The sequence below is a fragment of the Lissotriton helveticus genome, chromosome 8 (genome assembly GCF_964261635.1).
Source record: "Lissotriton helveticus chromosome 8, aLisHel1.1, whole genome shotgun sequence".
NCBI lineage: Eukaryota > Metazoa > Chordata > Amphibia > Caudata > Salamandridae > Lissotriton > Lissotriton helveticus.
Window position 1 is genome coordinate 1,618,709,796 of NC_136069.1, and position 72,089 is coordinate 1,618,781,884.

Below are 72,089 nucleotides of genomic sequence, written 5' to 3' on the forward strand. Positions count from 1 at the left end.
ACTTTGCTTTCCCTTCTCATGCACCCCCTCCTTGGCACTTTGCATTTCCTGTACACCTTATGTTACACCTGGTGCCAAAACCTGCTAACCCCACCACCCTCCGCCGCCCTCTCTGACATCCCTGACCCACTCGCCTTGGCCTCTCATTTCTTACGTCATCGAGGGCTTACATTAAAGCTCATTAGTTTCCACATGGGCTTTCATGCAGGCCTAAGGCCACCCCTAATTCTGTCCTTGCACTAGGCCTCTCATCTCACTTTGTGCCTGCACCAGGGGCATTGTGAACACACCGCTGTAGCAACTGCAGCAGCTGTAGAGTTTTTGATGGGCCTCTTCAATCTGCAGGTCCGCAGACAAATGCCCATAATGGACTTGAAAGGGAGGGTGGGAGAGTGAGTGAAAGGGTGGATGAATAGATGCATGGATGAATAGTGAAAGAGTGGATAGATAGATGCATGTATGAATAAGTGAAAGGGTGGAAGTACAGATGCATGGAGGAATACGTGCAAGAGTGGATGGTAGATGCATGCATACATTAATGAGTGAAAGGGTGAATGGATAGATGCATGGATGAATGAGTGAAAGGCTGGATGTATAGTTAGATGAATGAGTGGAGTGAAAGGGTGGATGTTTAGATGCATAAATGAATGAGTGAAAGGGTGGATGGATAGGTGCATGTATGAATGAGTAGATGGATAGATGCATGTATGAATAAGTGAATGGGTGGATGTATAAATGCATGGATGAATACGTGCAAGAATGGATGATAGATGCATAAATTAATGAGTGAAAGGCTGGATGTATAGTTGGATGAATGAGAGGAGTGAAAGGGTTGATGTTTAGATGCATGCATGAATGAATAAGTGAAAGGGTGGTTCGATAGGTGCATGGATAAATGAGTGGATGGATAGATGCATGTATGAATAAGTGAAAGGGTGGATGTATAGAATGCATGGATGAATACGTGCAAGAGTGGATGATAGATGCATACATTAATGAGTGAAAGGGTGAATGGATAGATGCATGGATGAATGAGTGAAAGGCTGGATGGATAGATGGATGAATGAGTGGAGTGAAAGGGTAGATGCATGGATGAATGAGTGGATGGATGTAAGGATGGATGTGTGAAAGAATGGTAGGATAAGGGTGAATGAAGGGATGGGTGAGTGGATGGATAGGTTGAAAGTGGATTGATGAGTGAAAGGATGGATGGTGTATTGAACGGGTGGATTCATGGGCGAGAGAGTAGATGAATAGATGGCTGAGTGGGTGGGGATGTATGGATGGGTTGGTGGCTGGGTGGAAGGGTTGATGGATGGATGGGTGGACAGTTGAGTGTAAAGGTGGATGGAGGGATTATTGAAAGGGTGGATGGATATATGATGGAAACGGAAGCTGGACGGGTGAAAGGGTGGATGGACGAGCGAAAGCATAAATAGAGGAAGTGAAAGGGTAGGTGGATAGGTGAGTGAAAAGGAGGATGGATGGGGTGGGTAGATGGATGAGTGGAAGGATGAATGGAAGGATGAGTGAAAGGGTGGATGAATAGGAGTGAAAAGGAGGATGTGTGGAGTGAAAGGATGGATGAGTAAAAGGAAGGCGGGATGGATCAGTTAGATCGATAGGTTTGGAGATGGCAGGATAGGTTTGAACAGGGGCTTCCTGAACGCCCCCTTTAGTAGCTACAGTAGAGGTGGAGCTCTTGATGGGCCTCTTCTGTCTGCAGCTCGGCAGACAAAGATTTGTAATTAATGTGAAAAGATGAATGGATGTTTGGGTGAAAGGATGAGTGAGTGGAAGTGTGGCTGGCTAGACGGATGGATGGATGATTGAGTGACCGGGATGGTTGAGTGACGGGGTTGGTGGATGGACAAAGGATGTTATAATGAAGGAAAGGGTGAATGAGTGGATGGGTTACAGGGTGTAAGGATTAGAGAGCAAAAGGATGGATGAGTGTAAAGGATAAATGGATGGATGAGTGGAAGGATGGATTGATGGATGGGTCGAAGGGAGGGTGGAAGGATGAGTGAAAGGGAGGGTGGATAGATGAGTGAAAGGGAGGGTTTATGGATGAGCAAAAGGATGGCAGGATGGTTGAAATGGATAGGTTTGGAGATGGATGGGTAGGTTTGGATATGGATAAGCAGATGGACTGACAGATTAACAGATGGACGAACAGATTGGTGAAAGGATAATGGATACAAGAATGAATGGGTGCCAATGTAAAGGTGAAATGCTAGATATCAGTGGGTGAAAGGATGAATGGGATAGATGCTTAGATGGAAGAGACAAGAGAGCTATGTTGGCGAGGATTCCAATTACTTTTTTCGCTTGCTTGGTGTCATAAGAACTTTGGATCAACGTGGGGGGTATTTTAATTTTCTGGTTACTCACTTGGCCTACACTATTCTCCTTTCTCTACTGTGGGATTATCAGGTAGGCGTGGTGCTGTATGCCAGCGCGTTCATACTAGACTGCTAGTATTTGGTCTCATAAAGGCCACATTGCCATAGAAATTCCTGGCACTGAACAAAACTACTTTGTAAAAGAGCAGAATGCTGTTACACACAAGGAAGCCAGCTCACAGATAGGCAGAGATAGCATTTTAATAAAAACAAAAGGTCTTGGTTAACTCAGATTTAATTAGGGGCTCAATGTGAAAGTCACAAAAGTGCACCCATGATATATGTCCTTGTATTAATGCAGATTTACGTTTTTCATGTATTCACATGAATTTCCTCAAGTAGGCCAGGAACCCGTAGTCCTAGAAAATATTTGTGAATTGCATCTTAGCATGAGCAAATATGAATATGCCCCAGCGGAAATCTGTTGAGTGTTTATAAGTTCACTTTTTCTCCAACCACATTTTTCCCAGCCCTGGAAGAAACTTTACTTCTGCCATTGCAAGGGGTAAATTGCCAACCTTTCTCAGTATGGGAAAAGATTAGAGAAGAGCTGGTGAAAAACTCAAAAATTCAAATCCTTCTATAGTATTTGCCTGACATAACCAGAGAGGCTTTTATCAGAGCTCTTCTATAAATAGATTGCAGCCATTATTTGACGGCGCACTACATGGCACCAAAGGGACAAGTGGATTTTGTTACAGGACATGTAGATTTATGAAGCTACTTGTCCCATGGACAAGTACATATTTTATTAAATTCCACACCCCTGTTTCAAATCAGATTCATGTGTCGCCACCTCTGCCTCCAAGAAGTTGGCCTTTTCATCTGTAAGGGAATCAAAGCTTCTATCTGGTAAATGTATGGCAGCACAATGAGCATCTACATGATACATAGTCGCTGCACTTTGCATTAAAATTTGCCACAACTCCTTGTTGCACTTCACTAGGGAATCCTGTATCTCAGGCACCTCAAACACCACCCCTGGACTTTCTACTGGGATCTGCACCAACTGCTCATAGAAAACTACAGTTTCTGCCTGTATGTAGCACTTGATCCCATTTGTTTGTTGCACATTACCTGTTCTGTATAACTCAGGGAAGGTCATCAGCCATTGAATTATATACATTTAAAAACTCAAAATCACATTATGTCTTATTGTCATCTGCCTAGTGTCAGCCAGCATACGAAAACACAAAAGCACATGTATCTGCCCTGTGTCTGTCACAGCACGGATCACTGACGTAATATAGAATGACAAAATATAGACTTACCAAAATATAGTCACCAAAATATACAATGCCAAAATATCGAATTCCTATCTACAAACAGGTAAGTACAAAAATATTGAATCCAAAATATAGGGGCCGATTATGATGGAGGATTGTCCGCCTCCTCCGGGCCGGCGGAAGCCACCTCCGGCCCGGAGGAGGCGGAAAATCCTCTGCGGACTCACCAAAGACCCACCGCCGCATTACGATGGCTGGTGGGTCTTGGTTTCTGTCCGCTGCTTTTCCGCCGCGGTCGGATTACAACCGCGGCGGAAAAGCTCTCATTTGGCTGGCAGTGTCTATCAGACACCGCCAGCCAAATTAGGATGCTTTAGTAAACATGCTTTTCCGCGGCGGTTTTTCCGCCGTGGAAAAGCATGTGTACTTTTGAATTTGGGGGCCCGTTGCGGGCCCCCAGGGTGTTGGCGGGTGGGGGGTGCACATGGGGGGTACCTATGGTACCCCCCAGTATTTACATGCACAAAGCGGCAGGTACCGCGAGGTGCCTGCCGCTTTGTGCATGTAAATGTGTAACATGCACTTTTAACATTGCGGCGGGTGCTGCTTGAAGCAGCACCCGCCGCAATGTTAAAGATCCAGGATGTGACCGCCAGGGTGGCGGTCACATCCTAATCGCACATGAGGGAACGCCGCAGCCCATGCGGACGTTCCCTCATCCTCTGGGGTCGCGGACGGACGCAAGTCCGTCCGCGATCCTAATCGGCCCCATAGTCTGTAAAAAATATAGTCAGTCAAAATATCGAATTTTTTTAAATGTCTTAAAAGTAATTTACAATTAATGAAATAATAAATATAACTAACTAAAACATACTTAAAAATACTCAAATAACCTTTAAATTAAGATATAATTAATTTAAGTTATTAATAAACAATGTACAATATTTTACCGTAGGATAGCAGGAGGGTAACATTTAATATTACCACTCCAGTGAGTGCAACAGTAGGGAAAGCGTTGGATAGCGTAGGGGTAAACAATACTATTCCCACTCCAGTGAGTGCAACAGTAGGGAAAGCGTTGGATAGCGTAGGGGTAAAAAATACTATTCCCACTCCAGAGAGTGCAACAGTAGGGAAAGCGTTGGATAGCAAAGGGGTAAAAATTACTATTCCCACTCCAGAGAGTGCAACAGTAGGGAAAGCGTTGGATAGTGTAGGGGTAAACAATACTATTCCCACTCCAGTGAGTGCAACAGTAGGGAAAGCGTTGGATAGCGTAAGGGTAAAAACTTACTATTCCCACTCCAGAGAGTGCAACAGTAGGGAAAGCTTTGGATAGCGGGAGGGTAAAAAATACTATTCCCACTCCAGTGAGTGCAACAGTAGGGAAAGCGTTGAATAGCGTAGGGGTAAAAAATACTATTCCCACTCCTGAGAGTGCAACAGTAGGGAAAGCGTTGGATAGCGTAGGGGTAAAAATTACTATTCCCACTCCAGAGAGTACAACAGTAGGGAAAACGTTGGATGGCGTAGGGGTAAAAAATACTATTCCCACTCCAGTGAGTGCAACAGTAGGGAAAGCATTGGATAGCATAAGGGTAAAAATTACTATTCCCACTCCAGAGAGTGCAACAGTAGGGAAAGCGTTGGATAGCGGGAGGGTAAAAATTACTATTCCAACTCCAGAGCGTGCAACAGTAGGGAAAGCGTTGGATAGCGTAGGGGTAAAAATTACTATTCCCACTCCAGAGAGTGCAACAGTAGGGAAAGCGTTGGATATTGGAAGGGTAAAAATTACTATTTCCACTCCAGAGAGTACAACAGTAGGGAAAGCATTGGATAGCGTAGGGGTAAAAATTACTATTCCCACTCCAAAGAGTGCAACAGTAGGGAAAGCGTTGGATAGCGGGAGTGTGAAAATTACTATTCCCACTCCAGATAGTGCAACAGTAGGGAAAGCTTTGGATAGCGTAGGGGTAAAAATTACTATTCCCACTCCAGAGAGTGCAACAGTAGGGAAAGCGTTGGATAGCGTAGGGGTAAAAAATACTATTCCCACTCCAGAGAGTGCAACAGTAGGGAAAGCGTTGGATATCGGGAGGGTGAAAATTACTATTCCCACTCCAGTGAGTTTAACAGTAGGGAAAGTAATGATTTAATATAATATTAAAAATAAATTAAATATCAATACCAATAAAACATTATTTGAAATGAATAACCAATTTAATATTATGTAATAATTATTTAGAAATACAACTACATATTAGTTATTAAAAATTAATAACCTATTCATAATTATTTAACAACTAATTAATTTTCAATAACAAAAACTAATTAATAATACAAATTAATACCAATTAAAAATTAACAGTAAATTAATTATCAATACACAAAAAGTATTTTTAATATGTAATTAATTACAATTACATTACTTCCCACCCTATTCCCCTATAAACGCACATCCCACTACAGAAAATACATTAATACAATTATCATAATTATCAAATATTTAATTAATACAAAATAATTACCAATTAATAAAAATTAATTGCCAATTACCAGAAATTGATTACCAATTAAAAATTAACAATAAATGTAAAATCAATATCAATAAATGAAAAAAATTATTTACTTAATTACAATTAAATTACTTCCCACCCTATTCCCCTATAAACCCACACCCCGCTACAGAAAATAAATTTAGAAAATTAACATAATTAACAATTAATCAATTAATACAAATTATTTGGCAATTAATAAAAATTAATTACCAATTAAAAAATAACAATAAATTCAAAATGAATACCAATAAATAAATAAAAATATTTAATTAATTACAATTAAATTACTTCCCACCCTATTCCCCTATAAACCCACAACCCGCTACACAACTGTTTTTCAAAAGGAGTAAAACATTCTCCCGCATCTGAAAATGTTTCATTCCAAAGGCCCAAAAGCACCCTCTTTTTTGCTTGTGTTTGAAACATACTCCAAGTGGCACACTTCCCATAACCTGACACATGTCTCCATTCTATGTTAGCCACACGTCTAAAATACATTGCATAACCTCTTGTGAAGATTCAAAGCACATTTCTGCTTTTCTTCCCAGTCAGAGTCAAGTTTAAAAATAAAAATGTTCATCATTTTCTTTTATAGAATAACGTCTCTCCATGTAAAGCAAGGTTTGTCATTCACTGACCAGTCTGATTTGTAACTACAACCAACACTCACCAGTTCTAACAGGCTGATTTGTTTATCTTCTTGCACCTTAAAATCAAAGCTGCGTACCTGAAACTGTGCTCTATTTTTTTGTGTCAACAATACTTCAGAAACTTCTGATTCAATCAAGATACCATCCATTTCTAGCTGAGGTAAGTTCTCCAAAGAATTACTTAGATTAACCTGCACATTCTTCATGAGCGACTCACTCTGGCTGTCTAAAAAGTCTGATAAAATAGGCTGCTTCTGTGCTTGGTACTGTTCCAACTCTCTTTTCACAGATTTATTTTCACATATTAAAATATCTGAATTTTCCTTGGCTTTAACTGACTCCCTTTCCACTTCATTACGTTCTCTTTCAAACTGTAAAAAAATTCAAACATCCTGCAAAATTAATTTAAAATGACACCACTTTTTCTCTCTGAAATACCAAATTGTTTTCCTTTTTCAAACCGAAATGTCTCTGAACATTTAAATATCTGTGCTTGCCCCTCATCTGTTTAAGATGCATTAGAGGCAGCATCCCACCCAAATAACTCAGTTGGCATCTGGGAATCTTGCGACTGAAAACATGGACATTTTAGAAAGCATCCTCCTCTTTCAAAATTGAATTTTCGTAAATCCTGCAAGTGACGCCAAAATGTCTTGCTTCTCCCTTCCTGATAATACAGAATACCACACTGTGGCTCAAACACAATGAAGCAATAGACACAACACCACACCGCCTGGAGAGGGATTTCACTTTATAAAATGAAGCCCATCAAATACTGTTTTCAGAATAACGCTTGGGGTTTTATTTATGCAATGCTCTATAACAGAAAGTCTTTCCCAGCTGTCAAATGAACAACATTCAAATGTCTATATACATATTAGTCTAAGGAAGCCAATGTTTTATCTGACTCCTGAGGATGTGCTGCATTCGATCCTGAGGCAGACGAGGGGCACTTAATGCTTCTTTTTGTGCACAGCCCATGCAACAGCAAAGGCAAAGAGAAAGGAGGGGATGAGGAAAACCAACATCTTAACATCGGTTGTTACTCTGGGGGCCTGCCTGTGTGCGCAAAAATGCTCAAGCAAGATAAAATCAGAATTCAAGATGACATGAGGGCATGTCAAAGCCAATAGTTAGAATTCATAATACTCCCCTATGTACAATAAAATGCACATTTGTGCACCACTGCCTATAGCATCACAAAGTCCATCTGCCAATGTACAACATAATGCACATTTGAGCCCCACTGCTCATAACACTGCACTTCGACACCAAGAAGTGCATTCCACATCTCTCTCTCTCTCTCTCTCTCTCTCTCTCTCTCTCTCTCTCTCTCTCTCTCATGCTTTCAAATTCACATCTCACAAGTTCTCCCACTTACAAAAGACTGGAACGATGAAGACGATGGCACTAGGACCAGATCACTGTACTGGGGTGAATGTATGACATTGTTCTGCATTATGTTCATCAACTGTTGTTTTTGCATTTTTCACCCTGACTGGGACGGGTATGCTCAGACGTGGGTCCCGTGCTCTCCATGCCACTGGAGTCAAGCTATCCTGGCTGATGAGGGCCGAAAGCCCAAAACCGGTCCTAGGATGCTTGTTTCCGATACAAGGATGACCTGGCTTGGCAGTTCGAGCTGGACCATTCCCATGAGGCACAGGGTCAAGGCGAATTTGCACATGGCCAGGTCTAAACTGGGGTGGCATGGTGAGCAAAAGAATGATGGATTTAACCCAGATCTCTTGACTGGGGGTGAATGTTTTGATTTGTTCTGCATTCCGTCCATCAATTGTGTGTCTTTTGCTGTCTCACCCTAAGTCACCAGATATGCCCAGACGTGGCTCCTGGGCTCACTGTGCCACTGGAATCATGCTATCCTGGCTGATGAGGGGTGAAACCCCCGAAACCGTTCCTAGGATGCTTGTTTACGGTCCAGGGAGGACCTGGCTTGGCAGTTCGGGCTGGACTATTCCCATGAGCCACAGGGTCAAGACTGATTTGCATATGGGCAGGTCTAAACTGGGATGGCATGGTGAGCAAAAGAATGATGGATTATTCCAGATTTCTTGACTGAGGGTGAGTGTTTTGATTTGTTCTGCATTCCGTTCCTCAATTGTGTGTCTTTTGCTTTCTCGCCCTAAGTATACCCTGGCGTGGGTCCTGGGCTCACTGTGCAGCTGGAATCAAGGTATCCTGGCTGATGAGGGGTGAAATCCCGAAACCACTACTAGGATGCTTGTTTCAGGTCCATGGAGTACCTGGCTTGGCAGTTCAGGCTGGACTTTTCCGATGAGGCACAGGGTCAATGCTGATTTGCAAATGGGCAGGTCTAAACTGGGGTGGCATGGTGAGCAAAAGAATGATGGATTTAACCCAGATCTCTTGACTGGGGGTGAATGTTTTGATTTGTACTACATTCCATCCATCAATTGTGTGTCTTTTGCTTTCTCACCCTAAGTGCGCTAGTTATGACCAGACGTGGGTCCTGGGCTCACTGTACCACTGGAGTCAAGCTATCCTGGCTGATGACGGGTGAAACCCCAAAACCAGTCCTAAGATGCTTGTTTCTGGTCCAGGGAGGACCTGGCTTGTAAGTTTGGGCTGAACTGTTCCCATGGGGCACAGGGTCAATGCTGATTTGCATATGGGCAGGTCTAAACTGGGGTGGCATGGTGAGCAAAAGAATGATGGATTTAACCCAGATCTCTTGACTGGGGTGAATGTTTTGATTTGTTCTGCATTCCGTCCAACAATTGTGTGTCTTTTGCGTTCTCGCCCTATGTCGCCAGATATGCCCAGATGTGGCTCCTGGGCTCACTGTACCACTGGAATCAAGCTATCCTGGCTGATGAGGGGTGAAACCCACGAAACCGTTCCTAGGATGCTTGTTTCCGGTCCAGGGAGGACCTGGCTTGGCAGTTCGGGCTGGACTGTTCCCATGAGGCACAGGGTCAAGACTGATTTGCATATGGGCAGGTCTAAACTGGGTTGGCACGGTGAGCAAAAGAATGATGGATTAATCCAGATTTCTTGACTGAGGGTAAGTGTTTTGATTTGTTCTGCATTCCGTCCATCAATTGTGTGTCTTTTGCTTTCTCGCCCTAAGTGTGCCAGGTTTGCCCAGACATGGGTCCTCGACTCAGTGTGCCACTGGAATAAAGCTATCCTGGCTGATAAGGGGTGAAACCCCAAAAAAGGTCCTAGGATGCTAGTTTCTGATCCAGGGAGGACCTGGCTTGGCAGTTCGGGCTGGACTGTTCCCATGAGGCACAGGGTCAAGACTGATTTGCATATGGCCAGGTCTAAACTGGGGTGGCATGGTGAGCAAAAGAATGATGGATTTACCCCAGATTTGTTGACTGGGGTGAATGTTTTGATTTGTTCTGCATTCCATCCATCAATTGTGTGTCTTTTGCTTTCTCACCCTAAGTGCGCTAGTTATGACCAGACATGGGTCCTGGGCTCACTGTGCCACTGGAGTCAAGCTATCCTGGCTAATGAGGGGTGAAACCCCAAAACCGTTCCTAAGATGCTTGTTTCTGGTCCAGGGAGGACCTGGCTTGTAAGTTCGGGCTGGACTGTTCCCATGAGGCACGGGGTCAAGACTGATTTGCATATGGGCATGTCTAAACTGGGATGGCATGGTGAGCAAAAGAATGATGGATTAATCCAGATTTCTTGACTGAGGGTGAGTGTTTTGATTTGTTCTGCATTTCGTCCATCAATTGTGTGTCTTTTGCTTTCTCGCCCTAAGTGTACCAGGTATGCCCAGACGTGGGTCCTGGGCTCACTGTGCCACTGGAATAAAGCTATCCTGGCTGATAAGGGGTAAAACCCCAAAACCGGTCCTAGGATGCTAGTTTCTGATCCAGAGAGGACCTGGCTTGGCAGTTCCGGCTGGACTGTTCCCATGAGGCACAGGGTCAAGACTGATTTGCATATGGCCAGGTCTAAACTGGGGTGGCATGGTGAGCAAAAGAATGATGGATTTACCCCAGATCTGTTGACTGGGGTGAATGTTTTGATTTGTTCTGCATTCCATCCATCAATTGTGTGTCTTTTGCTTTCTCACCCTAAGTGTGCTAGGTATGGCCAGATGTGGGTCAAGGGCTCACTGTGCCACTGGAATCAAGCTATCCTGGCTGATGAGGGGTGAAACTCCGAAACCGGTCCTAAGATGCTTGTTTCTGGTCCAGGGAGGACCAGGCTTGTAAGTTCGGGCTGGACTGTTCCCATGGGGCACAGGGTCAAGACTGATTTGCATATGGCCAAGTCTAAACTGGGGTGGCATGGTGAGCAAAAGAATGATGGATTTAACCCAGATCTCTTGACTGGGGGGTAAATGTTTTGATTTGTTCTGCATTCGTCCATCAATTGTGTGTCTTTTGCTTTCTCACCCTAAGTGTGCCAGGTATGCCCAGACATGGGTCCTTGGCTCACTGTGCCATTGTAATAAATCAAGCTATCCTGCCTGATGAGGGGCGAAACCCCGAATACGGTACTAGGATGCTTGTTTCTGGTCCAGGGACAACCTGGCTTGGCAGTTCAGGCTGGACTGTTCCCATGGGGCACAGGGTCAAAACTGATTTGCATATGGCTGGGTTCAAACTGGAATGGCATGGTGAACAAAAAAATGATGGATTTAGGCCCAGATCTATGTACTGCGATGAATGTTTGACATTGTTCTGTATTCTGTCCATCAACTGTTGTTTTTGCATTTGTCACCCCGAGTGGGACGGGTATGCTCAGATGTGAGTCCTGTGCTCTCCACCCCACTGGAATCAAGCTATCCTGGTGGAGGCAAGATGGCGGATGCTCAGGAGGCCGACAGCAGCATTAGCGAGTCACCCTGGGTCAGGCATGTAATGTGAGACCCCTACTGGATCACTGAATACAGCGAACCACCCGGGATACCTGAAGAAATGCCCTCCCTATGGTGGGATTACGGAGCCCCTACAACAAACTCTGGGCGATTTGGGTTAAAATTGGCTCACGGATTATTAGGCGTTCCATGAAGAAATACCTGGATCACCTTGCGTGTTAACAGCGGAGCAGCGGAAGAATGGCTCCGAAGATCGCGGCAAATCCCACTGGCTCCAAGGCAGTGGCTGCCTGAAAATTGCATGCGGAAGCTCGGGCGGGCTTGAATTTGCAGGAGCGGTTACCCGGACACCCACAGCAAACACCCACGCAGGAGCCACCGAGGAAGGGAAGAGGTGGACCATCAGGGGAAGAATCGCCTGGCCGGCCCCTCGGTAGCCGACATGCTGAATGCGGGGAAAGGAGCCTCAGACGGAGGCAGCAGCTGCGGCAGCAAACGGTGAGAAGAGCGTCATGAAGGGAAGGCGGATTAAAGAGGTGAGCCCAGGAGAGATCCGTGCAGCATCTCAAGGTACTACTTTAGCCCCAACGGGGGGCATAGTACAGCGGACGTGCCCAGAGTGATTTTGGCCCCCCCGGTTCCATATGGCATTGTAGCAGAACGCGAGGCAGAGATTATAAGCCAAAATGCTGATAGCGATGGCAAGAATTTAGATATTTCGGGCAAGATTCTTACACCTGGTGGAGATGTAGATGGAAAGGGATCACTGCATCCTGCCTCTGCACTGGAAATGACTGACGTGACCTTGGCAGCAGATTTGCTACCAGGGAACAAGAACTGAATCAATCTGGATAAGGAGCCCAGTGACTGTTTCTTTTCTGTCTCAGAGGGGGCAGAGTGGTCAGACGATGGTCTGAGTTCATCACCAGAGGCCAGTAATTTGGATTCAGACCCTGAGGATAGCGATCTGGACCTCCCCATAACAGCTAAAAAATTGAACCTGCGTTCAGTCACACAAGGTAGGGGGAGAAAGGACTTAAAATGGGACTATTCATCTGCTACCCCTTAAGCGGGCCCCTTATCAGGTAAATCCCCTGTGGAAACTGGCATTATTCCCCCCACGTTGGAAGTAATACATCAGGCCATCCTTTCTCATAGTGAAGAAACGCGCCAGGACAGTGGTAAGGCGCAAGCCACAATGAGAAAAATGCAAGGGGTCGTAAGGAAACTCTCTAATGCATATATAAATGAAGGTGAGAGGGTGACGAACCTTGAGGAAAGAATAGTTTCAACTGTAGCAGAAGCGGCAAGCGCATCAACCCAGGTGGAGGCTCAAGGCTCGCAAATTAAAATATCCAATGGAAACTGGAAGAATTTGAGATCAGGCAAAGGGGGAATGACCTGTTGGGGATCCTTGAGGGGATGGGAGGATCAGACACCAGGGCATATGTAATCGATCTTTTTAAGTCTGCCTTTCCGGAGTTGCTAGAGTGGAATTGGGCAGCTGAAGTTCAAAGAGCCCACCGAACAACTTTTAAACCACAAGCCCAAGCAAAAGAGGGGGATAAACCACAGGCAATTCTTGTGTTCTTTGGCAATTTCCTCCTGCGACTGGCAATCTCAGAGAAGGCCAGACCAGAAGTGAAGAGATCTGTGTGTTGCATGGGAGAAAATAAATACCTGGTATTATGTTGCAATTTTGTTTCAGGCTCGGTATATAAAACAGATGACCGGCTTAAGTCAAATAGGGTGTGGCTATTCCTCAGAGAAAAACGGGGAAGCTTAGGATTTGTATGGTTAGTATTGAAGGTCTAAATGATTGGAGGAAAAGGCAAATGCTAGGGCAATTTGTTCGGTAAAACCATCTAGACTTGGTATGCTTACAAGAGACCCATTTACTATGGACAAAGAGACACTTATTAAATATTAGAGGATTTGATTTGCTGGCCTGCCTGTCCCAGACATCTACTATTATAGGGGTTGCAATATTGGCTAAAACAAGCTGGGGGGGTTAAACGCCAATTGACAGATGCCCTAGGTAGATGGGCGTTGGTGGAACTCGGTGTGGGATATACATTATGTACATTATATGGCTCGAATCAGGATGAACCTGACTTGTTCGAACAGCTGGAAATAGAATTGACTAATTGGCCGAGACTTATGATAGTGTGCGGGGATTTTAATATCTCTACTGACTTTGGTAGCATTACTACTTATGTAGGCCGCAAGCCTAAGGTATTTCGAGCATTGAAAGCACTAATTGAATCGCACGGACTAATAGATGTATGGGGGACCAAAGAGCCTAATAAACCAGGGTTCACGTATTTTTCTTCACCTTTCAATAAGTATACTAAGTTGTATTATTTTCTGATTTCCAGGACATAAATTGAGAAAGTTACAATTGAGAAACTCCCAAAAATTCTGTCAGACCATAGCACTTTAATTCTGGAGTTAGCTATAGATACTTTAGAAAAGAGTTGATCAAGTTGGACATTTGAGAGGAAGCTATTAGCTAATCCCAAGTTTGTAGAATACATAAGGAATTGGACTCAAGATTACTTTAATATGAACCGGTATAGCGCATCCCGGAACACTGTGTGGGATGCGTTTAAGGCAGCTCTTAGAGGAGAAACGATTAGCTTCTCAGCCAGGGAAAAGAAAGAAGTCCGGGAAGAAAATAAGAGATTAATGGGTCAGTTAGCAGCTGCAGAAGAACAACACATGACAGATATTAGTCAGGGGAAAGAGGTATCTGGGATTCAGCAGAAAATTATGTCTATTAAAGCAGAGATACACAAATGTATAGCCCAGAAAAGACACATATCAGACGCATAGAGGCAAGTTGTATGAGACAGGAGAGCAGGCATAAAAATTGCTAGCCCTCCGGATTAGGCAGGAAAGCATCAAGAATACAATAACAAACATACGTGAGGGGGACAGAAATTATACAGAGCCAGATGACATATTGAAGGTTTTTAAACCTTTCTACCAACATCTATATAAGGAAGAGATCAGGGCAGAGGCAGGCAGACAGGAGTTTGTAGATTCAGGCCCACACTTGGACAGACAGGATATAGAAATTTTGGAGAAAGATTTTGAGATGGGGGAAGTTGTCGTAGCTATGCAGGATCTGCTGATGGGGAAGGCTGCGGGGCCCGACAGCATTCCGCTAGAAGTATATAAATGCATTCAGAAGGAGATTACCCCTATATTGCTGGATCTATTTATTGGTATAATGTGCTCAGGGGAGATTCCAGAATCCTGGAAGGAAACTAATATCATAGTTTTCCAAAAAAAAGGGAAATCTAAAGAGAATCCAGCATCCTATTGTCCAACAACCCTCATCAATAGGGACACTATGATTTAAGCAAAGGTTTTGGCTAAAAGGCTGGGAAGGATCATAGGCGGTCTGGTTTCCCCGTGGCAGCATGGGTTTATACCAGGCTGAGGGACAACAGAACATATCAGGCTGGTTATCACACTTTTTGATGTGCAGGCTGCCACGGGGGGACAGATGGCCATGATCCTTCTCGACACAGAAAAGGCCTTTGATCGTGTCACGTGGAAGTATTTGTGGGAGATATTGGAACGGAGGGGCTTTGGCCTCAAAATAATGACAGTTGTTAAGGCCATGTATTCGAGCCGAAGGCCAGAATTCAACTAATGGTAGGCAGCTCAGAAAGAATTTTTATTTCTAGCGTGACGCGACAGGGCTGTCCCTGCTCGCCAATTCTTTTCACTCTGTACATAGACCCACTTATTCAGAGATTGTTAGGATGCGATGATATCAGACCAATAATTACTAATGGGTTTGAGACCAAGCTTCTGACTTACGCTGACGACCTGGCCATAATTACCCCTGAACCAGAAGGGTATTAAGGATATTGCGAGCGAATTTGGACGCTACTCTGGCTATATGCTGAACGAAAGCAAGACCCACATAGTCCGCACCAGCAATATTATATTGAATGATGTATGGTGTACGGAATCAGCAGTCTATTTGGGGGTTAGGGTGAGCCCCGTACCAGAATTAATTTTGCCCCGCTTCAAACAACAGTCGCGTTGGACTTAAAAAGAATAGACGCTTTACAGCTATCCTTAATAGGGAGAGCCAACGTACTGAAGATGACCATGCTCCTCAAAATTTTATATCTCTTTGGCTCCATCCCTTACTTGAATGATTAGGGTTTAATGAAATCAATAGAGGCAGTATTTATGAATTTTATATGGCATTTTGGTAAAATTAGACGGTCCATGAAATATCTGTCCCTGCCGCAGGTGAAGGGTGGGCTGGCAATTCCTAATATTAGATTTTATCAATGAGCTTGTTTGATCAGCCAAATGGAAATATTATTTGATTCTGCTAAAAGCCCGACAGATACCTCATATGGCAACCAGAATCTTCCATCAATTTTTGAATTGATGTTGGGGATTGAAGCCATAGGGCTCCTGCTGAGGAGAGAACTGATAGACGATATTTAAAAAAAATGCGATATAAATTAATGGATAGTGCCTGGGAGGTATGGAAGGTAATGCAAAGAGCAATGGCAGTCCAAAAAATAAACTATTACACACCTCTATGGAATTCAAGTATATTCCCTCAATTCAGTCAGGATAGGATGGGGAGAGTGTGGAAACAGCAAGGTGTGACAAGAATAGGGGACATTTTGGAGGGGGGATCAACTGATGGGCTTTAGTACTATTCATCAGAAATTCGGCATTCAGGCAAATCAAAGCTTTAAATATATACAAATACACAATACCATTATGAGTATTAGACCACCGATCTCTCCAGGGGGTAGAAATAATCTGATTGATTATTTTTGAGGTGGCGGAATAAAATTTTAAATGTTTAATATAGCGCCTTATTATTAAGTTTAAAAGATGATATAGAAAAAGTTGAAGCCTCTTGGATGCGGAAACTAGGTGACCCAGATGTGGATGTGGATAAAGCATTGCAACTGGCAGGGAAACTGTTTCGCTCTACAAACTTAAGAACTCAACATTATAAAACCCTTTTCAACCTCTATTATACACCTGCCAAATTATACTAATGGAACAAGAGGGATGATGATAAATGTCCAAGGTGTTTGGAAGGGCCTGCTAATTAAGTCCATATGTTCCATCAATGTGATAAATTAAGCCTAATCCGGGGGGAAATTGAGAAGTTCTTCGAGGGGCTGCAAGGTAGTAAGATCAGCCTATCGCCTACCCTAATGATAACAGGAATTGGTAGCAAAATGGGCCTCAAGACGGAGGAGGAAGCTTTTGTCTTTATATTTGTGGCTGTCTTACGGACATTGCTAGCGGCAGGCTGGAAAGACACCATGGCTCCTACTTTTCAGATCTGGCTGTCTAGACTCCTGGGGATACATCATATTGAATCTGCTTTGTATAACCAGATAGGCAGGAAGATGAGGCAGTTGGGGTTGAGCATATGGGCCCCCATTAAGGGTTGGAGGGATTCCCGGCAATAAGTAGGAAGGGCAGGCTGCTTCTTCGTCTTTCTTCCTAGGTATTTATTAATGAATTGCCACCTAATTATGTGTAATTGTGTGTAATATTTGTATACCTGTATATAGCCACTCTCTACTTTGTAATATGTCAGATTTTACATTTTAAGATTCTGTATACGTCAGGTTTTTAACGGATTTTACTGCAAGATGTATTTATTGTTATTGTAGCAGGTATTTAATAAAATAATTTTATTTTAATTTAAAAAAAGGAATCAAGCTATTCTGGCTGAAGGGCTGAAAGCCTGAAACCGGTCCTAGGATGCTTGTTTCCAGTCCAGGGAGGACCTGGCTTGGCAGTTCGGGCTGGACTGTTCCCATGGGGCACAGGGTCAAGACTGATTTGCACATGGCTGGGTTCAAACTGGAATGGCGAGCAAAAGAATGATGAATTTAACCCAGATCTCTTAACTGGGGGGAATGTTTTGATTTGTTCTGCATTCCGTCCGTCAATTGTGTGTCTTCTGCTTTGTCGCCCTGAATGCGCCAGGTATACCCAGACATGGGTTCTAGGCTCACTGTGCCACTGGAATCAAGCTATGCTGCCTGATGAAGGGTGAAACCTCGAAACAGGTCCTGGGTTGCTTGTTTCTGGTCCAGGGAGGACCTGGCTTGGCAGTTTGGGCAGGACTGTTCCCATGGGGCAGAGGGTCAAGACTGATTTGCATATGGCTGGGTTCAAACTGAAATGGCATGGTGAGCAAACAAATTATGGATTTAGGCCCAGATAGATGTACTGGTGTGAATGTATGACATTGTTCTGCATTCTGTCCATCAACTGTTGTTTTTGCATTTGTCACCCCGAGTGGGACGGGTATGCTCAGATGTGAGTCTGGTGCTCTCCATGCCACTAGAATCAGGCTATCCTGGCCGATGAGGGCTGAAAGCCCAAAACCGGTCCTAGATGTTTCCAGTCCAGGGAGGACCTGGCTTGGCAGTTTGGACTGGACTGTTCCCATGGGGCACAGGGTCAAGACTGATTTGAATATGGCTGGGTTCAAACTGGAATGGTATTGTGAGCAACAAAATATGGATTTAGGCCCAGATCTGTGTACTGGGTTGAAGGTATGACATGGTTCTGCATTCTGTCCATCAACTGTTGTTTTTGTCACCGCAAGTGGGACAGGTATGCTTGGACGTGAGTCCCGTGCTCTCCATGCCACTGGAATCAAGCTATCCTGGCTGGTCCTAGGATGCTTGTTTCCAGTCCAGGAAGGACCTGGCTTGGCAGTTCGGGCTGATGAGCCTGTTGGAATCTAACATCATAATCCCTACGAAGGAAACGCCGTCCGCAAGGGATTATGGTGGGTTTTGGACTGATCTATGGGCTCCATGAACCAATTCAAAGCCAGCCAAAATGACAGCCTATTTCAATCCCAGCAACCGTAATCATAATATGGAAGTCGGGAGTCAAACCGATGATGTCAGTTGGAAAGCCGCTGAACTGCGGTCAGAGGATTTCCAACCGACATCCTAATGAGGGCCTATATGTTATCTGTAATTATGTATTGAGTGCTGTGGTTTTACCCAATATTTTTCCATGTTGTCACATTGGATCTTTGGGTCTCACGTGTAACTTACACCTTTGGTAATAGAATGTGGGACAACCTTTATAGCACCAACTCAAATTGCATGTGCTTTTAAGTTATTACTGTGTACCAACTAAATTTTGTACATCAATATGAGGTGCGATGTTAAGCCCACTATTACCCTCTCTTTGATATATATACACACCCTAAATATCATGTAAAATACATAATAATTACTCAATTTCATACCTGTGAACTAACTAATTGATAAAGAATAATTAATAAATGAACTTCCCACCCCATACCCCTACAAACAAAACAACCCACACCTAGAATATCACTTAATCATATAATAATTACACAATTTACATAATTACCAATTAAATAATTCATATTATTCAAAAATTAATTATTAGTTAATTATACTTAATTAACTTCCCACCCTGTCCCACTGCAAACGCCACAACCGGCTATGACACTATAAATTATTATTAACAATTAAATTACAAATTATAAACTAAATTAAAATCTAAAACTATAACTTAAATAATAACAACAATTACACATCCCATACCCCTACAAACAAAACAACCCACACCTATAATATCACTTAAACATATAATAATTACACAATTTACATAATTACCAATTAAATAATTCATAATATTCAAAAATTAATTATTAGTTAATTATACTTAATTAACTTCCCACCCTGTCCCACTGCAAACGCCACAACCGGCTATGACACTATAAATTATTATTAACAATTAAATTACAAATTATAAGCTAAATTAAAATCTAAAACTAAAATTTAAATAATACCAACAAGTACACAAATAATATATAGCATATAGGATAAAAATATGAACTAAAACACATAAAAGATTAAAAATTATATTTTTTACCAAATAATATTGTAAGCGATATTAAAAACACAGATATTCTTTCAAACGACATTAAAGACACCAATATTCTTGTAAATTATATGACTATCATGAAAATCAATATTTATTTCCAGGATATTTCTGTATCACAATATCAATGTGTTACGATTTTAAAATCTCAATATTTCTGTAGTTCGATATTAAGGAACAGAGATTATGTCCAAACAATCTAACTATATAAAAAGAAATGGTGTAGATCCCTTGGGGAAGCTCCCAGACATGCAGATTTGCCCTCGCCCACTGACACTCTCCCTGTTGCACAAGTCCCAGAGAGAAGGAGAGAGATTGGATTGGACTTCCTGGTGCTAGCTGCTGAAGCTAAGTCATCCAGGGACATAGGGTCTATTTCCCCCATTGTACCTTAATTCACAGAATTGTTCATATGCGTTTATAACTTACAGTATTCCAACTGATTTGAGACTGTTTAATAGCATTTAGCTAACATTGCAATACATATGTAACTGTTCTGCTACTGTTTAGTCAGCATTGCCAATATACATGACTGTGCTACTGTTCTCAACAAAGTTATATTGTATCAGCTACACAGTTTGCTCCTTACTGCATGTCCTTATTGACTTGTACCTGATTAATATTACTTGGGTTTTTGCAAGCAACCAAACCAACACAGTAACCCCTTGTGACAGGACAAAAGCAGCCATTTAAATAATAATGTCACATCTACGTAGGACTAATTTGGCCTTACTGTCCAGAATATAGGGTGCATGGTAATTAAAAGTTGGAAATGCAAAGGTTTAATGTTAACATGCCCCAGCAGTGAAAAAGCCCCACACGCTATTTTCACTGAAGCTAATCTGGCTAGGCCATAGGAAAGCATTGGATGCAATATTAAATGTAATAATGTTTTCTCTGGCCAGGAAAAACCTGCACATTTTATTCTTGGACTTTTTGAAATATTTCTTAAAATCCCAGTTCACAGGTGAGGGTGAATTGGTATTCCCAAATTTAGGAACTGTGCTTTTAGAAAGTTTTTTTTCCTACTTAAATTTAAATCCCCAGGAAACCCATTTGCAAGAGAACAATCTGTCACCTGGAAGTTGAATAGCCCTCCTCATGAGGTGTGATAACTGCTCCCAATGCAGGAAAAAGGCATTGGGTGTTGGAGAGGTTGTCTGTTTGTCTGGTAGGATGAGCATCTGGTCTGTGTCCAGGAACTTCAGTATCTTCAGATGCCTATCCTGTTAGCTATCTCAGGCAAATAATACCTGAAAGCTGGGCAGGCCATCCTCTGTTGCCCCAGATAGGCAGGCACCAAGCCCATTGGGAGAAGAGCTGCCCCCATAACTGCTTTAGACTGACCACAGAGGAGAGGTTGCATATATTACCTGGATGCAACTCTGGGGCGGGGTACCCAAGCTCTGGATAGGAAAGAAGGGTTCTGCCATCTATGCTTGAGGTAGAGAAGGGCGCAGTATGATTGTTTTTAGTAAGGCCACAGGAAATACTGTAAAAGTGGGTGGTTTTACCCCTGTTAACAATTACCCCATTACCTAGGAAGGAGCCAGGAATAGCCCCCACCCACCACCAGGTGCCAGGCACACTGTTACACCCGTAGTACCCTCCTCAGAACACTTTCTGGACCTATGGAAACATAGTGGAGAAGTGTGGCTCACTGGTTAGAGGAGGCAGACCTGGAAGCAGACGTCAGTCAGGGACCACGGTTCAGTTCCCGGCTCGGCAGGGTCTTGAGTCCTAAAAAAATGTCCATGGACTCGACAATTCTCGCTCCGGTTCCTACTCGATTCACAGGTTCACACTCTGCGACTCTGGGCAATAGCTTGCTTAATCTCCACAACGGCCCCTCGCGGCGGGATGCCTGGATTTCACCTTGCGGATACCCTACCGGGGTTATCTCACAGGGGAATACCAGGACGGGTTCCCTAAGCAAGCGCTTAGAAACCGCTCGGTGATTTGCGCTATATAAATTCCTGTACATTTACATTAACATAGAAGAGGACTGGACCTTCTGTATGTGACCAGAGAAGGGCTTGGAAGACTGGGCCAGCTCTCTCTCTTGTCTAGGTCAAAAAAGAGGACTCCAGAGGTCACAAGGGTGACATGTTTAAACTACAGAGACACAACAATCTACAAGAGGCAGTTTCTGAAAATACCCAGCTGAACAGTTCCTACTGGACCTGTTATGGACCCTGGTGCTGTACTGTACTGAAGTGGGTCTTGCCCCAGGTGCTGTCCCCATGGTCCTGGAGCCTTGGCTGGTGTCCAAGTATACTCCTTCTATCATGTCCTGAAAGTTGAGACTTAGAACCTTTTTGGCTTTAAGAACCTTCAGAGGACCAGGACAAACTGATTCGAAAAGGTGTGTTGCAGCTGGGACAGAAATTCAGGTTTCTCCTGTTCCGAGCTGTTCCACAGCAGCAAATCCATTTCAACTGAACCTGATAGAAAAGTTATCCATCTCTGAAGAGCCAGCTGCAAGATTCCAAACTCCAATTAAATGACTAAATCCAAACATAGAAATGTTCACTGGGCAAAGGCGCTAAATGTATTAGGCCTTCCTTAGGTGTAAAATTCAAAATGTTACCACTTGGAGCTTTCCAGCTAAAAGTCAGTTCTTCACTAGGACATGGCCCAGTGAGCCTTCATGGGCCGCAGCCAGTTGCCGTGCTTCACTGATTATTTTTGACTTTCATTTCACAGACTAAATCTGAAGGTAAATCTTGCAACACAGTTGAACCTCATTTCTGCATTCAACCCACACTTCATCACTGTCGACCATAACTTGCATCTAACTAACTGACAAGGGCAATCAGATGACCATGCTTGTTGCTTAATACTTTTTAGTACTATCTTTACATTTAAACTTTAAACATTATTTTGTTCTGGTTTCCTCTGTTGAGTTATTGTTGTTTTGTTGTTATTTTGTTTATTTGAATGTCCTCTATTTTTCTAAATCGGGTGGTATCTTTCGTGTGCTATGTTCTGTGTTATCACTGTTTTGGCACTGCATAAATACTTCACACAATGCCTCTAAACTAGGCATGCCCGCTCTCTACCATAGCTACCAGGAGGTTTGACACAAGTTTATATTATTGTTAATATTAGTTAAGATGGATTCTCACCCCTCTCAAATAGCACCACAATTTCTTACGAGAGGCCAATACCCTCTCCAATGGTGATCATAGATTGTGAAATGTCAGGAGATATATATTTCTGGAAGTGTGCAGGAAATTATCTACCAAACTATGAAGTCATGCTAGAAAAACTTAAAATGCAGATTGGTAGATGGGTAACACTGCTGATCTCCTTGTTGGATGAATCTTGATAGGAAAAATTAACATCCTGCCTTTGTTAATGATAAGTAATCTTGTTTCAATGTGAATTTGTACATGTTTTAGTGCGTTTTTGTGGATGTAATGGCAAACATTTAAAATAAAGCAAAAAAATGAATATTTTACAGCACACTAAAAAAAAATAAGTCAAGTTCATTGTTACATTTAATTTTTTTTTATAATTTTACATATTGTCATACACTTTGAGATGTGTATATGTATCTCCACGACATTACTAAATGATGGAAAAGAGTAGAACAATGTCAGTTTAAGGGCGGCATGAAAACTCTTGAAATTAGGGAGGATTCAAAGAACTTGGCACTCAGCAATGAAAAATGAACAGGGATGCTTTCACGATTTGAAATGCAGTGGAAGTTACTCTTTTCTAGCCGTTAGGGACAATTGAAATATTTCACTAATTGAGACTAGAAATACTAAATAGAAAAAAGATATTTAAACAATACTGCGAAATATGGTTCCACACATAATTGAAATGAAATGATACAATGAATAACAGCTGTGGGTGAAGTGCATTATAGTACCTCTTTCATTTCTCTATATAACATGTATGGGTGGAGAAACACAAAAATGGTAATCTGATCAAGAAAGGATGCAGAAGCCAAAACACATCTCAGAGCTGTATGGTGCGGGAAAGATCGTTTACATCAAATGCACTACAACGCATTCCATTACAACGCTGTTGTTACGACGACCGCATTGTTACAACTGAACCATTACTTCGCAAGTTATTACAACGACTTGCTGTAGGGGGCAAAGGGTGTTGGATTCACAATCCAACATCTTCCCTGCTGTTGCACAAACTAGAGTAGGAATAGTAAATTATACTATTCCTAAGTCCAGTGCGCCCCCTACAGCAAGTCACTGTAATGACTTGCGATGTAATGGTTTGCGTTGTAACAACGGGGTCGATGTAACAACTGTGTTGTAATGGAAAGCGTTGTAGCGCATTCAATGTAAAGAGATATGTTTGCATGGTGCAGTGTGGCCTTTTAAATAATAGATAGATAGATAGATAGATAGATAGATAGATAGATAGATAGATAGATAGATAGATAGATAAATAAATACTAGGAGGTTAAAGTCACACAAGAGTGTAGTGTGGGTATGTCAGATGAACCATGTGGTTATGAGATCTGAGAATTAATCTATGAAGCTTTAACTCTGCCTCCTAGGCCTGTAAATATTTTGGAAGGTGGCATTCTAAGGTGCAGATAGTGTGAAATGGCCTGTTAACAGCTCCATGGATTTAAGTGTTACTTGTTTGCTTAGGGTGCAGGCCCAGTAGGACTTAATGATGGCAGCAAGGCAAACTCTCTGCTCATGTGTGCATCCCACATGATTGATGATGTAGCCTGTAGGAAGAATGACATTTATCATGTCTGGAGATTTTGGGCATGAACCATGTTTCTTTGATAAGGAGAGTGTCAAGCTTGTGATACATGATGAAGTCTATGATGTCTCATGTGTGGAGTACAGCAGAGTAAGGGTTTATGAGCCTGAGTTGGAATTTGTACTCTGTATTTTGAGGGTGTGTGGTAGCTTTGGGGTTTGTATGAGGTCGGGTCTATGCTTTGTGTGATTGCTGTGTATGTACCTGAGTCATCTGCCTCTGAATGTGGAGATTAGCCATATGGGGGTATTGGGTGACACACATGATTTCAACATACCTTTAAATTCAACCCAAAACCATATCTGACCGTAGAGGCCCAAACAGGCAATGCCCCTGTTTGTGTCCACATTTGGCTGGGGACTCTGGGTTATGTGACACCCTGAAGGGCTGGTGGATGTAGGGAGAAGGTAGGAAGTAATGCAATTCCTGTGCCAATGGATGATTGGAAATTAAGTCTTCCTTTTTGGCTTCTTCTTTTAATGAAGGTTTTGGAGGGAAACCAGCAGTATTGCGTCCAATGCCTATCGATAATATGATGTCACTTTCTGTGCACATGGATGACAATAATTTCAGTGATTTTACTTCCTGTGCCTGATGGATAATGAGAAACGAAGTCCTCATCCCTGGCTTCTTTTAAAGATGGTTTTGGCATCTAACCAAGGGTGTTGCTTCCTGTGCAGATGGATAATGGGAAATCTAATTATGTTACTAACTGTGCTTTTGGCTAATGGAAATTGAATAACATCACTACATTGAGTTTGTACCTGATAGGCCACATAACTGAATTAGCATGCACCTTTACCCCTTAACACAAACCACTCTGACAACCTGAAACACAAACATATTAACCCACCAACTCAAACAACAATGTTCCTTTCAATTTAAATATATAAATGTTAGTCTTTTGAGAATTCCTAGAGTCTCACATTTGAACCTCCTTCAAAAAACCTACTTTTAACAGTCCTTTATCCACAAAAGCACTAGTATTCATTAGCAAATGTAATACATTGTGGGTGTAGCACTTTAAAGCATTAACCACAATCTGTTTAAGAGATTCTGATTGAACTATCTGGAATGATTTTAAAATATATATATTTTGGAAAGGAAAACATGGTATGCTCTTTCTCTTCTGGCACAAATCCACTAACATAATTGAATGTATGGGGATGATCACCACTGTCAATGACTGGATCACATCACATCAGAAGAATCCGTATTTTAACTGTGACACCTGACAGCCCAGAGGACTATAAACTAACAAGATTACTGGATCAGAGGGAAAGGCCTCACAAGATATTGATGATCAGAAAGAGTTGCAATATCTTATGACTGGTTATGCATGCATGGGTTGAACTATCACCACAGTTAAGTGATATTATAAGTGTACTTTTAATGCCAATATAGGTTAGGAGATTGAGAAGTGTAAGGCGAAATCCTATGAGTGACTGTCATATTCCATGATATAAGAAAGTGATATAAGTGGACAAAAAAGTATGCAAAGAGTTTTTTTGATAATTATATATTTAGGAACAATGATGAGACTACTAATATAAAAGAACTTCCACAAAAGCATCCACTCTAGCCCAGGAGATGTAGAAGGAACCATGACAGGAGTACTGGCTCGTGCAAACAAAGCTAGAGGGTGGGGCAGAAAGATCAGAAGTGCTGACTGTGATCTTTACAAGCACGGTGGGAACAGAAAAAAGGACGTCATCAAATGCATTGCGAACATTGTTGGTTAAATGGATTGACTTTGTTGTGTCTACACTGGTCTTCACTGATATTTCAGATTAATGACTGCTAGATCAATTTATGAAATGACTATATGTATCATTGCTAATCCTTAGCTCTCACAATTAGCGTGATCTGTTTCTTAGTAGATAGGCAATGTGTAAAAAATAGAAGAAAAGTAATTGACGGGTGTAACAAGGTGAATCTTACCTCAGTCAGATGATAATATTGTTCATTGTCATCAGAGATCTATTACAATGATTTTCCATTCAATCTACAACTGCCAGATGCATGATCCCTCCAGTCCATCTGGACTATTTTACAGTGAATGGCTTGTAAGTACACACAAGGTTTAATTTAGGAATTTTGTGTATGAAGCCTGATGTTAAATTCACGAAACTATGCAAAGTATGATGGCTTAATTTAAATTTCACCCAGGCCTAGTAAAAATAATGTACCACTGACAACAAGGCTCATAGCAGTCAGCCCCAATTCTAATGTTAGATTCTCAAGTGGAATGGACGGTAATAACCTGAAATAAGATTTTCAAAGTTCACATTCTACAATGTTTGTCTTTTCACAGTAGGTTGAAGCTAACATTTTAATTGCATGTAGTCTATTAGCAGGAATTTCAGAAGTGTACACTTTTATTAGAATGACTACATCTCTTTTCTGAAAAGCCCTTGGAAAATGTATGGAGGCCCATGTCAACAAATTAGCTTTAGCTAAATTAGTTTTAAGGTGATTTGACTAGAATAAATTATTGGCCCTTCTCACTCATAGAAAAGTGTAGCTCTTAACTAATTCAGGTGTATTTTTTGTTGTAACTCAAATTACAGGGAGTGGCCAGACCCTGTGCTTGTGTACAAAAGAAAACATATGATTTCCTTTTCCATTATCCTTCATATTTTTCACACATTATTTGAAAATATAAGATATTGTCAGCAGTTGAGGATGAAATTGAAAGCCTACCTGCTCGGAAATCAGTAATTGTTTACAATCCAATTTCGGGGCCGATTTGATGCCAACTTAGGGGCCAATTTCGAGGCAGTCAGGAACGGCTCCGACCATCGGTTGGAGCCATTAGAACCATATCGAAATGCCCTGTTAAGATTCCTTTATGACCAACCCATTCTGATGTGGTCAGTTGGAAAGGAATCCAAACAGGCTTTCTGAATGTCTTCCGATGGGCTCAGAGAGCCCGTCTGTCATTTGGAAAGGGGCAAGTAATCCCAAGGGCTACTCTTTCCACCAGTGGGATTACGATGGTGGATTCCTATAGCCTCTCTGTGCCGGCCTTTCCGGATTGATTAATCTAATGAGGCCTGACTTAGTACATTTTCAGCTCAGTTTTCACAATGCCAGTTAAGGACTTTTGGGCTATTTAAATCTTAGGCTGTATCTATTTCTGAAAAATCACTGCTGTTATAAAAGACATTGTGATCCAAGTGTTAAAATCTTTAACAACAGTAAGAACAACATTCAAGTAATCATTACTTATTTCCAAAAAGTCATCCCTCATTGTGTCACGATTAGTAGAAATATCTTCTGATGGGAGAAATGAACAATACAAATCATTATTAATAAGAAATTCATTGAAATCAACATAAGGACACCACAAGAGCAAATTTGGAAATCCCAAATGATTTTGACTGAAACCAACTGAAGCTTGAGCATAACAGAATATTGAGGCCCGCTTTTACTGAGACCCTCTTTTAGCATGTCCCTTTAGGGATCCAAAAGTTCAGCTACATTCAGACATATGAAAATCAGAAATTAGTCAGGTTACTTGTAAGCATAATACTTGTGAATCTGAAACAATGGTACTGTGGACATCAATGGTACTATGGACTCCTGCCTAACCTATATTAAAGCTTGCATTAGGGATAATTATGAGCTTGGTGTGGATTCAGCACTCTATAAAGCCATGAGCAATATTTAGTATCTGAAGGATAACTTTTTTCATATTGCAGCAATATCTCTTGTGTTCCTCAATCGGCTATTATGCTAGGTTCTAATAAATCTGCTGTTTGGGTTTATTCTAGGCCTGGCAGTGAACTCTGCTCCGTTCATGGAGTGTGCGGAGTTTTCTGCACTCTGCGGAGCTCGCAAAGTGCAGAAAACTCCACTCCAAGTAGTGCAGCAGAGTTTTTCCCCATTCGCGCTCCAAAACGGTATGTTCACGAGTGCAATCTGCCGCTCGGGTAGAATTTCTACCCGAGCTGCAGAAAGGCAATCGCAAACCGCAGTTCACACTGTACTCTTTTTTTTTTTTATTTATTTATTTTTTTTATTTATGATAACCGAACTCTATTGAGATCCACATAACAGTTTAACAGGAAAAAGACAACAAAATTACATAAAAATGAATCAAGATATCAATATAATGTTAGAAAACATTTAAAGAAATAAAACAATTTAAAACAAAACATTTCGTTTGGGGGATTAAGCATTGCTGCAATAAAGTCAAAAGCAGTAAAAATAGCCAATTGAAGGCACAAGGGTTTTAACCATTTGCGCCTATATGCCATAAGGGCAGGACAAACAAAAACAACATGGTATAAATCCTGGGAATTAAAATTACAAAGATCACAAATATCTGAACCACCATGCCATTTGGATAAAAGACAGTTCAAAGGGAGTAAATTATATCTTAGCAAAAGGATAAATCGCCTAACTCCATGAGGGAGATTCCAACATAAATATGGCTGAGTTTTTTAATTTTACAAGAATTACCGATAGTGAACATTCCTCTCTTTACTTTACTGGTCCTACTATCTACTCTGAAACTCAACTCCCAAGACGCAGTCTTTAGGGCTAACTTTAATTGGGCTGTAGATAATGAAAAGAGACTTTGTTCATCTAGCTGTAATAAGGTAATCGCCTGTCTGAAATTCCTTACAATAGAGGAATAAGCATTAAAGGAACCCAGCAGCTCATTTTTTATTAGGTACCTCAGAGTGCCAGGCCTTCCTCCAGCTATATTAAAAACCCAACGCACCACACTCGCAACTGCCTGAGACCTTGAACTGCGCAGGCCAAATTCTTGTCTTAACGAAGACGTAGAATTTGCAGTATTTACAGAGGCTAAATTACGTAGAATTTTTCCTTCGGTAGAGTCCAAAAAATTCCAGCATGCCATATCCACTATTTCTAGTCCGTAGATTAGGGATGCGGGGATTTTTGCTCGGAAAACCTCGAGCAATATGGAAAAATGCCTCCTACCTGTCGCTTTATACAGAGAGATAAGACTCTTCCCTTGAGCCAGAGCTTTCCTACTATTGTTCTCAGTATGGGTTTTTTCGTTTAAATTACTCGTGACTATCTTCCCAAGAAAGGGATAGGATTTGACTACTTCTAGTCTTTCACCCCCAACGGACCAGTAATAATTATCGTATTTGGATTTTCTCCTTCCCCGAAAGCACATTATTTTGCTTTTTGAAATATTTATTTTTAAAAAATGAGCCTCGGAGTAGGAGAACAGAGCTTTTAAACGACAATTCAAGCCCTTTGGGGTAAGATCCAGAATTAAAATATCATCTGCGTACATTAAGCACGCGATAGGAGATCTCCCTAATACAGGTGCAATGCCATTGCTAGAGGATAATAGAGCTTTGGGGAGGTCAGCAATGTATAAGGAGAATAACAGGGGCGCCAGTAGGCAGCCCTGTTTAAGTCCATTATTTGTGGATAATATCCTAGATAGTCCTCTCTCACCACCCATTAAAACTCTGCACCAAGTGTCTGTGTGAAGTGCGATAACTAGTTTTAGTAAGCTGGGGGGCATCCCTAATTTAATCAACTTACTCCATAGCAAAAATCTGTCCACCTTATCAAAGGCCGTAGAGAAGTCAATGAAAGCCCCATAGACGCCTCCTCTACGGACTGTGACATATTTTTCGACCAAGATTTGAAGAGCAGTGAGATTATCCAGAGTACCATGTTGTTTTCTAAAACCAGTCTGCTCTAGTGGGAGTATTGCAGACATAGACACCCAGTCATTTAAAGAATTCAATAAACATTTGGTAAAAACCTTACCTATGGCATCTAGGAGGGCTATTTGTCTATAATTTTGGGGTGAATCTCTAGCTCCCTTTTTATAGATAGGGATTAACAAACTCCCTTTCCAAGAATACGTAACGATGCCATTGGTATAACAAACTTTAAAGACTGGATATAAAATTTTCCCCCATAGGGTACTATGAGTTTTTAATACTGAAATCGGAATTTCATCTGGGCCTAATGCACCAGAGGAGCACAAAGCTTTAATTGCAGCAACTATTTCTGATTCAGAAGGGGGATCGTACGGAGATAAGTCTTCCTGCAGAGTACTGGATTCAAACTTCTCACCATTACAGCTGTAAAGATGCTGGATAAAATCGACCCAAGTCTGCTCATTTATAGATATCGGAGAAGGTCTGGATCTTACCCCGCATTCCTCCCCAATTAATGACCAGAAAGTCTTTGACTGCCCACTCTTAGATGCTTCACGAAGTTTAATCCAAAGATCGTCTTCTTTCTCACATTTTAATCTAACCTTCAATCTTTTTCTTCTTCTTCTCAAAAGTGAAATTCTTTGTCTACGTTCTGGAATGGGGGAGAGATATTGGGCCCTGACCAATTTATTTATTTTTATATTTAGATAACGAAGATCAGGGGAGATTTTAGGAATTATCTTAACTGATAGTGGCTTTTGAGCTTTTAATTTTAAGGTTTGTAAAAGGGACACTAAGCAGAATAGCTCTCTACCTTCCCATAAAGTTAAGTTATCTACTGTGTGTTCTAATATATTGGTCAAGTTTCCAATAGTCCCTGAATTCCAGTAGCATTTCCTTTTTTTTAATATTGAAATTCAATAGATCATCCCCAATATTCCATGAGTCTCTTTGAGGAGATGTTACATTCAATTTTATAGATAAAACATTATGATCACTAAGATCAGTAACAAATACAGATAAATCCTTCAAAAAGCTAAAAAAAAGTACTGTCAACTATCACATAATCCAGAATCGACCCACCATTCCCTGATTTATGTGTTAGATGGGCAGGGCTATCAAAAGGAAACCTTCCATTGACTATGATACAATCTACCTCAGCTAAACTCTCCAGGATTAATTTCCCTCTTTTATTTGTTTTAATGTTCTTTGGGAATATAGCTTTAGGTATCTGAAACATTTCCTCCTTTACTTTATTTCTAAATAACTCTAAGGCACCATTAGATATGTTGCCATTTAGGTCACCCACTAATAAAATGTAGGGGGGGGGAATAGATTCCTGTAGATTGAGTATAAAGGAACAGATCTTCTTAATTCCATGATTGTAATTTAGGTCAGGAGGTAAATAGGAGTTTATTATTATGACTGATTTATTAGAGCCATCATTTGCAAAATTTATTAAGGTGACTGCCTAGAATAATTTGTTTGGATCTACGAAATGAGTGTAATTCCATTTGACTTTGTTTGACAAAAGGCAAGCTAGCCCACCCTTCGCACGACCTCTTATAGAGGGAGTAGCATTACTCTCCAACGCGTAATAGTCTTTTACAACCGGGAAGTTCCCTACCAGCCAGGTTTCCTGTAAGCAGATGATATCTGCATCGAAAGAGTATAAAAATAGCAACTTTTCGATACTCTGGGTTAATCCAGCAATGTTCCATGATATTATTTTTAGGTTATCGCTAAAAATCTGAATTTATTCTAGATATAAGACCAGATTTATCTGACAGAATGGCAGGCAGCCAACTCCACTCCAAATCAGCGTCTTTTACCCTAGTTTGTTTTATGGGAAGCGGATTATTTACTGTCACCAGTCGCTTATTTTTTGATATACATATTTTTAACTCTTCAGTCGTTACAGGGAGACTGCCTGAGGGATATGCATTTGTGCCCTGATAGATTAACATTTTTTGGCATCTTTGACTTTCTATTTTAACCGGTATGAAAGGATCGACATCGATTCCTCTTATTTGAAATTCTTCTGCCCATTGTAGAATGTGATTTATTACCAATTTAGAGTAGAATTTTACTCGTGCTATCTTTCCATTTTCCGAGTTTATTAATGTTACAACATCTATGTCTACCGATTGCATCAATTTTAAACTCTCTATTTCGTGAAAGCTCCATCCCTTACGGAACTACCCCGAGACTTGGTTTATTCCCACTCTAAACTGTGGGGATATCACATTTACTATTCACACTCTAAAATTAAAAATATTGGGGAAAATATCACATTTTTGAGAGTGGTCAAATTTACCATTGCAAAAAAAAAAGAGTTTGGCTTTTGGGTTAAATTAATGATTTCCACAGTAAACTGTGTTGCGGAAAGTGTTGGACTTTGTGGGTGTCAATTTACCTATTCTCCCTGTAGAAATCACACAAACAACATAATTTACAATATAAATAGTGTTTTTACTAAATATTTTCCTATATTTAAATTAATCATAAAATAAATAAATTAAGCTTCAAATATAAATACTAGCACAGACTGCTACACCAAATATTGCAACACCATCAAATAATAACACAAAATGTATATAAGTTAGTCTAGTAATATAAATGAGTACACAATTTGATAAAGAATATGTTTAAGAATAATATTTTGTAATCATTTAGAAATTAGCTAAAATAATGAATACCAACAATCCACACAAAAATAAATCCAGAAAAGACAAAAAAGATATGAAAAATCCTGAAGAACTATTTTAAAAATAATCACATTGTTCTCTTGAATAAAAAAATAACTTGAACGTTACCATTTTATTTAAAAAAATAAAAATAAATGTAAATATGATAACAAGACATTTAAAAAAAAAACTTTAAAAAAAAACATTTAAAAATGTACTTCACAGTTAGGCCCTAATTTTCATGTCTCATTTTGATGTTGGGCAGTGACAGTGCACCTGACATCCAGGGCATCGATCCAACCAACAGGTTACAATATCAGCGGTCAGATTGATTATGTTGGGGCGGAAGATCGCTGCCTCTGACAGACTCAAGGAGCCCATCGGGGCAGCAGTCGAACAATTCCTACAATGGAGGCAGTGCCTACGTAGGCACCACGGTAGAGATTAGAAGGTCCTTTTCTGACTGCCTTTTCATGGCAGTCCCACAGCCATGAAGACGCAAACAGAAATGGACTTTGGGGCCCCTGTCCCCTGTGGGCCACTGCTAAGTGGCCAGGGAGGCACATGTGGTGAACCCCAGACATCCATGCACTCTGTTCCTAGCACCAGATGGAGCGTGGCACATGGTGCATGGATGTTTGAGAAATACATGTTTATACTGCAGCTTGGGCCGCAGCGCAAGAGGCAGTACAAAAAGACACATTCAGACCGCTGTGCTGGCAGTCATATCCTAATCGGGCATATGGGGTACCACTGAGTCACTGCAGATGGACATCTGACCACGGTGATGGTGGTTGGACGCTTGTCTGACCGCCATCACAATGAAGGCCAGGAAAACAAATAAATATAAAAAGACGTATCTGCGCTAATGCTGCCTCGCCGCTCCTCTCCAGCTCTCCTCTGACCTCCCTGTTAGACTCCAAAAATACGTCTAGCCAACATGTTCTAGCATTGTGCGAGTTAAGTTAGCATTTACGGCACCATTTTGTTTTTTAGCCGCCATTTTTTACTGTGATCGAAAAAAAACTCTGTCTCATAGACTGTCTGCCTCAGCAAAAGCTGCCTCGAGTTACTTCTTCTTATCGTATTCAAGGTTGGATTCTAATGTACAAATGAATAGATTACTTTGTGTTTGCATGCCTTTTCTCTCTCTTAGCCCTGCTCCCACACTAGAGAGTGCTGAGCTCGAACAAGACGACCTTGAGAGTATGATAATATGTACCATTTCTGCAGGTGGTAGCTCAACCTTCTGTACCTCCTTTGTTCACCAGTGCCCGAGCTGGAAAATTCCGGCCTGGGTGGGACTTTAGGGTGTTGGAAGATGTATATTATGTTTAAGGAAGAGTTCAGAAGTCAGTCCCTCAGCAGCCATCTCATGAGGCTGGTCAGACTGTGCTCTGCTGCAGAGCATTACTAATAAAATTACTTGGTTTGTATTCTCTACGGTCTTCCCGACTCTTCATTTCTTGGAAGGCAGAGAGGTGGTCGCGAGTGACCCGGGTGGGCCGATCTGGGTCACTTCCTTCACTCCCGGAAGTCCATGGACCTTAGCACCGGCTCCCCACCCAATCCATACTCTGCTCTCATGCTAGCATGAGAGAAGCGCCTGGGTTGGCCTGAGCAGGCTGGCCTGATGCTTTCTCAGGCAGAGGGAGCCTTTGGCTTTTCTCTGACCTGGCTGCGCAAAACAGCTGGTTTGGAGAAATAAAAGTGTTCATGTCGGTTTTGCCGTCCTGAGACATCCAGTCAAACTGACATGCGCACTTGGGAGCACCCAGTCCGTTACTGTCCCAGTCCTCTGCTGCCAATCAGCAGCAGAGGACATGCTCCTTTGTCCCTGGCTCGGGGAGGCTGATGAACGCGGCGCTACATAGTGAAAAATAAAATCGCAATGAAATAATTTCATTAGTGCGGCACAGTGTGTGTGGGGGGGAGATGGGGCAACGCTCCCCTGCCCTAATGAAGAAACCGCTGCTGATGGATACAGTAAATGCAGGCCTTTGAGGATCACCCAACCTTTACTCCAGACAGACTGCATTCATCTCCTTGCATAATGTTTGCATTGCGTCCTCTGAATTATGTAAGCTGCTTGAGCAGTTAGGTATGTCTGTATATACTTGACCAATTAAGTATATTTAGCTATGTTTAAAAAAAATTGACAAAAAGCAGCTAAAGCTATTGAGGGGTGAGGTGAGCCCTTCGATCGTGGTTGCCACTCTGTTGGCAGAAATCGAGATGCCAGCCTTGAGCTTTATATTTACAACTCATTGTTACTAGGTAAATATTTGCAATTTGATCAATAAAAGCATATGTGCATAATAACCCAAAAGAGGGCACTGTTTATTGTATTGTATTGTAATTGTCTTTGTATAGTGCTTACTACCCTTGACGAGGCGTCAAAGCGCTTTTTCGGCGAGTAGCACACTACTCCCGGACACTTAAAGGATTAGTGTTGAATTAGTATAGTGAAATATGAAAGTAAATAAGGTGTAAACAAAGGGCATGAAAAACTGATTTAATCTGTGTTTTGGGTCTGGCCGTTGCTTTAAGCCCGATAAGCGAGAACACATCCTGCCAGCGGCTAATTACACAGCCTGGACAGCTGGCCTCCGGAGAGTAGCCAAGTGCTGAAGGTGGTGAGAGGTCCCAGCTGACCCGGAAGCTCTTCTGGGGACATTTCAGAAGCCATAAGAGGCATAGCTCAGCCTGCACGCCATAGGACACTGCAGCCCCGCGAAGGGACTCCCTGCCCTCAAACAGCACAGACAGCTGCTTCTGTGCTTGTCACAGGTACTGGGGAAAACTGCCTATAGTTGGTTGTGAATCAGCGTCCTGCGATAATGCTTCCTCGTTAGCGTCATGTCAATGCCTTGAAGTTATTGATTTAAACTTAATGCCACATTCCTTTTAAATGCGATTTTATCGTAGAAGGGGAGTGTTAAAGGGACCACATCTCTATATCAGAAATTGATACACGTGAATCAATATGCGTTAGTGATTCCGGTGGTTGGTTTGTTTTGTCTCCCCATTCACAGGGACAAATTGCCAAATCGCTCCCATGGATTCTCTGCAGAACACATTGAGTTTCTTACATTCCTACGCAAGAGGTATTATGAAACAGTTCTTAACGTAGCGCTGCTAAACTGTAAACGAATGTAATGGCGCTGCAGTATATATAGATAAGAGTGGCAAATTAAAGTATTACCGGACATATACAATAGTGGGCACAGGGCACCGTTTTGAGTGATGTGGTAAGCGAAAAACAAGTTGAGGTTGTATACATTTTGTGATAAATACAAGTATCTAAATACAAACCGAGGCGAATGTTGAAAACGAGACATAGCGTAACTGTTGGTAGCACAGGGAATTCATTGGCCAAGAGCAATAGAACGATAGTAGCAAGGACTCGGGTGCGAAGACGAGAGCTTCGGGGAGCCTATTAAGAGTATGAGAGCCTGTGGTGCCATCTGCTGGTAATTAATGAGAAGGCATGTGGATTTGTAACCTGCTTGCATGCTGCCGCTTCTCGCTGAAGGACTATTTCTACTGATTGTGCCTGAGATGCCTCTTCAGTGCAACTGACTGGTGTGATTGTCAGTTACGCTGTTTATTGATGGTATGTCCTGTGTGAATGAATCAGACTGCTCTGCTTGTTTTGTGGTTTTGTAAAAGTGACAGCTCTATCAGGCTGCACTGAGGGGCTCAACTGTTGCTCCCAACTTGTAGAGTGTCTGCTTTCCATGCTCCCTGTTGGACCAGACCCATCCCAAGATCTGGCGCGGGGAGTAAGGAAAGACTTCGGGAGCCACCTGTGAGATTTAGGCTCCCTCTGGCAGGGCCGGCTCTAGGCTCATGGTGGCCCTGTGCAGAGAGCGTAGGTGGGGCCCCCGGAAGAGGGGATCCGGACGGGGCGGAGCTCAGGAAGGTGTTTTACTAATAATACGTCCAGAAAAGTCGTTAGATGATTGACCAGTACCTGCGGCTGCACCTACCCTTCCGAATTCGTCTCAGAACGATACCATTTAGGAGGAGGAGGGCATTGTGACACACGACATGAGACTCTCTGAGTACAAAATCATACGAAAATGGGGCCGGGCACTGCACAGCTACTGAATGAAACCTGCACAGTTAGAACAAACACCTCAAACTGTGCCATGGAATGAAAGACCCCCTATCGAGCGGCGGCCTGAAGAACCACTAAGGTGGTACAAAATGCAGCAGGGGCCAGGACAGTAGTGTGCTATGCCAGTCCTGCGTTTCGTGCCCAATGAGGAGGCAAATGATGAGAGAGTCAAGTTTAGGTACAGACACTAAGGGAGCCTACGCCCTGCACTGAATGATACACTGAGAGACTAGTGACACGCACCAGCGTCCAAGCAGTTCAGGCACAGCTTGAGCTTCAGCTACCTTTTTTGGGCGAGTTAGTGAAAAAATCCATCAAGAATTTTAGAAGCAGCTTCATTGCTTGGAAACGTTAATACACCTGCAATATATATTTTCTTGAATTCGGGTGACAAATTAAGTACAGCAGACAGTTTTCTATGGTTCAAGTTAAACAGTAGGATTAGGAAAGGGGGTTCGGAGAAACTATGGAATTATTCAGTTAAGAATACTATGGCGGCTCAAAACGACGAGAAATACTTTAAATAGTACGAAATGTAGCAAATTAGCCATTTTGAGGTTAGTTTCTACTGAAAGAGATTAACTAGTGCATTTGTTACGAAACACCTCACAAAATCATCCCAAAACTACCAGAGAACAGCCGCAAATGTTTCATGATCTGTGCCACTGACCAAAGAAAAGTCAATGTATAAAGTACGACGAGTCAAAGAAAGTTTACAAAACGAGTGATAAATAAATGGATGGATGTATAACCTAGAGGGAGAGAAGGGCAGAGGCATATCCCAGCCGATGAGTTAAATCAAATCAAAAGAGAGTTGGGCAGTCAGAGCAAGTAATAGCGCCAACCAGAATTGTTTTATGATAGTGTCTGCATTACATTCCACCATTTCGTCTCAAGAGGTGTTCCTGTATTATATTTTAAATACCATTTAGGTTATGAAATGAGCACTGCATTTCACACCTACTTCTTGGAACTGCCCGAGGACCATTTTACGCCTGCTCAGACAATGACTGCCATTGCAAGTGAAAGAAGAGACACTCTCAGTTCCTGGATTGCCACAAAAGTAAACGAAAGACTTATTGGTCGCCTTCTGCTCTCGTGACAGCTGAGCTGATTATTTTCTTCTACCGATTTGTCCACACAGCGCAATACTGTCCACTCAGTCACGTGTTCGTTCACCCATCCACTCACCCTCGCAGGTGCGCAATCACGCTAATTTGAAATGACATATTTTTTCATGAAATGGCTGGCACTTAAAATGAGCCCGAGGGCAAAACTCTCAGACTAATGTTATCGACTTAAGTGTCGAGGGCGGAAGGGCGCCATGAACAAACTTAACTAGGCCCACCACGGCCACGCTCCTGCAGCCAACGAACTGTTGGAATATTACTCTCTTCTCAAAAGCAATTCAGGCAGGCACCACCTCACAGATAGTTACACACGCGTGTCGTGTCTGATCGTGAAAAAAATGTGGCGCAGAGAGACAAAGTAATACCATTCAGTACTGACGACTACGCTGCGCACCAGACGTAAACAGTACACTCATGATAAATCATATTCATTACTAGGCATAAGGCAGCTCAACTGGGAAGACAAGTCATTAATAAATATATTTTGTGAACACAGACTAGTCTCTCACCGGCGCGTTAGTCGGACCAGGCCTGGTCGGAGTGGACTCTCGGGGAAGAGACTTGTCGGAGGACACTCAGGTGTTCTAGTGTCTGACTCTAGGATGATCGGACGGGCGACAGGACGATGTTGTGTTTATTAACATGTACTTTTCTCTAATGTATTGCTCTCGTGCTGTGTCTCTGCACGAGCGATCTGCCGGTGCATTGTGACGTCAGTGTGTTCCAACTGATCACCGGCAGGTTGACAGTTGATGTCAGTTACGAGGTTGTGGTGACAGCGAACAGATGTGCCTTGGTGTCAGGTTAATACATAATAAAGACCTTTCACTTACTTGTTGTATTGGTCGTCTTTACAACTTGGCGACGAGGCGAAGCTCCTGACACCACGAAGAACCCACTGGGAGGCCATCTGACCGATTTTCGTTGGGTACGTCTGGTACAGCTGTTTTCACCAGTTTCATCGTTTTTCGCATTCCGCGGAATATCCAGGACACAGCCTTTCATTACATGCACGTTGAGCATGTGGAAGTGAGTCGAAGATCGACGAACCGCTTTGCTGTCTAGTGTTCATGTCAAGAACACACCTGGAGGAAAAGGAGGTCTGGAGGTCTTGCTGAACACCAGTGTACAGGGGTGAGTCAGTGTTTCCCAGGCTTCGGTGCCAGCGCAGTGAGCGTTGAATGAGTGTGGAAGATTCCGCTCTTGTGGTCGTTGGTGAGGAATTGAAGAACGTGTACTCGGGTTTTGCGCAAGAGGGTGTTGAGGACCTTGGAACCATCTTCAGCGTTTCACTGAATGGTCCTTCTCCCACATCCCTGTGCTGTTTGTTTATCCGTGGAGCAGAAGAATGTAATTGCGGGGGAGGATCCCTTGAACAGCGACGTGTGGAGAGTCGAGGAGAGCAAGTCAAGCTTCCGGCGTGTGAGAAGCGACGAAAAGATTTTACCTCAGCGTGTGTGTTCTGCGCAGACACGGTAACCTGAAGGGGAGATTCCTGTCAGGCAGAGGAGTGACGTCAGTGGAACGCAGCGCAGGACGACGTTGGGCGGCCATTTTGTGCGTGTCAATCATCCGGCAAAGGAAATAATTAGTCAGTTGCACGAGGAAAAAAAAAGAAAGAAAAGGAGGCGTTTTTTAAAGCAAACAACACGCCGTTTTTAAAGAGAGATTTAATTGCGTGTTACTGACAACGGTGACACGCACACCATTGAAGGTTATCCCTGGGTAAAGCTTATGTGAACAGGGGACACACGAATTTCTTGTTAATTGTAGAACTTTGATAAAATCGAAGGACAACAATCCTAAGTTAAAATCATTTAATAGGGTTTATTGTCCTCCAGCAAAAAAAAAAAGTTAAAATAGGAAAATAAACCGTCTAATTTTAGGTATTGACCATGGCTTCAGGAAATATTTGGAATCTATCTCCACCTTTACCTTTCATACCGTCTACTGGGGATGACGCCCTAAGTTGGGAAGAATGGAGAGAGTATTTTGAAAACTATTTATCCACCTTTGAGGGAGAGGAAGAATTGACTCCTGAAAAGAAAAAGAATATTCTTCTTCATTGTTTGGGTGCAAAGGCTATGAAAATCTACAATCGCATAAACAAAAAAACAAGACCTGGAGATGTTTATACTATTGCTCTGGAAGATTTAACGATGTATTTTAAACCCACTATTTCAATTTCTGTGAATAGATTCAAATTTTTTCAACGCAAGCAAACACAGGAAGAGTCTGTGGAAGATTATGTTGCTGCGTTGAAAAGTTTGGCACTGACATGTAGATTTGGGGCTTTGCATGATGAGCTGATTCGAGACCAGGTCGTTATGAGATCCTCAAATAAACATGTCCAGGAGAAACTGTGGGCTAAAGGTGAATTACCATTGGAGGAGGTTGTGGAAATAGTTAAATGTACAGAATTGACTGGAAGGTGTGCCAAAGCGGTTTTACAAGAGGAAAAATCCTCTACTCAGGATAAGTCCATGGTAGCAAAAGTGATTAGTTCTAAGAAGTCCAGTAATAAGCCTGGTTCAGGGTATGCACAGCGTAGAGATTCTGGCAATAAGGCTAAACTCTCAGATGACAGAAGGTGTTACAGATGTGGCAGTAGATACCATTTGGCGAATGACAGGTCGTGTCCAGCAGTGAGACAAAAGTGTTCAAATTGTAGTATGATGGGGCATTTCAGTGCTATGTGTCCAAAGAAAGAAAAAGGGGGAAGAAATGTAAAAGCTGTGATTTATGATGAAGAAGAAGATTGTACATCCTCAGATGAAGATGACATGAATTTGTTTGTGTTAAATGTAGAAGACAGTGTTAACAAGAAGAAAAAACCTATTTGTGACATGAACATTGGCGGGGTTGACGTGTCAATTGTGGCGGATTCAGGCTCGCCGTATACTATTGTAAATGAAAAAGTGTGGTTAGAGAAATTTGTTCCAACCATTGGAACGAAATTGAAGAAGCCTGATGTTTTCCCTAAGTCATTTAATTACGAACCAATTGAAATGCTAGGTTACAGGGAACTAGAGTTCATATTTAAATCCCGGCTAACTATGGGCAAACTGTATGTTTCCAAGGTCGGTCCATCAGTGTTGGGGTGGATGGACCAAGGAGAACTAGGTATAATACTTGATCCGAACAGTCCTGACCCAGTTCTCATCTTGCAAACTGAAGAAGAATGTAACAACTTCTTTAAGAAAAGGTATCCTAAGGTGTTTTCAGAATGCATAGGGAAACTAAAAAGATTTGTACATGAAATCAAGCTAAAGAAAAATGCCATACCTTGCATACACAAGTCAAGAAACATACCATTTTCTATAATTAGTGAGGTGGAAGATGAGTTGAAGAGATTACAAAGGGAGGGCATCATTGAGCCAGTTGAATCGGCTGAATGGGTTTCACCTTTAGTTATCGCGAAGAAACCTAACGGCAAGCTCAGGCTATGCATTGATCTTCGTGATCTAAATAAAAACATTCTGGTGGATCAATTCCCCTTGCCAAAAATTAATGAGATGCTGTCCCTTACCAATGGTGCAAAGTGGTTTTCAACAATCGACCTTAGCTCTGCTTACCACCAGGTGGCTTTGCATCCCAAGAGCAGAAGCCTAACTACATTTGTAACCCCGCTGGGGTGTTTTAGGTTTAAAAGAGTACCCTTTGGACTGGCCTCCGCTGCGGCCATGTTTCAGAGGTTAATGAGTGAAATTTTCAAGAAGGAGAAAAATCTACTGATTTTCCAGGACGACATCATGATAACAGGCAAAAGTAGAGGTGAACATGATGCTAAATTAAACAGAGTCCTAGGGTTGCTAGAACATCATGGACTTACAGCTGATCTGCGTAAGTGCAGGTTTGCGACTAATAAAGTCACATATTTGGGACACGAGATTGATGGGAATGGAATTAAACCAAAGAAAGAACTACTATCAGCCATCAGGGAAGCTCCCTCTCCTAAGAATAAGGAGGAAGTTAGAGCATTCCTAGGTTTATCAGAGTTTTATGCCAAATTTGTGAAGAATTTCTCATCTAAAACCTTACACCTCAGAGAACTAATAAAACAGAAAAACAAATTTGAGTGGAATGTTGCTTGCGAAGAAGCATTCAAAAAGATAAAAGAGGACATTTGTGAGGCTCCACCCCTTCAAGGGTTTAACCCCTCTCTAAAAAGCATAGTGACAACCGATGCAAGCAACAAGGGTTTGGGAGCAGTCCTGTCACAAATTGATGATGGTGGTAAAGAGGTCACTGTTGCTTTTGCCTCTCGCTCTATCACTACCACAGAGGAAAAATATTCTGTGATTGAGAGAGAAGCACTAGCCTGTGCATGGGCTTTGAACTATTTCAGGCAATACATTTGGGGGTACAAAATCACCCTTAGAAGTGATCATAAACCTTTGGTGAAAGTGCTTTCTACCAAGGGTCTTCAGGTTGCTTCTCCTCGGTTGTCCAGAATTTCAATGAAATTGTTAGAATATAACTACGAGGTGGAATACCTTCCGGGAGTGAGAAACAAGGTGGCAGACTGTCTAAGCCGTTTACCTCTTCCAATCAGTGATGACCAGATTCAGGACATTGACACCTTCTGTGTAGCTAATGTCACGGAAGAAGTATCATGTATCTCGGGGGCAGAGTGGAGTGAACAGATGGGAAAAGATATCATTCTAATGGAAGTGAAGGAGAAAATAGGAACAGGTTGGCCAGAGAAAAAAAAATTGTCTCCACTTTTGCGTCCATTTTGGGAAGTAAGAGATGAGTTATCTGTAGAGGGGGATCTTATCTTGAGGAATGGAAAAGTTGTTCCACCTAAGAATTTACGAAAAAAACTGTTGGAAATTTGCCATGAAGGACACCTTGGCATTGGAAAAACCAAGAGTAGGGTCAGGAATTCTTACTGGTGGCCTGGGTATGACTTGGAAATCGAAAGGAGTGTCAGGGATTGTACAGCCTGTGAAAACTCAGACAAGACAAAACATACGTTGAGACCACCCCTTCAACCGTTGTCATGTCCTAATATGCCTTGGACCAGATTGGGAATTGACATTTGCGGGCCTATTCATGAACAAGGTGAGATGTTATACCTAATAGTGCTAGTAGACCATTTCTCAAAGTGGCCAGAGGTTGAGGTGGTGCAAGAAGCTGATGCTAAAAGTGTTGTAGGATTTTTGCGGAAGCTGTTCCTTAGAGAGGGCCTTCCCAATTGCATAGTGTCAGATAATGGTCCACAGTTCAAATCTAAAATTTTCAAAGAGTTCCTGAAAAACCAGGGAATAGAACACAAAACCACGTCTGTTTATCACCCGGCTGGGAATGGAGCAGTAGAAAGGTTTAACCGGGTGATTAAAGGCATAATTCAATTGGCAAATCAGAATGACATGTCATGGAGGAAACAACTTATGAAAAACCTTTGGTCATTCCGAGTTACGCCATGTGTATCCACTGGTACTAGTCCTTTTGTGATTCTGAGAGGGAGGACCCCCATTACAAAAGATAATGTAGGTTGGGCAACTCCTAAAAGGGAAATGTGGTCTCCAGAGGAGATAAAGGAGAATGTAAGAAAGTGTCAAACTATAGGAAAAAAATACCATGACAAAAAGCATTCATGTAAAGAGGTTAACATTAAAGCAGGAGACTATGTGAGGGTGAGGAATAACAAAAGTGCCATCAATGGGAAAAACCACTACTCACAACCATTGCAGGTCAAGGAAGTGTTTTGTAATTCCGCACTTTTGAGTGATGGAAAATCTTGGCATTTTTCTGCTTTGTCATTATGCAAAGGAGGGAAAGGGATGATTGACTTTCAATCCATTTCTGATGAGGAAGGGGTTTCCTGTTCTCAAAACTATGATTGGATTCTAGACCGAGAGGAAATGGAAAGTTCTCAACCGAGTGGTACCAATATTGTATCTCTGGGTATGAATGAAGTACCTTCGGGTAGTGAGAATTATTCGGATGCCTCTCGGGTAGAAGACAGTGGTAGTAGTCTGAGCAAGGAGACAGGTGAAGATTTTAGGTATCAGACCAACAGTGAAACAGATTCTGATTCTGATGACTCAATTTATGAAGATGTTACGTCACAGGACGTCAATTGTCAGGATGAACCTTCTATGAGCAGGTATGGAAGAGTGGTGAAACCACCAGCTAAATTACAAGATTACATTTGTGATTAGCAGTGGGTTATCCTCCTCGTTTTCTTGTTCCAGCCGGACATCCTCCTTCTGTCCAGTTGCTTTGGGAAGGGAGATGTGTTGTGTTTATTAACATGTACTTTTCTCTAATGTATTGCTCTCGTGCTGTGTCTCTGCACGAGCGATCTGCCGGTGCATTGTGACGTCAGTGTGTTCCAACTGATCACCGGCAGGTTGACAGTTGATGTCAGTTACGAGGTTGTGGTGACAGCGAACAGATGTGCCTTGGTGTCAGGTTAATACATAATAAAGACCTTTCACTTACTTGTTGTATTGGTCGTCTTTACAGACGAGGAGTCAGTATTTATTTCTTTATCATTATATGATTGATTTTTAATTCTTCTCTACATACACGATGTGACCGTGACGAGCTCGGAGTCGACGCACCACCGCTCACAGTGACGCACTCTCCCAGTGAGGCGCCGCGGTGCGGGGGAGCGTGACGTTACCACAGCACCGTGACGCGTCACGGCTAAATTGCGCACTGCGCACAGCGCGCGGGGGCTGTCCCAGGGCCGTCACGTCGTCATAGGGTAAGATTGACGGCCCTGGGACCCAACTGCTGGCTGGCTGCCTGGGCAACTTCAAGTGAAACCAAACCCATGAATGACTATGACTATTATGACTACTAATGTAAACAACTACAGCGCTCACGCGCGCCGTCGCTGCCATTGCCCGGTCGGAGGCCGCCAAATCCTGCCAGGGGGCCGCCACTGATAGTTCCGAATCCGATCATCCGATCCTCGGCTCGGTGAGCTCGGCGTCGTGGTGGCCCCTCTGGTTTGGCGGCCCTGTGCAGGTGCACAGTTTGCACATGCCTAGGGCCGGCCCTACCTCTGGACCCCTCTGGTCGGGATGGACAGTGTTGTTGTTTTACAGTTAGGGTGGCATTTGCATATTCCGCCTCATCCGTCAATGGCAAAACTGTCATACACATCTGGAACAGGTCACCTCAGATAACATTTCCTGGATCTAAAACAGGGGCTTGAATTTACTTTTTTTCCCAACAGATGTTTAAAGGCCAGAGCAAAGTGGCAATTAATTGCCCAAGGCCCTCAATTCCAAGACACCACCAGATAAAGTGAGCGGGGCAGTCAAAATTCATGACGTGATACTGATGATCATAGAAACCTTCATAGTTTTCTAATTTGTCAGTCGAGCACGAGTAACATAAACTTAGGGCAAGATTGACGAAGGGCTTTGCCTAAAAAAAAAAGCAATGCATGGTGATGCAGAGCAGTGCAAACCCTTGCATGGGTATTTACTTTCAAATGCAATAGGTATCTTTTGCTGGTAATGTGCCATTTTCTCACCATCAATAGCGCTTTGTTCTGCTTTGCATTAAGGGGGAATTGCTTCGGTGTAATTTGGGCAGATTAGTTCAAGCAGCCAAAGATTTTGGCATAAAGCCTGATTTCCCTAGACAGCCAGACAGGGCTTTGGGCCAAAAAATAGCATCCTCTTCAAACAGGATCTAATACAGAGAATGTTTTATATTCCTCCAAACACTCCACACATTACATGTCTGCTGTTGTTAAAAACACGCATACAACATGTGGGCTATTTAAGAATGTGCCGTGGCATAGGATTTTGTTCTGGAAGGGTATTTATGCTTCGAGTAGAAATCCTATGCTAGACAGCACAGGACTAACCCTGCGCCATGGGTCAAGGGTTCTCAGTGGAACTATGCAGCCTGTTTGTGAGCATCGCAGGGGTAGTTAGAAGCTAGTTTAATAAACATGCCTCCTAGCTGCTCTCTGACCCCTCTGCAAAGCAATGCAGAAAATTTGTTGCACCACTCCAGTAAAAAGGAATGATCGCATTACTTAATATTAAACACGGAAATATCATTATGTAAGAATATTTTGGACAATACCTGAAAGGTAAGTGCATATAGAGAAATTATAGATTTACTATTCCTAACTCCACATCTGCAAACTTTAAAGATAGATATTTTGTCCTTGATATTTCCATACTACGATATTCTGTCTTTGATACTCAGGGCACACACCAAAATATTAAGCCTGCACCCCATTCTGCATACCTAGCCTCCACAGCCTATGCCGTCACACTCCTAGGCAGTTGGTGGCAATAGAATTAAACAAAATAATCTTTCTGTGGCATTTCTCTCGCATTACTTCAATTCACCAGTTTACCTCTTATAACCACTCACTCTCTTTCTCTCGCTTCCTCTTTCTGTCTCTCTATCTCTCTCGCTCTCTCTCTCTCTCTCTCCCCCTCTCTCTATTCCTTTATGCACCTCCCCCTCTATCTCTGCTGTCTTGCCTTTGTCTCCGTCACCCCTCTCTCAATATACCCAACACTTCTGACTCAGCTTCGTCTTGTTCTACTTTTCTCGTGACCTCACCCCTCTCTGTTTCAATGTCAATGCCAATATCTGTATCTATGACTCATGATTCCTTCTCTGTACATTGCCTTTCTCTACCTGATGCCTCTCTCTGTACCTCATTGGTCTTTTTACTGTCTGACCCTCCTGTATCTTTCCTCTCTTCTCAGACAACGTCGATTCTCTCTTTATCTCACCCTCCTACCGCACCTCTCTACTCCTCTCTCAGACATTTCTCTGCCTCTCTACCCACCTCAGAATTCTCTCTCATATTTAATTCTGCTTAACACTCCCTCACTACTTTACTACCTCACTTCACTCTACCCAACTCTCTCTCAGTACCTAAACTCTCAGTTCGCCTCACCGCTCCACGTTCTGATGATCTCTTTCTTTCTCTGATGACTTACCTTCACTTTTTTAAATATCTGCCTCTTTTCTGACTAACTCCATTTATTTACATGCACCCACTTTTTCTCATCTGCTCCTGTCTCGCACAATCACATATCGATGTCTGGATCTCTTGTCTATTTCAACTCACCACTCTACCTCAACTATCTCGCTATCCTTCCACATTTTTCTACTTCTGTTTACACATCAGACCTAACTTTAATGTTCCACCTACTGTATCATCTCTCTGTTTCTCCCTATATCTATCTCGTTATACAGATCTCTCAAACACTACCTATTTGTCTTACTTTTTTTCTCTAACATCTTCCTCTTTATACCTCTTTTTCTTTTACTCTGCAGCTTCTCTCCCTACCTCGCTTATCTTTCTACATCATCTCTACTTCTATCACCACTTCTCCCTTCACTTCACCTCCAGCTATATTTTTCTCTTTATGTATCTGTCCATCCCATCCAAACTGCACCCTCTCATTGCCTTTACTTAGCAGGGTCGCAGGACTTGTTAGAGAACCACGCACATATGCAGAGGAGAAGAGGGACAAGGCAGTGGATCCAAAATTAGGAGAAATATATTAGATTTTCGGCAGGTTGATACTTGATCGCCTCCAAAACTGGATTGAGGAGTTCTCGATTCTCAGCTCTTATCAGGTTGGTTTTCGAAGGAAGATCTCAACAACAGACCAGGTTTTCCGACTCAATCTTTTGTTTTGGAAAACTGCTATAATCGAGGGAGGCAGCCTTTATACGGTCTTTGCAGACCTGCGTGCCGCCTTCGATTTGGTCCCAAGATCCAGACTGTGGACCTTGCTGGCGGAGATGGGTATCCCCTCTGACATCCTGAATATCTTGATAAGATTGCATCAAGATAACTATGCACGGGTCAGGTGTGGCAGAAATGGGATGCTCTCAGGAAGATTCATCGTTGACAGGGGGGCGAGGCAGGGTTGTGTGCTCGCACCCACCCTGTTCAGCCTCTTTGTCATCAGGGTAGTCGACCACCTGACTAGGATAGCTGACATTGATGCTCCAAAGCTCAACGGCAGCAGGGTGCCCGCTATCTTATTTGCGGACGACACCCTGCTGCTGTCCAAATCCCCGATGGGAATACAACGGGTCTTGGATGGGTTTGAAACCTTTTGTGTTGAGCGGGGACTGGAGATCAATGCCCTAAAAACTAAATACATGATTCTTAGTCCTCCTCCCTCAACACGCCACAATCCCACCATGGACACCCTGAGACTAGAGAGGGTTCACACATTTGAATATCTAGGAGTGACCATCAATCAAAACTTGACCTGGGATACACATCGGACAAAGGCTAACATTAAATTAGCTCAGTTAATGGGTGGCATCTCCAGGATGGCAAACAGATCAACTCACAAACCCCTCGGCCCAGTGCTCCAAATTTACAAAATGCAGGCTCGGGGGGCAGTCACACATGGGGGGGAGCTGTGGGGGCACATACCTGCCAAAACCTGACAACCACTGAGGATAAATTTATTAGGCAGATGGTGGCCTTACCGCCAAGCACCCCACTCTTCCCGCTCAGACTAGATCTGGGCTTAAGAACAATCGAGGAAGAACTGGGATTAAAACCACTAACTTTCTTGTGACGAATCTGGAGTACCCCAGAACTCATGAGCTACAGGATGGAGTTGCAAGAGATCTTATCTCTACCAAACATAACGAACATTCAATGGCTAAAATATATAAAAAAGACATGTGAGTGTCTGGGAAGGCCGGAATTGTGGCTGGACCCAGCAAACGCTTGTATCAGGGTTTCGCGTAAACCTTTATCACAGGACTATTATGATTTTAAAATAACATCTTCACTACAGAACCCACGCCTGGGGTCTTTAACTCACTTGTTTATTAAATCTAAAGACTCTTATCATCGGGAGCTCGTCTTTGACACAATTAGCCCTGTCCTGACTAGAATTATTTTTTTTACAGTGGAGCTACGGCACACTCCCCCTTAGAGCACTTAGCAGTACCTGGTACCAGCCCCCTACCCCAGAGCTATGTCCAGCATGCTCGTACCAACAGGAAAATGATTTGCATGTCATATTTTTCTGCAATGCTTACCAGAAACCCAGAAAGTATTGGCTTGTTCCCCTTCTTAAAAACCTGGGGTTCAGGCATTACTTGCCCGCCTACAGAATACTAAAGACGGACGTATCGCCCCCGATTGTGTTTGCGGTAGCCAAATTCTTAACTGCGATGTGGCATATACGTACCCGTTGCATGCACTTTGATATAGACTCTGTATAAGTTTTAAAACAACTTAATGTATCGTTGAATTTTAACTGAAATACAGTGCATCCAATCTATGACATTTTAAATCTGACGTGTGATTTATGATAAGTAAACTATTGCTACTGCCTGATTCTGTATATTAGGATGAAAACTGTAATGTCATTTGTTTTTTAGTGCTGAAATATTTTGTAATAACAATTGCACTTTTTAAATTTTGGATGCAATCTTTTATGATCTATTCGATCGAAATAAAGAACCAAAATGAAATATTAGATTTTCACCAGTGTAATGGTGATAATCTTCAAATTTGCACTTTGAATTTCAACATTTGCAGCAAGAACGCCAGACATTGACATGGAATACAATTGTGATTACACATATTTGGCAATTATAGCTACACTATCAAGTGCAACATGTATATGTCTTATTGTATTATTATTAACCAGTGCACCTATCATTCTACCAAGTCACCCTTAGCATGTTTTCTCATAATGGGAGTAACAAGCTAGATCGACACTGCATTTCACGTAAAATGCTGTTGTGAACAAACCAATCTAGATCCAAACCATAAAATAAATAGGTTTATCAATACTTGCTAAAGTTTCTTTGGGTGCTATTTGGCTGGGTGACACCAGGCAGTTTGAGACTTTAGCTGTTTGAATGAAATTCAGTATTGTTTGGGATCAGAAGTGCTTGATTGAACAAGAAAGGGGTAGTGGAGAAGTGTGGCTCACTGGTTAGAGGAGGCAGACCTGGAAGCAGAGGTCAGCCCGGGACCAGGGTTCAATTCCTGGGTCGGCGGGGTCTTGAGTCCTAAAATGTCCATGGACTCGACAATTCTCGCTCCGGTGCCTACTCGATTCACGGGTTCACACTCTGCGACTCTGGGCAATAGCTTGCTTAATCTCCACAACGGCCCCTCGCGGCGGGATGCCTGGCTTTCACCTTGCGGATACCCTGCCGGGGTTATCTCACAGGGGAATACCAGGACGGGTTCCCTAAGCAAGCGCTTAGAAACCGCTTGGTGATTTGCGCTATATAAATTCCTGTACACAATACATTCAAAGCTGTCCTAAACAGGGTGCTGCAAAAAATATCCTGCAGGACCCTTAAGATGTCAATGGTCTTTCCCCTACTTGTCAGTTGTGGCTCGCAGAGGGAGTGCTGTGGGGCAACAGGGTGGGGCAGGGTGGGAGGTAGTGAAGTCGGACACACATCTGACAAACTCAGCAATGCAGCTAGCGTAAGGTAAATAGTTAAATGTATGTATTTACTCACTTTACTCCTGCTCATCATATGTCCGACTCCACTACACCCCACCCTGCACCTCACCCGCCCCGCAACCCCGCAACACTCCCTCTGCGAGCCGCCACTGCTACTTTTGTCCGGTGCTTTGGGAAAAGCCGAGGAGTCTGTATTTCTACAGGGCAAATTGGATTGTTTCAGCTAATTTAATACATATATGATAAACACAAAGAACCTTTTCTGTCTGTTTCCTTAGGCTCTGCAATTGCTCCTGATGGCTCTCTTTTAAAGTATGGGCAGCACGAAGGCACTTTGTTGGTCTATTCCCAGAGTTTGGTGTTCTCAGCCTAAATAACCTTTTGATGTGGGTTCGAGTCTCCAAGTAGCCACCGGCAGCTGCGGCCCATTCAGGTAAGACCGGTGGCATGGTGGGCTCGGGTGGGTGGAGATCTCGTCAGACGAGGACAAGGGAAAATTAATTATTTATTTAACTTTCCCTCGTTGGTGTCTGTTGAAATTCACCCCACCCAGCCCCAATGCTCTTACCTGCACGGGCCGCTGCTGGCCACCAATGGCTCACGGAGCCGGCCCCTTTTTATGGTGGCAGGTGGGCAGAATTTGCGTAATCGCCTTACGCAAATCTCTGCGAAACAGTAAAAAATATCCACGAACAGGCAGAAATTCCGCGAACATGCGGAATTGCTTGTTCGCTATGCTTTTTTAATGTTTGCAATCGCTGTTTGCGTGCTCGGGGGGAAAGATCTCGAGAACACGCATTTTGAGAATGCGAACAAGCAAAGTAATTTGCGAAGTCGAGGAACTCAGAATTTTGGGAATTTGGGTAATTTCGCATTGTGCAGAGAACACAAAATTACCCAAATTCCGCGAGCGGAACGGAATTTGCCACCCAGGCCTACATGTAACCTCTTCTGCCTAAATTATTACTCAGGCCTTTAAAACAGCGTTAGCTGGCTCGCCAGACTATCATTTTCCCAAAATGTCCATAAATAATATGCAGAGGGCCTTTGGATCAGCCTTCTTCATCCATTGGTCTGTTTGATTGTTATTCACATTTTGCTCTCTACCACCACAACACAGAGCTGGGGACAGTGGTTCAACTCACTTCAGCCACTGGCTGTCTTCCCGTTGAGTGACACATCCGCCATAAAAATAGTCACTTTCACTTAAGAAATTTGAAAGGGAAATCACTAAAAATAAATGTTGCTCAGTTGACCTTACCGTGAGAAAGACAGGACATCCTTCGGGCCAGTTGATGCTTCTTTTCAACCAGGGCTTCCGTACCAGCCAAAGCATGCACCTTGTTTCCATCAGTGATGGTTTGATTGACAGCTGTGCTATGTTGTTAAGTAAGTAGCGTCTGATGTCTTTCCCTTTCAGAACGCAGAGAGCCTTGTCTCGTGCTTCCTGACAGGGGCGATGTAATGCATTGTGTCCACACTTTCTGTGCATGTGTAGTATAATATAATGCAGGGGCACTGTGTAATGCAAGGCCTACACTCCGTTCTAGGCAGCCTGGAACCCTTCCAATGAAGAGATCACTGCGATGTAAGCTGGCACGTGTTCGATCACAAGCTGAGAAGAGTAAACACTGACAGAACCCTGCATAGTGACCTTTGATTCTCTGACGTCATGGAAGGGTGATGTTTGGCGCCCGAGTGTATGAGAGCAGCCACCCAGACTTCCAAAGGTGGCTCGAACAGCTAATGGTTTGATGCTTGTATGAGTCTGCTTATGGTTGTATGGCGTTACAACAAATGCCATTACAACGCATGCCGTTACAATGCATACCTTTACCCTGACTTGCTGTCTGGGTGAACTGGAAGTTGGAACAGTATAATTTACTATTCCAACTCAAGTGTGTGCAACAGTAGGGAAGGTGTTGAAGTTAACGCCAACACCTTCTACCCCCTGCAACAAGCCTTTTACGTTGTAACAACATGCGTTGTAATGGCATGCATTGTTACGCTTCCATTGTAAAGACTGTTTCCCCTGCCTAGCAGCTCCCGAATTCTATTCCGCCCTTTTGTTCTTTAATGCTTTTTGTTGTATCAACTATGCATTCTGCTACGCGCCCCATTGCACTTCTTGATCCAGCGCCAGGATGCCCTTGGTGGTGACAGGTTTGCGCTATATAAGTATACCACAATACAATACAATTGATCAGCTGTGAAAACACAGTAGAACCATGGTGTATGCACAGAAAAAGAGTTATTGATGGTCAGTCTTTGCGCTTTGGTAGGAGGAAGAATTTTCAAAGTGCTAAAATCCACAACTTCCATGGTAGCCCTTCCTAATCCAAAGCCATATTGTTTTAATGCAGAATTCTTTAACCTTTGAGATGGTTTCGTACTAACCCTATAGATAAAGGGAGAGAGCAAAGGATTTTTCCACACAAGGGTGGAGGGAAAAAAATACTCCCAGTCCCCTGGACTGAATATATAGAAAAACAAAGGGAGGAGTATCACCACCGTTACCTCAAGGAGAGGTTCTGAATGGGATGGCAAATGAGAAAAGGAAAATTTTCCTTTTATAAAAACCCCTCTCTCACCAACCTGGTTGGTGACATGCTTCATCATCGGGGTCCACCCTGACGGCCGAGTGCCATCAGGGTGTGCTGCGACACCTGAACTACAGTGGAGCTGTTTTTTTTTAGTGTAAAGTGAAAAAAGTGATGTTAAAAATTGTCCTGGTATGACCAACTGAAAAAACTTTATTCAAGGGCTACTGGGCAATATTAAAAAAGGGTGAAAAGATACTAATAGTTGATTATGACCATAAGTATCTATGTGAATGGTCCATTCTCCCTTTGTTTTTCTTCGTACAAACCCTGCCACTCGAGCAGGGAGAACCCTACAGGGAGAGGTACTCTGGTGAATATGGAAATGCAAAGCATTAATGATGAGTTCCAAGGATGATGGGCAGCGGAAGTGACATCACAGGCCAGTTGACCTTCACTTTCACTCACACACATGGTTACACACACACACATTTACACATACACACATTTACTCTCAAAAGCAAGCATGCACAAAAGGTATAGTTAGATCTTATTTCAGCTGCTGGGGAAAGTCATATTAGAGCTAATTGTACTCCATTTTTTATTAGAACAGTGGTGAATAATGTTATATTATTCTTATTATTATTAGTCTAATAAAAAATTGGCAGAAAACAGAGAGTAGAGCCCCCAAACTACATCCATAAGGAAGAGCTGCCACTGTGTTTCTGGCACTGATTTTGCTACCACTGAGGCGAGGGGTAGCCAAAGCAGTGCCAGAGTTCACAAGGGTGTTGCAGCTGCAACCTCAGCTAACCCCTAAATAATGCCCATACCTGTGATCCTGACCCTCCATACATGATTTACTTTACTATTTTTGTGTAATTCCACTTAAATGTCCTATAATCCTTGTCATGCCACTGGTATTTATTTTTCTTTCATGCTATTTTTTCTTCTCTAAAGCATCTAGTCACAAAGGCATAGGAGTTTCTGGCCCTGGTTGTCTGCATATGCACGTATGTATTTTTTTCAATTTTATTTTACAGAGTTTTATATATCGCTAACTTGACCCGAATGTGGTATCAGAGCGCTTTACATAGCACCAGTTGCATTACATGAGGACACATTCATTTTGTTTGTTAGGCAAGGGGAGATTAAGTGATTTACCCAGAATCACAGAATTTCAGCGTCATTGAAGACACTCGAACCCTGTTCCCCAGATTCGAGGTCGAACACCCTAGACGTTAGACCAACTCCTCTCCCACGAACATGTGAGAATATGAGTGTATGAATCAGTATGTGTATGTATGAGACAAGCATGAGGTAACTACATACAGAGGGCAGCTCTATGTAGTTGCCAATGCCCTAGTGTATGACACTCTGCACCCCTTCTCACCCAAGCCTGGCTAAATGTTTTTCGGGTTCCTTCTTTGTACTAGTGTGTGGGAGTCACAGCCCACGTGTAGCTCGCTGGCTGGGAGCTTCTTCTGAAGAGGTCTTCTCAGTGTGAAAGGCCCAATGAACACAGAGTTGTTTCAAACCATGGATAGTGACGGTGGGCCCCATCTTCTATGGAAGTCTATAGGAAAGTAATTGGTAGCTCTGTTTTTATTTCACTATGCCTTTCTTTACCTCTGTACTCCCTTTGGAGACCTTCTCCCTCTCTTGCTACTCCAACACTCTTTGTACAACTACTAGCCCTCCAGCTCCTTGCTGTTTCCGTCTTTATTCACGGTTTTTCATTTGTCTACTTCATCTTTGCCTCAACCTCAGCTCTTTCTTTAGCTCAATACTCTGTCTCTCTCATCTCTCTATACTGCACCTCTATTGACCTCACCTTTAAACCTCTCTAACGTTTACTCTACCTCTCCACCTCACCTCTCTTTACTTCATCTCTCACTGCCGTATCATCACCCAACCTCTTTATCTCTCTTGCTATAAAAACCTACCGATTGACTTCGCCATTTATTCACTTCCTTTCTTCTCTGATGAACCCGCTCTTTGTCCCTCATTTCTGTCTACCTCGCCTCTCTCACTAGCTTTCTCATTACCTCCTTATAGACCTGCCAGCCTTAGGGTGGTCTTTCCCTCAACTTTTTGCCTACCTTCCCCATTTTTAGGTCTCGTGCTGTATCTTCAAGAAGCACAAACGGCAGCTGGGCGCCAGTGTAGACACCATTGCATCATTTTGGAAGGGTGCCTGGGCTGAAGGGATAAGTATTTTTCTGCAGGAAGGGGCAACCATAATGAAAGGCATTTTCCTATTTCTATGTGTGCTGCAAAATGCAGCACGCATAGAAAGACAAAAAAAATTAGGAGAAATAAAAGTATTTCTCCTCCTTGTGCCTCCTTATGTCTCCCCTGGGGAGGCATAAGATTCAGATGCATTCCCAGGTTTTCAAAATGTTGTGAATCTGGGAATGCTTCACGTTCCATGGATGTTGCATGGGAACACCCACGACATCACCCATGGAACACTCCTTTCATGCAGAGTTATGCGTGAGAGGGAAACATATTTACAAGGCCATGGAAAGTCAAGCAGGGTGACTTTACATGGCCTGGTAAATATAGGGAAGCCAATTGTGGTGCCTGTGCATCAATACAAGTGATGCATCACCAGCACTATGGGCTTGTAAATAAGCCCCCAAGTGCCTTCTGCCTGTCTCTGATACACATCTGAGGTGGGTGAAGTTTGGCTTTGTGTATTCCCCCTAGACAGCCAAACACAATGGAAACTTAGATGTGAGTTCATGGGCCATCCTGGGAGGATGGGAGGGAGAAGTTGGACTTAACCTCCTTTGCACCTGAACAGGCTTTGTGCTGTCCCCACACTAAGGGCTACATACCTCCTGTAGAGCACCTAGAGCAAGACAGTAAGGGAGGACCTCTGTGCACTTCAAATAATTCTCTTTGAAGTTTCCCCCACTTACAAGGCACAAGTGGGCATAAATACGGGACATCTGGCACCATCATTATGGTACACTTCTGGACCTGTGAAGATTCTGCCGGGAAGAAGACCTGCTGAGCTGCTGAAGTACTGCCACTCTGCTGGACTGCTGCTTTGCTGGACTCCTGCTCTGCGGTTTCCTGCCTGAGTGAAAAGGACTGGAGCTCCATCACTTAAAACCAGAGTGACTCCAAGGGCTAGCTGGCATGCCTCCTGATCTGAAGTCTTAATGCCATAAACAATTTCTAACTTACCTGCTTCTGCCATCTCTGAGTCTGCCCTGACAAGAGATGTCACCCAGTCCTGGACCCTTGAAGGTAAGGCCTAAGGTAAATTCTTCAGCAAACCCCATGCATCCTTTGCTGAACTGGCGCATGAGCACCATTGCACAGGCCTGGTGCATCTCCACTGTTGCATGGTTAAACACTGACGCATCGCTTTGACTCCACCACATGTCTTTAACGTAGACACAGCAGGAACAAGGTAGTTTTGTTCAGCAGGCCTCACTGTGTCCCTGTATCTGGCCCATGTTCCATCACAGTCTGCATGATGGTTTTACTTTGTCCTCGTCGGGTGCGACCATATCCCAAGGAAGCACTTATTGCTTCTGAGCGCTATTTTGCATGTATTCTTTAAAAATGAATCTCTCAGTTCCTACTTATTAGATATATGTTGTTTTGGTCTTCTTTTATTTATGACATTAAGTTCAAATTTTCTAACTTGGTTTGAAATCTGTTTGTGTTGTGTTTTCACTGTTTGAAGGGTTGCACAAATACTTTACACATTGCCTCTAAGTTAAGCCTGACAGATCTGTGCCAAGCTACAGGAGGGTGAGCACAGGTTAAGTTAGGATTTACCTGCTTCTTATCCTGACTAGGATTGTGGTTGCTGCTTGACTAGTGCTCATGCCTCAAACAACCTACAACCCAATTTCTAAAACCTTTCCTGCTCTACAGCATCTCTCTATCTCTATCATTACCATGTCTGTGTCTCTTTCTCACATCACTCTCTGCACCTTTCTCTATTTCAGCTCACCTTCTTTCCTCTCCACTCTTTCTACCCTCTTTATACTCCTCTTTCTACCTTTTCTCGCTGACTCTAACTCTTTCTCTACCACACCTCCTCCGTACCTGTGTATCAATCTCTTTTCTATCGCACCTATCTCTCCACTTCAATTATCTTCATCTACATTTCACCTTTCTTTTATTTTCAACCCTCCCGATTCTAATTTTCTCTTTGCCTCACTACATTTTCCTTCCTTCTTAATCTCTTATCCTCTTTATTTAACTCACTCTACTTTTAACCTTACCTTTAATTTACCCTTTATGTACTTCAGCCCTTTCATGCTCGTTACAGTTCCTTTTCTCTAGCTCTTTCTGCCTCACTCTAAAACCTCTGTACTTCTTTTACTCCATCACCTCGTCCTCATTCTTCCTCTCTGTATCTTTCTGCCTGCTTCACCTTTCTCTCTTTATCATAAATCTCTATCTCTCTCACTTCACTTATCTCTGTCTCAGCTCTTTCTCAACCTCCCTTCTCATTCTACTTTACCTATCTTACTATATCACTTTATTTACCTCTTTGACCTTCTCCTGTCTCCTTGCACTCATTTCTCCTACTCAGCAGATGGCGAGGTAACTGTCTAACATAAGAAGTCTAAGCACAGAAAGAGGAGAGGAGGAACAAGTCAGAGGTAGAACTAGAGAAGATTAGTAGATTTCACCTCATGGGATGACGAACATCCTCAGTCCAGGGCTTTGATTTTCATTGGTACTGAAAGAAGGCCAATTGTGAGGGGGGCGTGGGGGTTGTTTGTGGATATGAATACTTTAGCAGAGGCTACAATTTCAAGTGTTTTCTGCATATGTGGCATTATAACAGTAGGCACCTGTCCTCTAAACACCTGCACAATCACTCTCACCATGTCTTTCCTGCAAAGGTAGGAAAAGACTAGTTAGAACCTGAATTTTGCGTGAATTATTATTGTTGCAAGACAAAAAATATTTAGCTAAGCACAAAAAAATTGTTATTTCAAAGTTCTTCAAAAGACAGCAAAAGGTCTGTATGCCATGAAGGGTGTGCAGCACCAGTTGTTTATTTCTGGTCAAGGGCAAAGATGACAACAGAAGGGAGCGATGCATGTACGGGTCAGAACACAAGGTGCCCAACCCATCCGAGGATCAGCAGCTGTACATCTGTGGTAAGAATAGATGGTGCAGTAGAAGGGAGTCAAGACCATGCAGCATCAAGCCCAAGGGGGGTGGGGGCAACCGGTGCATGGAGAGTTGCTCATCACTGGTGAGGATGCAGAGCACAGCAGAGGGAAGTAGCCCCTCCTGCAGCTCATAGCACCAGATGTTAGTCAATGCCCAGTGTGCAGCCACATTTGTTAATTTCTGGTGAGGGTTACAGGACACAGAGAAGAAGGCAGTGAACTTCGTGCAGCGAAGGGCTCAAACTGAGCATCCCTCACACAGTGTGCAGTCTCAGAAGAAGGGAGTGAACGGCGTGCAGTGAAGGGCTCAAGCTGAGCATCCCTCACGCAGTGTGCAGTCTCAGAAGAAGGGGGTGAACTGCATGCAGTGAAGGGCTCAAGCTGAGCATCCCTCACACAGTGTGCAGTCTCAGAAGATGGGAGTGAAGTGCGTGCAGTGAAGGGCTCAAGCTGAGCATCCCTCACACAGTGTGCAGTCTAAGAAGAAGGGAGCTGAGCATCCCTCACACAGTGTGCAGTCTCAGAAGAAGGGAGTGAACTGCATGCAGCGAAGGGCTCAAGCTGAGCATCCCTCACACAGTGTGCAGTCTCAGAAGAAGGGAGTGAATGGCGTGCAGTGAATGGCTCAAGCTGAGCATCCCTCACACAGTGTGCAGTCTCAGAAGGAGGGAGTGAACTGCGTGAAGGGCTCAAGCTGAGCATCCCTTACACAGTGTGCAGTCTCAGAAGAAGGGAGTGAATGGCGTGCAGTGAAGAGCTCAAGCTGAGCATCCCTCACACAGTGTGCAGTCTCAGAAGAAGGGGGTGAACTGCATGCAGTGGAGGGCTTAAGCTGAGCATCCCTCACACAGTGTGCAGTCTCAGAAGATGGGAGTGAAGTGCGTGCAGTGAAGGGCTCAAGCTGAGCATCCCTCACACAGTGTGCAGTTTCAGAAGAAGGGAGTGTACTGTGTGAAGGGCTCAAGCTGAGCCTCCCTCACACAGTGTGCAGTCTCAAAAGAAGGGAGTGAACGGCGTGCAGTGAAGGGCTCAAGCTGAGCATCCCTCACACAGTGTGCAGTCTCAGAAGAAGGGAGTGAACTGCGTGAAGGGCTCAAGCTGAGCATCCCTCACACAGTGTGCAGTCTCAGAAGAAGGGAGTGAACTGCGTGCAGCGAAGGGCTCAAGCTGAGCATCCCTCAGACAGTTTGCAGTCTCAGAAGAAGGGAGCTGAGCATCCATCACACAGTGTGCAGCCTCAGAAGAAGGGAGTGAACTGCGTGCAGTGAAGGGCTCAAGCTGAGCATCCCTCGCACAGTGTGCAGTCTCAGAAGAAGGGAGTGAACTGTGTGCATTGAAGGGCTCAAGCTGAGCATCCCTCATACAGTGTGCAGTCTTAGAAAAAGGGAGTGAACTGCGTGAAGGGCTCAAGCTGAGCATTCCTCACACACTGTGCAGTCTCAGAAGAAGGGAGTGAACTGCGTGCAGCGAAGGGCTCAAGCTGAGCATCCCTCACACAGTGTGCAGTCTGAGAAGAAGGGAGCTGAGCATCTCTCACACAGTGTGCAGTCTCAGAAGAAATGAGTGAACTGCGAGCAGCGAAGGGCTCAAGCTGAGCATCCCTCACACAGTGTGCAGTCTCAGAAGAAGGGAGTGAACTGCGTGAAGGGCTCAAGCTGAGCATCCCTCACACAGTGTGAAGTCTCAGAAGAAGGGAGTGAACTGCGTGCAGCGAAGGGCTCATGCTGAGCATCCCTCACACAGTGTGCAGTCTCAGAAGAAGGGAGTGAACTGTGTGCAGTGAAGGGCTCAAGCTGAGCATCCCTCACACAGTTTGCAGTCTGAGAAGAAGGGAGTGAACTGCGTGAAGGGCTCAAGCTGAGCATTCCTCAAACAGTGTGCAGTCTCAGAAGAAGGGAGTGAACTGCGTGCAGCGAAGGGCTCACGCTGAGCATCCATCACACAGTGTGCAGTCTCAGAAGAAGGGAGCTGAGCATCCCTCACACAGTGTGCAGTCTCAGAAGAAGGGAGTGAACTGAGAGCAGCGAAGGGCTCAAGCTGAGCATCCCTGACACAGTGTGCAGTCTCAGAAGAAGGGAGTGAACTGCGTGAAGGGCTCAAGCTGAGCATCCCTCACACAGTGTGCAGTCTCAGAAGAAGGAAGTGAACTGCGTGAAGGGCTCAAGCTGAGCATCCCTCACACAGTGTGCAGTCTCAGAAGAAGGGAGTGAACTGTGTGCAGTGAAGGGCTCAAGCTGAGCATCCCTCAAACAGTGTGCAGTCTCAGAAGAAGGGAGTGAACTGCGAGCAGGGAAGGGCTCAAGCTGAGCATCCCTCACACAGTGTGCAGTCTCAGAAGAAGGGAGTGAACTGTGTGCAGTGAAGGGCTCAAGCTGAGCATCCCTCACACAGTGTGCAGTCTCAGAAGAAGGGAGCGAACTGCGTGCAGTGAAGGGCTCAAGCTGAGCATCCCTCACACAGTTTGCAGTCTCAGAAGAAGGGAGTGAACTGTGTGAAGGGCTCAAACTGAGCATCCCTCAAACAGTGTGCAGTCTCAGAAGAAGGGAGTGAACTGCGTGCAGCGAAGGGCTCACGCTGAGCATCCATCACACAGTGTGCAGTCTCAGAAGAAGGGAGTGAACGGCGTGCAGTGAAGGGCTCAAGCTGAGCATCCCTCACACAGTGTGCAGTCTCAGAAGATGGGAGTGAAGTGCGTGCAGTGAAGGGCTAAAGCTGAGCATCCCTCACACAGTGTGCAGTCTCAGAAGAAGGGAGTGAACTGTGTGAAGGGCTCAAGCTGAGCATCCCTCACACAGTGTGCAGTCTCAGAAGAAGGGAGTGAACGGCGTGCAGTGAAGGGCTCAAGCTGAGCATCCCTCACACAGTGTGCAGTCTCAGAAGAAGGGAGTGAACTGCGTGAAGGGCTCAAGCTGAGCATCCCTCACACAGTGTGCAGTCTCAGAAGAAGGGAGTGAACTGCGTGCAGCGAAGGGCTCAAGCTGAGCATCCCTCAGACAGTTTTCAGTCTCAGATGAAGGCAGCTGAGCATCCATCACACAGTGTGCAGTCTCAGAAGAAGGGAGTGAACTGCGTGTAGTGAAGGGCTCAAGCTGAGCATCCCTCACACAGTGTGCAGTCTCAGAAGAAGGGAGTGAACTGCGTGCAGTGAAGGGCTCAAGCTGAGCATCCCTCACACAGTGTGCAGTCTTAGAAGAAGGGAGTGAACTGCGTGAAGGGCTCAAGCTGAGCATTCCTCACACACTGTGCAGTCTCAGAAAAAGGGATTGAACTGCATGCAGCGAAGGGCTCAAGCTGAGCATCCCTCACACAATGTGCAGTCTCAGAAGAAGGGAGCTGAGCCTCTCTCACACAGTGTGCAGTCTCAGAAGAAGGGAGTGAACTGTGTGCAGTGAAGGGCTCAAGCTGAGCATCCCTCAAACAGTGTGCAGTCTCAGAAGAAGGGAGTGAACTGCGAGCAGCGAAGGGCTCAAGCTGGGCATCCCTCACACAGTGTGCAGTCTCAGAAGAAGGGAGTGAACTGTGTGCAGTGAAGGGCTCAAGCTGAGCATCCCTCACACAGTGTGCAGTCTCAGAAGAAGGGAGTGAACTGCGTGCAGTGAAGGGCTCAAGCTGAGCATCCCTCACACAGTTTGCAGTCTCAGAAGAAGGGAGAGAACTGCGTGAAGGGTTCAAGCTGAGCATCCCTCAAACAGTGTGCAGTCTCAGAAGAAGGGAGTGAACTGCGTGCAGCGAAGGGCTCACGCTGAGCATCCATCACACAGTGTGCAGTCTCAGAAGAAGGGAGCTGAGCATCCCTCACACAGTGTGCAGTCTCAGAAGAACGGAGTGGACTGCGTGCAGCGAAGGGCTCAAACTGAGCATCCCTCACACAGTTTGCAGTCTCAGAAGAAGGGAGAGAACTGCGTGAAGGGTTCAAGCTGAGCATCCCTCAAACAGTGTGCAGTCTCAGATGAAGGGAGTGAACTGCGTGCAGCAAAGGGCTCACGCTGAGCATCCCTCACACAGTGTGCAGTCTCAGAAGAAGGGAGTGAACTGCGTGCAGTGAAGGGCTCAAGCTGAGCATCCCTCACACAGTTTGCAGTCTCAGAAGAAGGGAGAGAACTGCGTGAAGGGTTCAAGCTGAGCATCCCTTAAACAGTGTGCAGTCTCAGAAGAAGGGAGTGAACTGCGTGCAGCGAAGGGCTCACGCTGAGCATCCATCACACAGTGTGCAGTCTCAGAAGAAGGGAGCTGAGCATCCCTCACACAGTGTGCAGTCTCAGAAGAACGGAGTGGACTGCGTGCAGCGAAGGACTCAAACTGAGCATCCCTCACACAGTGTGCATTCTCAGAAAAAGGGAGTGAACTGTGTGCAGTGAAGGGCTCAAGCTGAGCATCCCTCACACAGTTTGCAGTCTGAGAAGAAGGGAGTGAACTGCGTGAAGGGCTCAAGCTGAGCATTCCTCAAACAGTGTGCAGTCTCAGAAGAAGGGAGTGAACTGCGTGCAGCGAAGGGCTCACGCTGAGCATCCATCACACAGTGTGCAGTCTCAGAAGAAGGGAGCTGAGCATCCCTCACACAGTGTGCAGTCTCAGAAGAAGGGAGTGAACTGAGAGCAGCGAAGGGCTCAAGCTGAGCATCCCTCACACAGTGTGCAGTCTCAGAAGAAGGGAGTGAACTGCGTGAAGGGCTCAAGCTGAGCATCCCTCACACAGTGTGCAGTCTCAGAAGAAGGAAGTGAACTGCGTGAAGGGCTCAAGCTGAGCATCCCTCACACAGTGTGCAGTCTCAGAAGAAGGGAGTGAACTGTGTGCAGTGAAGGGCTCAAGCTGAGCATCCCTCAAACAGTGTGCAGTCTCAGAAGAAGGGAGTGAACTGCGAGCAGGGAAGGGCTCAAGCTGAGCATCCCTCACACAGTGTGCAGTCTCAGAAGAAGGGAGTGAACTGTGTGCAGTGAAGGGCTCAAGCTGAGCATCCCTCACACAGTGTGCAGTCTCAGAAGAAGGGAGCGAACTGCGTGCAGTGAAGGGCTCAAGCTGAGCATCCCTCACACAGTTTGCAGTCTCAGAAGAAGGGAGTGAACTGCGTGAAGGGCTCAAACTGAGCATCCCTCAAACAGTGTGCAGTCTCAGAAGAAGGGAGTGAACTGCGTGCAGCGAAGGGCTCACGCTGAGCATCCATCACACAGTGTGCAGTCTCAGAAGAAGGGAGTGAACGGCGTGCAGTGAAGGGCTCAAGCTGAGCATCCCTCACACAGTGTGCAGTCTCAGAAGATGGGAGTGAAGTGCGTGCAGTGAAGGGCTAAAGCTGAGCATCCCTCACACAGTGTGCAGTCTCAGAAGAAGGGAGTGAACTGTGTGAAGGGCTCAAGCTGAGCATCCCTCACACAGTGTGCAGTCTCAGAAGAAGGGAGTGAACGGCGTGCAGTGAAGGGCTCAAGCTGAGCATCCCTCACACAGTGTGCAGTCTCAGAAGAAGGGAGTGAACTGCGTGAAGGGCTCAAGCTGAGCATCCCTCACACAGTGTGCAGTCTCAGAAGAAGGGAGTGAACTGCGTGCAGCGAAGGGCTCAAGCTGAGCATCCCTCAGACAGTTTTCAGTCTCAGAAGAAGGCAGCTGAGCATCCATCACACAGTGTGCAGTCTCAGAAGAAGGGAGTGAACTGCGTGTAGTGAAGGGCTCAAGCTGAGCATCCCTCACACAGTGTGCAGTCTCAGAAGAAGGGAGTGAACTGCGTGCAGTGAAGGGCTCAAGCTGAGCATCCCTCACACAGTGTGCAGTCTTAGAAGAAGGGAGTGAACTGCGTGAAGGGCTCAAGCTGAGCATTCCTCACACACTGTGCAGTCTCAGAAAAAGGGAGTGAACTGCATGCAGCGAAGGGCTCAAGCTGAGCATCCCTCACACAATGTGCAGTCTCAGAAGAAGGGAGCTGAGCCTCTCTCACACAGTGTGCAGTCTCAGAAGAAGGGAGTGAACTGTGTGCAGTGAAGGGCTCAAGCTGAGCATCCCTCAAACAGTGTGCAGTCTCAGAAGAAGGGAGTGAACTGCGAGCAGCGAAGGGCTCAAGCTGAGCATCCCTCACACAGTGTGCAGTCTCAGAAGAAGGGAGTGAACTGTGTGCAGTGAAGGGCTCAAGCTGAGCATCCCTCACACAGTGTGCAGTCTCAGAAGAAGGGAGTGAACTGCGTGCAGTGAAGGGCTCAAGCTGAGCATCCCTCACACAGTTTGCAGTCTCAGAAGAAGGGAGAGAACTGCGTGAAGGGTTCAAGCTGAGCATCCCTCAAACAGTGTGCAGTCTCAGAAGAAGGGAGTGAACTGCGTGCAGCGAAGGGCTCACGCTGAGCATCCATCACACAGTGTGCAGTCTCAGAAGAAGGGAGCTGAGCATCCCTCACACAGTGTGCAGTCTCAGAAGAACGGAGTGGACTGCGTGCAGCGAAGGGCTCAAACTGAGCATCCCTCACACAGTTTGCAGTCTCAGAAGAAGGGAGAGAACTGCGTGAAGGGTTCAAGCTGAGCATCCCTCAAACAGTGTGCAGTCTCAGAAGAAGGGAGTGAACTGCGTGCAGCGAAGGGCTCACGCTGAGCATCCCTCACACAGTGTGCAGTCTCAGAAGAAGGGAGTGAACTGCGTGCAGTGAAGGGCTCAAGCTGAGCATCCCTCACACAGTTTGCAGTCTCAGAAGAAGGGAGAGAACTGCATGAAGGGTTCAAGCTGAGCATCCCTCAAACAGTGTGCAGTCTCAGAAGAAGGGAGTGAACTGCGTGCAGCGAAGGGCTCACGCTGAGCATCCATCACACAGTGTGCAGTCTCAGAAGAAGGGAGCTGAGCATCCCTCACACAGTGTGCAGTCTCAGAAGAACGGAGTGGACTGCGTGCAGCGAAGGGCTCAAACTGAGCATCCCTCACACAGTGTGCATTCTCAGAAGGAGGGAGCTGAGCATCCCTCACACAGTGTGCAGTCTCAGAAGAAGAGAGCTGAGCATCCCTCACACAGTGTGCAGTCTCAGAAGAAGGGAGTGAACTGCGTGCAGTGGAGGGCTCAAGCTGGGCTTCTCTCACACAGTGTGCAGTCTCAGAAGAAGGGAGTGAACAGCGTGCAGCGAAGGGCTCAAGCTGGGCATCCCGCACACAGTGTGCAGTCTCAGAAGAAGGGAGCTGAGCATCCCTCACACAGTGTGCAGTCTCAGAAGAAGGGAGTGAACTGCGTGCAGCGAAGGGCTCACGCTGAGCATCCCTCACACAGTGTGCAGTCTCAGAAGAAGGGAGAGAACTGCGTGAAGGGTTCAAGCTGAGCATCCCTCAAACAGTGTGCAGTCTCAGAAGAAGGGAGTGAACTGCGTGCAGCGAAGGGCTCACGCTGAGCATCCCTCACACAGTGTGCAGTCTCAGAAGAAGGGAGTGAACTGCGTGCAGTGAAGGGCTCAAGCTGAGCATCCCTCACACAGTGTGCAGTCTTAGAAGAAGGGAGTGAACTGCGTGAAGGGCTCAAGCTGAGCATTCCTCACACACTGTGCAGTCTCAGAAAAAGGGATTGAACTGCATGCAGCGAAGGGCTCAAGCTGAGCATCCCTCACACAATGTGCAGTCTCAGAAGAAGGGAGCTGAGCCTCTCTCACACAGTGTGCAGTCTCAGAAGAAGGGAGTGAACTGTGTGCAGTGAAGGGCTCAAGCTGAGCATCCCTCAAACAGTGTGCAGTCTCAGAAGAAGGGAGTGAACTGCGAGCAGCGAAGGGCTCAAGCTGGGCATCCCTCACACAGTGTGCAGTCTCAGAAGAAGGGAGTGAACTGTGTGCAGTGAAGGGCTCAAGCTGAGCATCCCTCACACAGTGTGCAGTCTCAGAAGAAGGGAGTGAACTGCGTGCAGTGAAGGGCTCAAGCTGAGCATCCCTCACACAGTTTGCAGTCTCAGAAGAAGGGAGAGAACTGCGTGAAGGGTTCAAGCTGAGCATCCCTCAAACAGTGTGCAGTCTCAGAAGAAGGGAGTGAACTGCGTGCAGCGAAGGGCTCACGCTGAGCATCCATCACACAGTGTGCAGTCTCAGAAGAAGGGAGCTGAGCATCCCTCACACAGTGTGCAGTCTCAGAAGAACGGAGTGGACTGCGTGCAGCGAAGGGCTCAAACTGAGCATCCCTCACACAGTTTGCAGTCTCAGAAGAAGGGAGAGAACTGCGTGAAGGGTTCAAGCTGAGCATCCCTCAAACAGTGTGCAGTCTCAGATGAAGGGAGTGAACTGCGTGCAGCAAAGGGCTCACGCTGAGCATCCCTCACACAGTGTGCAGTCTCAGAAGAAGGGAGTGAACTGCGTGCAGTGAAGGGCTCAAGCTGAGCATCCCTCACACAGTTTGCAGTCTCAGAAGAAGGGAGAGAACTGCGTGAAGGGTTCAAGCTGAGCATCCCTCAAACAGTGTGCAGTCTCAGAAGAAGGGAGTGAACTGCGTGCAGCGAAGGGCTCACGCTGAGCATCCATCACACAGTGTGCAGTCTCAGAAGAAGGGAGCTGAGCATCCCTCACACAGTGTGCAGTCTCAGAAGAACGGAGTGGACTGCGTGCAGCGAAGGACTCAAACTGAGCATCCCTCACACAGTGTGCATTCTCAGAAAAAGGGAGTGAACTGTGTGCAGTGAAGGGCTCAAGCTGAGCATCCCTCACACAGTTTGCAGTCTGAGAAGAAGGGAGTGAACTGCGTGAAGGGCTCAAGCTGAGCATTCCTCAAACAGTGTGCAGTCTCAGAAGAAGGGAGTGAACTGCGTGCAGCGAAGGGCTCACGCTGAGCATCCATCACACAGTGTGCAGTCTCAGAAGAAGGGAGCTGAGCATTCCTCACACAGTGTGCAGTCTCAGAAGAAGGGAGTGAACTGAGAGCAGCGAAGGGCTCAAGCTGAGCATCCCTCACACAGTGTGCAGTCTCAGAAGAAGGGAGTGAACTGCGTGAAGGGCTCAAGCTGAGCATCCCTCACACAGTGTGCAGTCTCAGAAGAAGGAAGTGAACTGCGTGAAGGGCTCAAGCTGAGCATCCCTCACACAGTGTGCAGTCTCAGAAGAAGGGAGTGAACTGTGTGCAGTGAAGGGCTCAAGCTGAGCATCCCTCAAACAGTGTGCAGTCTCAGAAGAAGGGAGTGAACTGCGAGCAGGGAAGGGCTCAAGCTGAGCATCCCTCACACAGTGTGCAGTCTCAGAAGAAGGGAGTGAACTGTGTGCAGTGAAGGGCTCAAGCTGAGCATCCCTCACACAGTGTGCAGTCTCAGAAGAAGGGAGCGAACTGCGTGCAGTGAAGGGCTCAAGCTGAGCATCCCTCACACAGTTTGCAGTCTCAGAAGAAGGGAGTGAACTGCGTGAAGGGCTCAAACTGAGCATCCCTCAAACAGTGTGCAGTCTCAGAAGAAGGGAGTGAACTGCGTGCAGCGAAGGGCTCACGCTGAGCATCCATCACACAGTGTGCAGTCTCAGAAGAAGGGAGTGAACGGCGTGCAGTGAAGGGCTCAAGCTGAGCATCCCTCACACAGTGTGCAGTCTCAGAAGATGGGAGTGAAGTGCGTGCAGTGAAGGGCTAAAGCTGAGCATCCCTCACACAGTGTGCAGTCTCAGAAGAAGGGAGTGAACTGTGTGAAGGGCTCAAGCTGAGCATCCCTCACACAGTGTGCAGTCTCAGAAGAAGGGAGTGAACGGCGTGCAGTGAAGGGCTCAAGCTGAGCATCCCTCACACAGTGTGCAGTCTCAGAAGAAGGGAGTGAACTGCGTGAAGGGCTCAAGCTGAGCATCCCTCACACAGTGTGCAGTCTCAGAAGAAGGGAGTGAACTGCGTGCAGCGAAGGGCTCAAGCTGAGCATCCCTCAGACAGTTTTCAGTCTCAGAAGAAGGCAGCTGAGCATCCATCACACAGTGTGCAGTCTCAGAAGAAGGGAGTGAACTGCGTGTAGTGAAGGGCTCAAGCTGAGCATCCCTCACACAGTGTGCAGTCTCAGAAGAAGGGAGTGAACTGCGTGCAGTGAAGGGCTCAAGCTGAGCATCCCTCACACAGTGTGCAGTCTTAGAAGAAGGGAGTGAACTGCGTGAAGGGCTCAAGCTGAGCATTCCTCACACACTGTGCAGTCTCAGAAAAAGGGAGTGAACTGCATGCAGCGAAGGGCTCAAGCTGAGCATCCCTCACACAATGTGCAGTCTCAGAAGAAGGGAGCTGAGCCTCTCTCACACAGTGTGCAGTCTCAGAAGAAGGGAGTGAACTGTGTGCAGTGAAGGGCTCAAGCTGAGCATCCCTCAAACAGTGTGCAGTCTCAGAAGAAGGGAGTGAACTGCGAGCAGCGAAGGGCTCAAGCTGAGCATCCCTCACACAGTGTGCAGTCTCAGAAGAAGGGAGTGAACTGTGTGCAGTGAAGGGCTCAAGCTGAGCATCCCTCACACAGTGTGCAGTCTCAGAAGAAGGGAGTGAACTGTGTGCAGTGAAGGGCTCAAGCTGAGCATCCCTCACACAGTTTGCAGTCTCAGAAGAAGGGAGAGAACTGCGTGAAGGGTTCAAGCTGAGCATCCCTCAAACAGTGTGCAGTCTCAGAAGAAGGGAGTGAACTGCGTGCAGCGAAGGGCTCACGCTGAGCATCCATCACACAGTGTGCAGTCTCAGAAGAAGGGAGCTGAGCATCCCTCACACAGTGTGCAGTCTCAGAAGAACGGAGTGGACTGCGTGCAGCGAAGGGCTCAAACTGAGCATCCCTCACACAGTTTGCAGTCTCAGAAGAAGGGAGAGAACTGCGTGAAGGGTTCAAGCTGAGCATCCCTCAAACAGTGTGCAGTCTCAGAAGAAGGGAGTGAACTGCGTGCAGCGAAGGGCTCACGCTGAGCATCCCTCACACAGTGTGCAGTCTCAGAAGAAGGGAGTGAACTGCGTGCAGTGAAGGGCTCAAGCTGAGCATCCCTCACACAGTTTGCAGTCTCAGAAGAAGGGAGAGAACTGCATGAAGGGTTCAAGCTGAGCATCCCTCAAACAGTGTGCAGTCTCAGAAGAAGGGAGTGAACTGCGTGCAGCGAAGGGCTCACGCTGAGCATCCATCACACAGTGTGCAGTCTCAGAAGAAGGGAGCTGAGCATCCCTCACACAGTGTGCAGTCTCAGAAGAACGGAGTGGACTGCGTGCAGCGAAGGGCTCAAACTGAGCATCCCTCACACAGTGTGCATTCTCAGAAGGAGGGAGCTGAGCATCCCTCACACAGTGTGCAGTCTCAGAAGAAGAGAGCTGAGCATCCCTCACACAGTGTGCAGTCTCAGAAGAAGGGAGTGAACTGCGTGCAGTGGAGGGCTCAAGCTGGGCTTCTCTCACACAGTGTGCAGTCTCAGAAGAAGGGAGTGAACAGCGTGCAGCGAAGGGCTCAAGCTGGGCATCCCGCACACAGTGTGCAGTCTCAGAAGAAGGGAGCTGAGCATCCCTCACACAGTGTGCAGTCTCAGAAGAAGGGAGTGAACTGCGTGCAGCGAAGGGCTCGCGCTGAGCATCCCTCACACAGTGTGCAGTCTCAGAAGAAGGGAGAGAACTGCGTGAAGGGTTCAAGCTGAGCATCCCTCAAACAGTGTGCAGTCTCAGAAGAAGGGAGTGAACTGCGTGCAGCGAAGGGCTCACGCTGAGCATCCCTCACACAGTGTGCAGTCTCAGAAGAAGGGAGTGAACTGCGTGCAGTGAAGGGCTCAAGCTGAGCATCCCTCACACAGTTTGCAGTCTCAGAAGAAGGGAGAGAACTGCATGAAGGGTTCAAGCTGAGCATCCCTCAAACAGTGTGTAGTCTCAGAAGAAGGGAGTGAACTGCGTGCAGCGAAGGGCTCACGCTGAGCATCCATCACACAGTGTGCAGTCTCAGAAGAAGGGAGCTGAGCATCCCTCACACAGTGTGCAGTCTCAGAAGAACGGAGTGGACTGCGTGCAGCGAAGGGCTCAAACTGAGCATCCCTCACACAGTGTGCATTCTCAGAAGGAGGGAGCTGAGCATCCCTCACACAGTGTGCAGTCTCAGAAGAAGAGAGCTGAGCATCCCTCACACAGTGTGCAGTCTCAGAAGAAGGGAGTGAACTGCGTGCAGTGGAGGGCTCAAGCTGGGCTTCTCTCACACAGTGTGCAGTCTCAGAAGAAGGGAGTGAACAGCGTGCAGCGAAGGGCTCAAGCTGGGCATCCCGCACACAGTGTGCAGTCTCAGAAGAAGGGAGCTGAGCATCCCTCACACAGTGTGCAGTCTCAGAAGAAGGGAGTGAACTGCGTGCAGCGAAGGGCTCAAGTTGAGCATCCCTCACACAGTGTGCAGTCTCAGAAGAAGGGAGTTAACTGTGTGCAGCGAAGGGCTCAAGCTGAGCATCCCTCACACATTATGAAGCCTCAGAAAAAGGGAGTGAACTGCGTGCAGCGAAGGGCTCAAGCTGAGCATCCCTCATACAATGTGCAGTCTCAGAAGAAGGGGGTGAACACAACTGCGTGCAGCGAAGTGCTCAAGCTGAGCATCCCTCACACAGTGTGCAGTCTCAGAAGAAGGAAGTGAACTGTGTGCAGCGAAGGGCTCAACCTGAGCATCCCTCACACAGTGTGCAGCCTCAGAAGAAGGGAGTGAACTGCGTGCAGCGAAGGGCTCAAGCTGAGCATCCCTCACACAGTGTGCAGTCTCAGAAGAAGGGGGTGAACTACGTGCAGCGAAGGGCTCAAGCTGAGCATCCCTCACACAGTGTTCAGTCTCAGAAGAAGGGAGTGAACTGTGTGAAGGGCTCAAGCTGAGCATCCCTCACACAGTGTGCAGTCTCAGAAGAAGGGAGGGAACTGCGTGCAGTGAAGGACTCAAGCTGAGCATCCCACACACAGTGTGCAGTCTCAGAAGAAGGGAGCTGAGCATCCCTCACATAGTGTGCAGTCTCAGAAGAAGGGAGTGAACTGCATGCAGCAAAGGGCTCAAGCTGAACATCCCTCACACAATGTGCAGTCTCAGAAGAAGGGGGTGAACTGCGTGCAGCGAAGGGCTCAAGCTGAGCATCCCTCACACAGTGTGCAGTCTCAGAAGAAGGGAGTGAACTGCGTGCAGCGTAGGGCTCAAGCTGAGCATCCCTCATACAATGTGCAGTCTCAGAAGAAGGGAGTGAACTGCGTGCAGCGAAGGGCTCAAGCTGGGCATTCCGCACACAGTGTGCAGTCTCAGAAGAAGGGAGCTGAGCATCCCTCACACAGTGTGCAGTCTCAGAAGAAGGGAGTGAACTGCGTACAGCGAAGGGCTGAAGTTGAGCATCCCTCACACAGTGTGCAGTCTCAGAAGAAGGGAGTTTACTGTGTGCAGTGAAGGGCTCAAGCTGAGCATCCCTCATACAATGTGCAGTCTCAGAAGAAGGGGGTGAACACAACTGCGTGCAGCGAAGTGCTCAAGCTGAGCATCCCTCACACAGTGTGCAGTCTCAGAAGAAGGAAGTGAACTGTGTGCAGTGAAGGGCTCAACCTGAGCATCCCTCACACAGTGTACAGCCTCAGAAGAAGGGAGTGAACTGCGTGCAGCGAAGGGCTCAAGCTGAGCATCCCTCACACAGTGTGCAGTCTCAGAAGAAGGGAGTGAACTACGTGCAGCGAAGGGCTCAAGCTGAGCATCCCTCACACAGTGTTCAGTCTCAGAAGAAGGGAGTGAACTGTGTGAAGGGCTCAAGCTGAGCATCCCTCACACAGTGTGCAGTCTCAGAAGAAGGGAGGGAAATGCGTGCAGTGAAGGACTCAAGCTGAGCATCCCACACACAGTGTGCAGTCTCAGAAGAAGGGAGCTGAGCATCCCTCACATAGTGTGCAGTCTCAGAAGAAGGGAGTGAACTGCATGCAGCGAAGGGCTCAAGCTGAGCATCCCTCACACAATGTGCAGTTTCAGAAGAAGGGGGTGAACTGCGTGCAGCGAAGGGCTCAAGCTGAGCATCCCTAACACAGTGTGCAGGCTCAGAAGAAGGGATTGAACTGCGTGAAGGGCTCAAGCTGAGCATCCCTCACACAGTGTGCAGTCTCAGAAGAAGGGAGTGA